Source organism: Dermacentor silvarum, chromosome 8, assembly GCF_013339745.2.
Source record: "Dermacentor silvarum isolate Dsil-2018 chromosome 8, BIME_Dsil_1.4, whole genome shotgun sequence".
Lineage (NCBI taxonomy): Eukaryota > Metazoa > Arthropoda > Arachnida > Ixodida > Ixodidae > Dermacentor > Dermacentor silvarum.
The window spans coordinates 68,540,752-68,612,262 of NC_051161.1; the positions used below are offsets into that span (position 1 = coordinate 68,540,752).

General features: G+C 46.6%; 2 protein-coding genes across 3 annotated transcripts; one reads left to right on the plus strand and one right to left on the minus strand.

Annotated features, from left to right (window-relative positions):
* Positions 1–4,693: 4,693 nt before the first annotated feature.
* On the plus strand, positions 4,694–46,078 carry LOC119461383 (acetyl-CoA acetyltransferase A, mitochondrial-like). 2 transcript variants are annotated; one of them, XM_037722678.2, is made up of 14 exons: positions 4,694–4,847; positions 11,942–11,998; positions 12,755–12,872; positions 19,772–19,867; positions 25,152–25,252; positions 26,802–26,894; positions 27,672–27,722; positions 27,926–28,027; positions 30,971–31,118; positions 32,198–32,311; positions 35,105–35,169; positions 35,755–35,912; positions 38,031–38,147; positions 45,749–46,078. In XM_037722678.2, the coding sequence occupies exons 1-14, from the start codon at positions 4,812–4,814 to the stop codon at positions 46,023–46,025; spliced, it is 1,533 nt and encodes a 510-aa protein (XP_037578606.1). In that variant the 5' UTR covers positions 4,694–4,811; the 3' UTR covers positions 46,026–46,078. The 2 variants fall into 2 exon arrangements, with proteins under 2 accessions (XP_037578606.1, XP_037578608.1); XM_037722680.2 differs by lacking the exon at positions 4,694–4,847 and adding an exon at positions 9,621–9,835.
* Positions 46,079–53,951: 7,873 nt separating this feature from the next.
* Positions 53,952–69,664, minus strand: LOC119461385 (chitotriosidase-1). Its single transcript, XM_037722681.2, has 6 exons — positions 69,183–69,664; positions 67,037–67,289; positions 62,857–63,212; positions 59,874–60,191; positions 59,284–59,459; positions 53,952–54,610 (listed from the first exon to the last, which is right to left on the minus strand). Exons 1-6 carry the CDS (start codon positions 69,654–69,656, stop codon positions 54,103–54,105), a joined length of 2,085 nt encoding a protein of 694 aa, XP_037578609.2. The 5' UTR covers positions 69,657–69,664; the 3' UTR covers positions 53,952–54,102.
* Between the last annotated feature and the right edge of the window lie 1,847 nt (positions 69,665–71,511).

The following is a 71,511-nucleotide window of genomic DNA, read 5'->3' on the forward strand; positions in this document are numbered from 1 at the left end:
CACCAGTGTGGTATGTACACAACTCCGCAGCATGGGGACGATTATCAAGACGGAGGATCTTGATTCGCGCGCTTTTGCTCAACCATGCAGCCAATCAGCGTACAATACGTCCCCAGGAGGGGCCATTGTGTGTGCGCAGAGCGCTTACGCCAGCAGTAGTATAGCTATACAATGCTGTCCTGGATCTGGCAGAGTCTATTGAGCGGAGCCGGATGGTTTCGTCACGTTCCGCTCGTTTTTTGCAGCCTAACGCAATGCACATCTCTGGAGGCCTTCTAACCCTCCACGTGCGAGCCGCGCATGTGCCGTCGATACAAGGACAGCACGGCGGCGGCGGCGGCGCAATGTTACTGGAAAGGCGGTGTCCCGAACGGGCCTCGTGTGTCCGTGTAATTGCTATCGCAATAAAATCTGCTCCGTACAGTCGGCAGGTTTTACGTTTCGGTGTTGTGCATGCCGATCAAAACAATGTCTTCGTTCCAATGTACGCATTTGGAACATACCGGGGGTTTCAGTGAACACTTTCAAAAAGTCTTAAAAATTACCTGGGACAGATAGCACAATTCTAGTCTTTGAGCTGGTCTACTCGAAGAGGTGGACATTACTTACACGATAAACTGAAATGCATAATCAACTAATTAGCAAAAATGCGCTGATTATGTTTTTGAACTAACTACTATATGGTGCATATTGCAATTTACAAATTGTAGCGGGTGAAACTTTCGGTAAAAATGCATGATCGTTCCACCTACTTTCTTAACAAAACGTCGTTTTATGCGTTGAAACACAAAAGTAACTGGACCGCCAATGCATTTATTCGCAAAGTTCGGGAATTAATATCTCGGAACTGGTGTCATACTGATAAATTGTCGCAAGTGGATCCGGCTTGCGAACTACACGGCTATAGAATTCATAAATTGCAATTTGTGCCATAAGGTAATCAGTTGAAAACTTAAATAGTGCATCCTTGTTAATTAGTCGATTATGCATTTCAATTTATCGTGCAAGTAGTACCCGCCTCTTCGAGTAGACCAGCTCAAAGCCTATAGAATTGTACTATCTGTCACAGGCAACTTGTAAGAATTTTTGAAAGTGCTCGCTGAAATACCCGGTATAATCAGTGCTTTCTGCACGTAATAAACTGTAATGCTGAAAAGTTGGGAATATAACGTAGAAGTTTGGGAAGAAGCTAAGGACCACGCAACAATGAATAACAGAAAAGTGAATGGCGCGACGTGGAATAAACGGGTGCAGCCGATATTGTATGGCTGGGATTTAGTGGAAGTGGAGATGGTGTATAAGTCGTAATGCGCAGAGCTCATAACATGCGAACTGTTTAAGTAGTTAAGATAGTGGTTGCCAAGGGAGTGGAAACGCAGTCGAGCGCTGTCAGAAGATAAGATGGTGTGGTGAGATTAGGATACGAGTCACGGCTTCATGCCAGCAAATAAGGAAAGGCTAACACAATAGCATATGAAATGGATCATTACGAAATAAGCCACCCGTCGAGCAATTAAGGCTTTTTGTCGAGCGCTACACCAATGGCTGCCGTTACACTATATCGACAGCTGGTCAGATGGATTAATGAATGCTCGAAGCGCATACGCACATTTTCCACGTTTAAACCAACGCAAGCTGTGCTGGCTATAGGAAGCCTACATGCAACGCTGCATGTAGGCTCCCTAGTGCTGGCTGCTCTCTCGAAAGTCATTTCATTGTTTTACTTTTCTATAACCTGTCTGACTTCAGTTTATTTGACATTTTTACACACACACACACACACACACACACACACACACACACACACACACACACACACATATATATATATATATATATATATATATATATATATATATATATATATATATATATATATAAAGTCAGCTTTGCGATGTTTGCCTTCCCTCCTTCGTATGTTTGCTGGAAAGCGCCTGCACAATCGCTCGGGGTGAGGGCACTGTGTACAGAGGCACATTTCCATCCACTCTCGTTTCTCTCTATGCAAATTTGCAAAAACACGCAAGAGTGGCCGTCGAGTGCCTATTGTTGCGCACGAGGCACTTCCACGCGTTTGGCGGCCAAGCGCACGCGCAGTACAGCCTTTCCTCGTGCCTATCCTGATTTTAGCTTTGGTCGCCGTAAGGTCGTAAATCTTGAGGTCCTCACGGCCCAACAAGCACCGACCGCGCAGTGAAGAGGAAAAAAAAAGACAGCTGACACGGGCAGAGCGGAAACTAAAGAGGTTCGGGAAAGCCACGGGCGCACATAGAGAGGCCTTGGACAAAGAAATGCGACAGCTCTACGTGTGATGCAAATCTCATAAAACATGTGCTGTTATCTATACTAAACTAGGGTTCTTCGAATAGTGAGATTTCCGAATCAAATCGAATACGAGTGTTCTAGAAAGACAACCTCCGGATATCTAATCGAATATTTTCTCAATGCTGAGAACAAGGTGAAGTACGAAGTTTGCGCGGAATTCCTTTGGTGAGAAAGCAAAAGAGGATTTTATGCACTCTTGGACAGATTTGTCTAATGCAGGTCCCAACGGGACCTCCGTCAAATTGAGTAGCTTGCAAATGAAAAATAACTGCCTTCGCAGTTGGCTGGGGCATCATGACGTACGATAGCAGTAATCAAACAAGGGAACATATCACATCACCATGCAGATGCGTGCACATGCAGTAGTGGGTTCGTTGTAGGAGAGAACTGTGATAAAACAGTAGCCGCACATTGTTTTAAAGGGATTCAAACATGGTGATACTAATCAAATAACAAATCAATACAACTATAATTCAAATCAAATCTTTTATTTCCATCTGCTTGTCACGGAGGAGCCACATATAGGATGCCCAAAAGCGAGCCATTCTTATTGAATGACTGGAAATTATGAAGCAGAAGTTATTTGCCCCTTGCGTTCGCTGAGAAACTGGTGCCTCCGCTTAGTAACCGCCGTTGTTTTGCAGTAGAATGATTCGAAAGAGCCCTCAATTCCATCGTTTTCTCTCCCTCAAGACTCCCTCTGAGGGTTCTCGTATCCCTCATCTTCGAAAGAAACAAATATTTGACAATTTCGAATAGTGAATTCTCGAATCAGTTATGAATCGAACAGAAGAGGCAATTCGATTCGTATTCCAAATTTCGAATATTCGCACACGCACCTTACATTATGATAGCGCTGTCTGTTTATGGGGACATAATATAGTTTGCGTGCTTTCTGAATAAAGATCTCAGTCTGATATTTAAAAATGGAACAAAGTGCGTGACAAGACGGGACACAAACTAAAAATGGGAGCAGACGAGCGCAGACTGTCCCCATTCGTATACCGGTGTGACACGGTGCACTTTCGACCGCAATCGAGCCATTACGCTCTCTTACGCAGCTTGTGCGAATGTTCGAGCGAATCGCGATCGAGAAATTTCACCACGATCTGGCTCGATCGCGACCGAAAGTGCACTGTGTGACACCCGTATTACCTTGATGCCCCGCCTTGTGACACAGTTAATTCCAAAGATTTAATTAGCTGACTCGGCCACCTGTGCCTGCCGCAGGATCACATCCTCTGAATGGGTGTCTTCTGCAGTCGTTTCGTCCACGACTGACGAAGCTGTCACAAAAAGATATTAGATGCGACAAACTTCAGTCACACAGCGCCAACAGTGGGTGGTGACGGTGAAAACTTCAATAAATATTTGGATCCTTATGTTTACATACAAATATTGGGCCGGCTCTTGGTCGCGTGAAGTGGCCGGCAGTTGGTGGCGCTCAGCGACTTCCAAAGCCCAGCCCACCAGCTGTTTCTGGACAGCTGGGTCGTAGCTAGACACCGCGACCTCCCATCGCTCTAGGCCGGTGAGTAGCCATTCAGAAGGTGGCTGGAGCTCAGAGCATATATAAAGGATATGTATAAGCGGTGTATAAGCGCCCAACAGTGGGCGCTTATGGTAAATATGTATGCGAACGATGCCATGGATACCTGTCACTGTGTACGGCGTGCGGTCGTCGCTGGCTCAATTATGCAATGAATGTTTTTAAAAGGAAATAGGCCATGTAGGATGTACAGATGAAATACTAATTACGGTTATACAGCGTTGCGTCTTGAATGATATTGATATAACAGAAATAACACTTTGGTATTGTTTGCTTTGAAAAATAAATAAATAAATAAATAAATAATAATATATATATATATATATATATATATATATATATATATATATACGCGCGCGCACGCACACATTTGCATTGCAATATATTCGAAACTACAGCAGTAATTCCTTCCAAATACACTAATTTATGAATTTCGTGTTCGGGGGATACGCTCCGGGCTACATTTAAATGCTACAAAAAGTTAACATGTATAATTTGTCTCTCGTGCACGTATCTTAAGCACGAATGTATACATTAACCAATTGTGCAACGCGTTATTTATTTATTTATTTATTTTTTTTAAACCTAGCAGTCACTTTATATAAAACGTCTTTCGCGAGATCCACATTCCGTTGGTACAGTTGATCTTTTAAAAAATGTTCACGGGCATATTTTTTTAGCGGCTTTTTCAAACAGTTTGAAAACTAGCTCCTCATAAACTGCGTAGCCTACACAGCGTAGAGTTGATGACACGTTTTACACCGTGGCTTTACACATCTTTATATAATTATGTTGGCTATTAGCGCCACCACATGCACCTGCAATATTTAGCGTGCTAGGCCTAGGGGAAAAGGAGCACCATCGGCCTATCGTCTGACAGTGGCGAGTTCTTGTACATAATTGTGGCGTGATTTCTTTGTATTGTTTTGAATGCATTATGGCTCTGTTCGTGACGGGGAGGTGTAGCAGAAAGGTGAGGAATTTTCTCTTGTCTCTTGTGGTTTGCCTGCGTTGCTCAAACGGTATCTATGCTTTTCTTTTTCTCGCACTTGCTCATCTCGGTCCATCGATGTCGGCATACGTTATGCTTCTCCGCTGCTGCCGTACTTAACATTTCGCCGTCATTATCGGCGTATGCTTGGGATCATTTGTCAACGACAAATCGTGAATCAGCATATGCATAACGTTGCACCACATCGTATGCGACAAACATCGTCGGAGCGGCGGCTGGCGTGGCGCTGCCGGTGGCATGTGCTTCGTCGGGAGCTCTGGGAGCACACGAGGAAACCGGTTTACGTCGGCGGTTGGGGTTTTTGTATACCTTCCTCTCGCCTATGTGCCAGACAAACAAACATAAAAGAAATGCACAGTTTAGCTCTTCCTCGTTCCTTGGCGTTTTTTGCTCTCTACGCTCCTTCCTGAGCGACATCACTTGAACGGACGTCTCATCCCACAGCGCGTCGAAGAGAAAACGTTGCCGTTTCTTCAAGGTATGTCGGTACCGTACTGTCGAGGTAGAGCTAAAAAAAAAAGTTTCGTTGTGCGATTTCAGTGTCAAGTTCATCGGCGGTCGCGTCGTGCCAGGAGCGGGGGTCACTGACATAATCAGGATGACCTACTCCACGTTTCTCCTTGCGGAATATTCATGAATTTGCGACTGTATATTGGGGCAATTCCGGGGTATTCCTGGTTCAGCCATTCTTTCTGAGGCAGTTTATCCCTGTTTATATAAACTGCTATCCCATAATAGACTTCAACTTATTCCTAACTGACAATAACACACACTTGTGCTTTTACGGGTCATTTTTATGGATGGCTCAGATACAGGTTAGGTGACATGAAGGTTGTACTGTGCTAAATTTATTTTTAGGTAAAAATAATAAAAAGCTCTTTCATATCCCACTTTAGCGTGCAAGGAGCTGTGATTTGGAAATGGTAAATTTTTCTGATATAATATATGTGCTACAAGAACATTGCGTTAGAACATTGCATTCAGTGCCAAATGTTTTCTCTACTTCCAAAACCTTGGGAAAAACGGGTGTAAAGCATTTAAAAAGATTGATTTGTGTTCTTTAGTTCAAGCAAAGTACAGCTTATGTGATCGCTACAATGGCACTAGTAATAAAAATAAAATGGAGGTGTACCACATTACTAAGTGCACACTCTGTGTTAGCTTGGTTACATGCTAATGTAAGATTGAAAGCAAAAAGCAACTGTGCTCACAGTTCAAATAATGGAAGTAAAGGTATTTGCCGTACCATACATACATCAGGTTGGTGACATGAATGTGACCAGCCACACCAGGAAAAGAAAGCTTTTCTTGGTAGGTGTTAGAGAGGCCGTGAAACAGTTTGCCGACTGATCATAGAATGACATCACCTCGCGAATCTCCTGCCGCAATCATTTCTCGAATCTTTCAAGCACAGGTGAAGTTCAACATGGTTATCGGATCGATCAGTGGTTTTCTCTCTCCATTCATTTCCGCTAGCGCGCTGGAAACTACACAGGGAAGACGGCAAGAGGGCGCAAGGGCACAATGCCCCGCTGCGCTGTGCTTTACTAAAAAAAATTACACTATTTAAAATTCGAAGACAGTAAAAAAATACTATTCACGGTGGCTTGAAAAAAAAGAAGTTGGTCTAAAAGAAAAAAGAAGGCTTGATGTCCATCGCAGACTACCTTTTAGTGCAGCAACGCTACGCGTTGAGACTAAGTTTAACTTCTAGCAGTGACCGCACCGTATTCATCTTGCCCTCCCTTCCATCTTCGGGGGCACCCACGTTGTCTGGCACCGACAGCTCGCGAACGTCTATTTTTCGAGCGTGTCGCGCTCACCAGCGTGCTGGTCGTGCAGCACTTGAAACTTCACACCTCTCTCTCTCTCGCTCTCATGGTCACATATTATCGTCTAAGCTATCTGTACGCAGGGAACATGGAACGAGAAGCGAATAAAGAAGAGCAGCTGTTGTTAACGTTAAAAAAAGAAAGAAAAATTACTACTTAATTAAAGCCCGATGTTTATATATGAGGCATTAATACGCTTGATGTTTGCTCAGAAGACTCTCGCTCATTTCTTTAGAGGTATCGTTGATTTCGCGGTCTCTCAAACGATATAGTCACATTTACAAAGATAAAAATATCACAGCATATCCACGGGGTGAATGATGATGAGTGGGCGAAGCTCCGGAGGGAATCATCGGATCTCCCGCTTAAGGGGACGCTAGCACAAACGCGTTAGAGACGTGCAGTACTCTCTAGTAAGGGGGAGCGGCCACAGCGTCTTACGTAGCCATTTACACATGCCGGAACGTGCACCGCGTTTGCCGACGCCATCGCATGACTGCTGAGAGAGTATACCCCCCGTATTCATAAACGCTCCTCGACTTGAACTTGACTTGCCACCGCCTTGGGCAGCGCGTTCGAAACGCGTTGAAGGTAAGGTGGAGAGGCCACAGCGTCTTACACCAGCTTCTTACACGGGCCGTAACGCGCTAGCACAAACGTGTTAGAAACGCGCTAGAAACGCGGCCTTTCGTTAATGTTGGGTATTTATTGCCATCGTGGTGCTTGTGTCTATGTGTGCTTCGTGGCGTAGTGGGCTAACGCCGCGCGCTCGGAAGCGAGGGGTCCCTGGTTCGAAATTTCGGAATTTTTTTTCTCATTTTTCTCAGACTGGTTACACACTACTACTACGACGAGGGACGAACGGGTGCCGCCTTAAGGAGCTTCGCCCCTAAAACTGCAAATTTAGTTGTTCTTGAGTGCCTAGACATGAGGTTGTCCAGTGAATCTGGGCTAACGGGCAGATTGTTCTCTCGGAGCAAGGCTATATAGGTGCCAGGGCTTGTCTTGAAGTAACTCAAACCAAGCAGAAGCTTTCGTGCAAGTCTGTATAAAAATCCACGTCCTAAAATCTGGTTCACTGAACTTCGCAGACATTGCAGTTGAAATCCTTCACATTGTGGGCTTTGCAGAACGGATTTGTCATATTCGGTGTCCCTCTGCTTCCGCTTGTCAACTAATTCAGCCTCGCTTGACGATAGGCTAGCCTCCTGGTTATTTCAGATGGTAAATTGACCACCCTGGAAAGGCGTTGGTCCCAGGTTTGATTCCTGCATCAGGACAGATGTTTGCTCAACTGTGGAGCTTTCTTTCGGAGAAATCTGTACGGGTTTCCTTTGTACTTTCATGCTGTAGTCGGGTGTATGACAATTTTTACCTTTTGTCAATGTTTCTTCTTCAAGGGGAAAATTGTTGTCCACCTGACACCAGCATGAGCCTACAAAAGAAATCTATTGGTTTTTTACAAAGAAAACTTTGTAGGAAGAATTAATCCTGGCCAGCAAAACTTTGAAACACCCACGTGCTACCTTTGTAGTTTGATAATTTTTTTTTTTCATAGAATGTCCTTCACTTTGCAGGTTACCACAAAATTGATTGCCATATTCAAAGTGATTTAATTGTGTTAAAAGCGCTTTGTGGGGGGGCATTGTTTGCTGTCGCTGAAACATTGATGAAGTGCAAGTCCTAAGGGAAGCATTGCCCAACAAGGAAATGAATGTGACAGTGATAATGATGGTGACATTAAACGAAATGACAAAGCACTAAGGTATTCATAGTCAATCCCCCACTATGGATATGTGCCACAGGTACTCAGGATAACAAAAGCAGCAGCAGCAATAATAGTTGAGTGAAAGACTGGATAAGAAATGGGGAGAACCAAAGGCTGGTAGGCCTCAAAAGCGAATCGTTCACATGCCTGGCATGCAAAGGCTTTGAGACAGCCTTAAATTGTATTTATGGATAGGGACTGGTAATATTGTGAGAGTTATTTTGTACTAGTGACTTAGCCGGTGGGTCTAGCATAAGAATTTTGCCAGCACTTGCCCCACAGTTAGGATGGCAAAGGTTTTTATAAATTGGGTACAGAAGAAAAAAATAAATGGAGAAGTTGCCTAATTAACAATAACTTTAATGGTGTTAAGATAATGTACTACTTTTGCATCTTCTGCTACTCAAATAATTAATCCAGCTAGGAAAGTTCTAGATGGTCACGCAAGTTAGACTTGCTTATCTTGCTTATATAGGTGGCAGAAGCCTCTGCACATTAATGCCCATCGTTGACAAGCTCGTTGGTAGAGCAATACGGCATTGTGTCAAATGAGCAAGGATAGAAGGAACCGAAGAGCTCAATTTTTTGTTAGTAACATTCGTACAAAATGACAGTGAAGCCGTGGAATGCGTAGGGAAAGTTAATGGTTATGTTTAATTGAAATGTAGCAATGATAAGGTGAACAGTCATTTACATTATTTCTACATTTCAATTAAACAATTGACTGCCATTATGCTTTATTAATTCATTTCAAATATAGAAATGGCTTTATTGTAATTTACTTATTTCTAAATTTGAATTAAACATAACAAATAACTTTCACTATGCTTTCCCTGGCGTCATTGTCTCATTTCGTACGATTGTATCGAATATATGATTATTTCAGCGTGCCATTGTTTCATTTATAAACATCGCATGACCATTAGCGTTTTTTTCTCTCTCTCTCTCTCTCATTATTTTCTTTATGCTCCCGCTCTATTCAAGCGAACGAGCCGCGTACTCGTACGGCGCGTACGGCCGTTTTTAGCGGTGTCAAGATCGCTGTCTGGCAACGGTAAGCGGCGAGCGCGAATCCAAAGCCGCGAAAGAAGGCAGAGCAGAAGCCGTCTAAAGACCGTTTGCTCTCTGCGCGGGCTTGCGCCACATTGCAAGAGATAGCACTGTGGGGAGTGGACGTCGCGCGGCGATTTCTTTTTAGCTTTGTATTCCCAACGTGATGAATTGTAGGGAAATGCAGCTTGATATGTCGCTGGCGGAGGGAGGAGCAGGCCGTCGTTGTGCCTGCTTCCGATACGTGGCGTCGCCATTACCAAAAATTCTTGCTGAAGGTTCACTAGGGGCCCCACGTGGTAAGTTGGCCTGCACTTTGCCTAGGACTCTTGCCCCATCATTGTCGGTTTTGTAATGACGCAGCTTGTTCCGTGATCGTGACGCTTAATATGTTGGTACTTTGTCTCAACGTGTCCACGTAAGCCGGCGGTAAGGGGCTAAAGGCTGCAATTTTAGGGTATTTTTTTTTCCCCATTGTGTTGCCACGTGGTAGCATTTCGCGCCGCTCCTTTCTCGTTTATTGGCTGTGCCCTCGATTAGATCGATCCCTCCTTCATGCACTGTGCTCCGCCGACAAGTGCCAATGCTTTTTAAAATATTTTGCCATGCTTGATGCGATATTCAGACTTCTAGGGTTGCCGAGTGTTTTATTCTAGCCTCGTGTGATGGGCGTGCACGAAGTCGTTGCGGTCATTCGGTCGCCTCTTTGCCGTTGTTTCGGGCTTAAAAAATCCCGCATTGTTCAATGTCGCCTGAGCCAGGGCGTTGATTTCATGACACTAAGCCTTATGTGGTTCAGTGTCGGTTAAGCCTTGGCCATATTAAGGTGGTTCGGTTGTCCAAAGGGCCAGTGATTGCTACAAACGCTGGGCCCTACCAAAGCCGAACGACATGATTCAGTCTGCAGATCGTCTTGCACAATAATAGCGTGGTGGTGCAAGACATAAGTGCACTAGAATCGTCTTTGAAAAGGGCATGGAGTGCCATGTGACGGGTGCATTTTCTCGGGCAGTAATACAGATCCTCATTTAAGCAGTGCCGTGACTGGACCACATGGCAGCCTTATGCATAGTTGTGTTCTGCAGTTGACTTCTGGCTTGTTGGTTGTGACATGCCTGTGTGTTTGATAGGATATGAAGAGGGAAGGTTAACCTGGCAGCATGTTTAGTTTTAAACGAATGATGAATGACTCTTCTTTGCAGCAAAACGCTGCAAGTAGCTTTTCATAATTGACTAAGCCCAGATGGGTATCTGTCTAGTACAGCCGGATTAGATGGCAGCATTGTGTGTGCCTGCACTGTCGTAAAATCTGCCTTGTTCTCCTAACAGCTGCTTCTGGTCAGTGACAAGTAAAGAATGCAGCATGTACCACTTTCACAAGAGGATGCTGTGCCTCCTTTTTGGTCTGCTGCTGTACTTGAATATTGTTTCTTTATGAATTGCATGGACACAAGGAAGTAGCGCCCTAATGATGCAGCAATGAACATGCTACTAACATACACCATGCACGCACATAATCAGTAGATGTGAAGATGATAGCTAATGGAACTTAAATCCTAGATGCCCTAAAGAAGTGATAAGTCATCCGGACCTCCTGTACATTCATTATGGCAACTCTGCAATGCGAGAGCAGATGAGTCAGCCTCAGCAGTCTGCTGAGGCTGACCCGCCAACTAAAGCCTGGCTGCCCATCAACAGGTCCTTGTGTTGCTTGCACCCAGGTCTTAGTCAGGGGGAGGGACTCCTCGCCTGGTGATCAGCAATGCATGGGCACGCATACATAACGTACAGGGTCGTCCACTCTTAGTACGAACACTGCACAGCATGGCCGCGCTCTGCGGTGCGCCAGCGCACACGGCGCGGCCCCGCATCGAAGCTAAGCGGCGCAGGTGCATAGGGAATTGAAGGCAGGGCTTCGTGTCGTCTGCTAAAGCGACACAAAGCCCCACCTGCAAGCCCTTGTGCACCTGCGCCGCTTAGCTTTGATGCGGCCGTGTGCGCTGGCGCTCCGCGAAGTGCGGCCTGCGCTGCGCTGTGTTCGTACTAAGAGTGGACGACCCTGTACATACCTACCGATAAGCCCCTTCAAGCATCGGGAGACTAGCACTGCTTGCACTTCTAACGAGGAAAGAGCAACAAACCTCACTAACAACTTCCAAGATAAGGGTTTAGGAAGGTTCCTGCTTGAATAAGAAGGAAGTAATGGGCAGATCAGATATGGCTCGTTTGCTGGCACAAGTATACATGTCCACTTTCAAGATTTGTCTCTGACTTTACTGGAGGTGGGAATGTCTTAAAACATCCAAAGGTACTCATTGTGCTTATGATCATGTCTCTGAGATGACTTCTGAGAACATGCACAGCACACATTTCGTGAGTCTTTATGCTGTTTTTGTCTTTTTCAGCTTCCTACTGTTCTGTTACATAGGATGTACAGCAACGGCACTACACATACATTAAATGTAAGTATTCGAGTCCTTCTTGGAGGGCTAACAGGCATAGGTGACGTCACGCTGGTATCAGTGGACCTAAGGAAGCTTGATTGTGGTTGACAATGCAAGGATATTACTCTTGCTGCATTTATTTACTTGAAAGAAAAATTTGCTTGATGGCAATCCTGAACAGCCTCGGCTTTGGTCACACTTGGCGTGCTGCGAGGGCTTAAGATTGAATATTACTTTGCACCACAATTTTAGGATTACAAGCTAGCTGTAGTGCACAGTTGTATAAAAGTGCTTTTCAAACTCCTCTAGCATTTAAATAAACAAAGTTGCAGTCAAATGAGAACCAAGCTCTGCTAAATTATGTCGCAATATGAGGTTGCTTGTTTGGTTACTGGCTATGGTGTTGGGCTGCTGAGTACGAGGTCGCGGGATGGAACTCTGGCCACGGCGGCCACATTTCGATGGGGGCGAAATGCGAAAGCACCCGTGTACTTAGATTTAGGTGCACGTTAAAGAACTCCAGGTGGTCCAAATTTCCGGAGTCCCCCACTACGGCGTCTCGTAATCAGATAATGGTTTTGGCACGTAAAACCCCATAATTTAATTGTTTTTTTTTTTTGTACTACATACTTGCATAAAGTAAGAACTGATGTTAGCCTCTTTCATCGATAGGTCTGCATGCACATTCACTTCACATCCAATGAAGTATTTTAGGCAGTTTTTTAAGTATGCCCTGCATACATGGCTGAAGAAAGTGTGTTCTTTTTATTGCAGGAAGTGGTTATAGCCTCCTTTGCTAGGACGCCAATTGGTTCATTTCGAAGTTCTTTGGCTTCTGTTGCGGCGACAAGACTTGGTTCTGTAGCGATTAAAGGGGCAATCGAGAGAGCAGGTGAGAGATGCACATCCTTTGTTGAACTCTATTGATGCCAAGTGTCTAGACAGTTAAATGGAGAAGCACTGATCTAATGGCCCACCAGGGTTTGTTGGTGCCAAAAGCTTTCATCTGCTGTTTTACGAGACCAGCTGCTGCCCAAACACAAGCACTGCTTGCCTGACTGAGCACTCTGCATTCACCATTCACACAGAAATGATCCAAATGGGATGGGCAGTGGTCGGAATGCTGTACCAATCTATGCTGACTGGAATTAGCTGCTCCATACTGCACCAAGGATTTTATTTTTCTTTTTCCCCTAATTGTGCCATAGCAGTTTCAGCATTGCAGAAGTTAAGAAGCTACCATGTAATACAAAGCGTGATGCCGCTGCATTCATTGGCCGCATTTGTTCATGGCATTACAGCTAGTGATATGGTCATTATGACACCCGACAGAATTCAAATCTATTTTTATGTCCCAACCATAAAGCTGCAATGGGTTAGGTGGCCATGCTGGCTCTGCGACTGTCGGATCAATACAGTAGTTTACTCATAACGGGCTAGTGTGTCATGCTCTATAGTAAGCAATCTCCACTACTTATTTCGGTTGCTGCCTACTTTTCGTGTCACCATATGAGTTTGTTTTCAAAAGAATTTGAGGCCGTAGAGTTAAGCCTTGGGCTTTACAAACGTGCACATGTTGATTGGGTGCCAGAGTGTGGTAAACAGATTGAATGTGCATGGAGTGAGCAGCCTTGCCTTACGCCTTGTTTTGAGAGTGCACATCAGTTATGGGATAAAGAACATTACATGCTTGCACCACTGATTATGATTCATGGAACAAAATCGAATTGTCCGAAATATTGAGTTTTCAAAAAAAAAATAATTTCAGGTGCATTAGAAAGTTATTCACCATAATAAAAAAAAAAAGAAACACCCAGGTCCCTCATACTGTGAGAATAGACTTGGTAAAGCAGCAGAGACTCTAAACCGAAAGACGGGTAGCGCTGCTGCCTTGGGAGTTTCCGCACCAGCTCTCCGTGGTGTCATGGTTGTTGATTGTGGCTGCTTGGGCCTAGTTAACTGTTCCTTCGTAAAGTTTGGTTACAATGTATTCTAGAACAGTTGAAGACTGAACTTGACAAACTTCAAGAACTGGGACAGCGCTGCTGCTTCCCTCTGCGTTGTAGCCGCAGCGTGCAAGGTCAACACGTCACTAGAAAGTAGAGGAAGCATAATCGGCGACCTTGCCATTTGAGAGAGGGTGAAATTTCCGCCGCATTTTTTTTTTTTTTTTTTCTTGTTTAGTTCGCGCGAGACATTGAGGGGTCTCTCCTAAGCTTTTACTCTATGGCAGTGCCGGAGCAATGCCGGTCGGAGGCGCCGCCACTTGATTTGGTTCGAATTAACGAGATTCGACTGTAAATTGATGCAAACGTTCTAGCCGCATTCCTCGACTGTCGCATATGCGTGGCGGCTCGGTGCTCATGTTTTGTATATGTGCGGGCGTTGAAAATTGTTGCTTTGGTTATAGTGCGGATATTCGCGACTCCGGCGACTTACGTTATAAGCGGTCTACACTGTATGTTTAGGTGAAATTGTATAGGGCTAGGCGAAATCGCCTGTTCACAGAAAACTATCCACATCTGCATTGGCTCAGTTGTCATCTTCTTTTACAGCTGGCTGCATTGCCGCTGATCATTTCATCGTAGAATTTAGCTTCTCTTCGGTCGTCGTAATGCGGAGGCCACATTTATGGGGGTATAAGTCATTGCTTAAGGAGTATGAGTCATTCATTGTCTTATGTAATGGACAGATCTAGTTCCAAAGAAGCAATTTAATTTCGAAGAATCGCAAATGGCAATGGCGGGCGAATGCTGCTAACCACACCGCCGAGCAAACTCGAGACATTGAAAGCATGCGACAACGACATACTGTGAGCATACATACCGTCAGTGATATCGTTTTCTCCATTGCAGCCAAACGTGTGCAATTTCAATTGAGAAATACTTTACTGAACCCTCGGGATTAACCCAGGGATATACACCGGGGCCGCATGTTTCAGCTTTGCTGGTTAACCATCTTCATGGACTGGAAGGGCTGACAAATTTTTCTTCAGTTTTCTGAGCTTCAGAAGAGTAAATTCAGGAAAGCTGGCGCTTTAAAACTACCAGCAAATTACGTGCATCATGTATCCTACCACATTGTAAACGTGCAAGAATGCTGGTTCGAGGCTACGGTGTAATCAAAATGGCGGCAGTGGTTTCTTCTGTTGATGCCATTTCGCACCTGCAGTCACAACAAAAAAAAGTCTGGCTAATGCTTTCAACATCCAAGATTTCAGACATACATTCTCCCTGTGGGGAACATGGCAGTGCCAGAAAGATGTCAGCGCTATCAAGCATGTATGAAGAAATTCGTTCTTGACTGTCACTGTGTGACACATAGTGGAAGTTTAATAACTGGTGAGGTTAGCCTAGAAAGTAGCTTTGCATGCTGCTCCAAGCATAGTAGATGATGTAATGTGACAGAAAGGGAGAAAAAAAAAACACTCGGCAGTACACCAGTCCACAAATCTAAGAATGTAGGGAACACTGAGCAACATAAAGTAACAGCGGCGGTGCCGTTAAAATCTTGTTCATTGTTGTCCCCCCCTTAATGGTGGAAGTGCGCATATTGTAAGATAATATTGAAAAAAGATCTACACATACTGATAGTGTTTTAAAGGGACAATAAAGAGAATTTGAGCTTTGTTAGTAAATTACATTTATTCAATACCACAAAAAAAAATTGGCTGTGGTTTAGCTCTGGTTAAACCTAGTAGTAGCGATAGCTACAGACCCCCAGCTGCGCTTAGGCTTCGCTTGTAGCACTACATGTTATTAAACTTAGTGGTTTCCTACTAGACTGAGAAAGGAGAGACGTTGTGGTCAACTAACGGCAGGAGTGGTGGCCGCGCAGCGACTGCGACGAGCCGAGTTGCTGGAGAATTGAGGCCCGTGGTGTGACGTCACACAGAGGGCGCGGCGGGCGCCCAACGGCGGTAGTGGTGGCCGCGACGAGCCGAGTTGCTGGAGAATCGAGGGCCGTGGTGTGACGTCAAAGTGTGGCGACGGCGAAGAGGCGAAAGCCTGGCGTAATGTAGCTGTTGCTACAAAACACATACAAAAAAAATAGCCGTTTTTATACTGAGGAGGCTTTATGAGCCATAACACTAGCAAAACAAGACTTGTGGAAATGCTGTTTTAAACGTTTTGGCCCCAAATTATTGAGGTGTTAATTATGGCGTCATCTGCCTGGGTTTAACTTTTTATATATAAAAATGGACTGCATGGTATTCTAAAAGGTCCAAAGGCTTAATGACATTTCGAGTACATCTACAGGAGGTACAATGGCCAATACAAAAACAAAGTATTGGTGTGCCAGATGATTCCGTGGAAAGAAAAAATTGAGCTTTCATTTATGTTCCTTACTCTGATAAACTTATTGTGAAATTATGGAATATAGTTGTTAAAGAACACTCTATCAGTCTAAACTTATTTTCTCTTTAGTGCGTCTTTATTTGCAGGTGCATTTTCCAAGCAAAAAGCGTAATGTCATTTTTTTCACTACTGTATTACATGTATATGAGAAGTGTAGAAGTGTGCGCTACTTGCCACCATTGCAATATTGTTCTTGACAAGCACAAGGCTTCATGCTCAATATTTAAACAGTGGCCGCATGCTGAGTGGAATGCAAAGTACCCGCACATTGAGATTTTAGTGCACAATAGAGAGCACCAGTGTCGCAAGATCAGTTGTAAGCATTCTGCTGTAGCATTCCTCATAGCTCAGTTTTAGGTTAATACATTATGACCATCCTGAAAACAGTTCGGTTGCCAGAAGTGATGCATACTTGGGAGGCTGTGAGCACAATGCGGTGTGCTATGCCTTTGCTAGATAGTATCTGATCTGGCATACCCGTTCGTGTATATCTGGTCATCTTTGTTTAAACACATAAAGCCAAGACAAGCTTTTTGAAAATATTAGCGACATGCAAATTCATCATGAGAAATGCATTTGTGCCCTATGTCTGTTTTTAGCTTTCTAGAGTCGACAAGTTATTTAGATAAAATTTGAATTTTAACACTGCACAGCAGGCTGTAAACAATCTGCAGTCAACATTCATATTGAGTATTTTACTACAGTATAGCCTGAGCTAGCGTAGTTCTAGTCCACCGCAGGGTAGTGACCTCTCCCAGCGATCTCCAATTACCCATGTTAATTCTAGAGTATTTGGCTGTGTTCAAAAGCCCCAAACGGCAGCTGGCTTGGTACGCTTGTTTTAATTGAAATAGGTAATTTTGTGCCTCGCCCGAGTTCACACATTTTTTACAAGGAAAATTTAAAATTAACCAGTAAATCTTTCTTGTACAACCAGTAACTAAGAAATATAGTGTGGGTGTCTGAATGCCTATTATGGTCAGAACATAATAAGCCTTCAGTTGAAAGGGCCGGGCGCCCTCATGTTTTTTTTTTTTTTTTTTACAGTGCAATTTAAAGCATATACCTGTCCTAGTATTCACATGTCCTGTATCGGAATCCTTTTCACAGTGCATATATGGATGCTCTTGAACTTATACAATGTGTCGCTGGAAGGTTTGTCCTGCGGAAATACAACTGGTGTTTCAGCGTTACGAAAATGAAGGAAGATCTGTTAATTTCTCTCGAGCAATGATGTGATGTTAGAATCTGTGCCTTAAGCTTTTGCATTCAATATGTGTACCACAATAAATCTGGAGTTTCATCACGCAAGGATAATGCGTGTAATGTTAAGCCATTGACGACTGAAATAATTTGTCAGTAGAATTTGTGTACTGCAAGTATGTTGACTTGTTTTAGGAACAGTTGCCCACCGCAGTAATGCCTTAGTTGCGCTGCTGGACTCTGAATGAATAATGAAGAGACCATAGGCAGCAGTATGTTCAATTGATATTATCACATATACTATAGTCTTCAGTGCAGTACCTCTCCCGGTTAGAATTTGTTGCTGTTGAGGTAATGCTCATCCTCCCACCTGAGACCCTATCTGTCAATAAGCCAGGGCAAAAGTGAGCACCAGCACTCTGAATAAAGGAAGTGTGCATTGGTACGTTGAAGCGAGTAGAAAGCTTGAAACGTATGGGCGTGATCTCTTGAAAAGTTGTTGGTAGTACTATATAGCACATAGAGCTAACAGGCTTTAAGGTTGAGGAGAGCACAGGGAAAATAAATGTGGTTTTGAAACGAAAATGCTAGACGAAATGGAACTTCCTGTGGGTTGGGAGTTGAACCCACACAAAACACTACAGGTATAGTAAAACCTAGTTAATGAGAACTGCTTTTGGCACCTAAACCCCAAAAAGAAAACCTCGTTAATTCGGATTTCGTGGAACAGAAAAAATGTCCAATTGTTGAATTATCGAGAGCATCAAGAAAACAAGACAAATGCTTACGTCAACACGATTGTAGTTACTGAATCTGCAAACCCCGTTTCTATTTTGCTCAAAGGCAGTGCGGAAGCTGCAGTTTTCATCTCGTGACTGATGAGCACTTGCAGCGGCAAAGGCTTTGACTCCTTCACCAACTGATCATCCGTCCATTGCGATGTAGCGGGTGCTCTTAATTCTTGACAGCTATTCCCCGAGTCGGAACGAAACTAGAATTCAACTGCGGACGTCATCGACCTGATTATCAATGGCGACTGCTCAGTTAGAAACCATGTGTCGACCGCGAAGAATGGTGTGGCTACCATTCACATATGATTACTGCTCGTGACTATGGCAATGTGGAATTTGTCGGTCTCTTTTGGTTGGACACTAGCGCCGTTTCGGCTCTTTTGTGTTGCACATTTGCAGCACTTTGCGCTTGCCAAGCTCCGAGAGATGTTCGAATTCACCGATGTGTGGCTAAATACGTCCGAATTAACGAAAGTTTAGTTGCATTGAAAAATGCATACGTCTTCTGGGACCAGAGGACGAGGTTCCTGTTTTCTGAATTAATGAAGTTTTACTGTACCATGTTTTTGACAAGTTACTTGCTCCTAAGTTCTCTTGCTGCATGGCGTCTGCGGTTAAAAGCATATCACTGTCATGGCCGTGAGTACTGGTGGCTAACACACGTAGGTCTATTTTAGTATGCATGCTCAAATAATCTAGAAAGTTAATGGGGAGGATTTCCGCCATGGCAGCTCAAGTTTAGCATCGCACAGTTAATGCGGAAGAGGCAAATTCAGCTCCCACTTGCGGCTAGTCTTCTCATCCACTACTATTTCCCTTCTTATTGTGCTATATTTCAGTTAAAAATTAATTTACCTTGTGCTTTCTCTGGCTTTGCGTGTTTACTTCATGTTGTTGTTAAAAAATATATCTAGCACCTTGGTTCCCCTTATTCTTGCTCGTTCGTTCTAGCCTCAACATTTACAACCTGGCCGCCATGGGGTAGCATTCGATGGCTTATTGGCCAGTTGCCTGCTCCCAGGTTAACATACATGGTGAGGGTCCGGTCGCAGTCTTTGACTTAAGGATCCTTGTCTGTATATTATTGTTAACTCATTCACATCTGCTGTTCTATATTTGCTTTGCCTTGTCCATGAATAGCACTGGCTAATACTTCCAGGGCTAGATTTAGTACACAAATGCATGTGTGCCACAGGCACAGGCTGTGGCAGCTCAATGGTAGGGCACCACACACATATGGAAAATGTGTGTTTGGATCCCACTGGCAGAGTTTCATCTTCCTTATTTTCCTTTTTTTTTTTGTTATTAGGTGTTTATACATTTCAATTAAGAATCAGTTAATTTCCCCTCTGCTTTCCTGGCTTCATGTAGTATACCTTAATGACTCTTTTGCTAATGGGTGCCCTTTTCTTTTTCTTATTTTTGCTTACTTGCCACAGGAATCAAGAGTGAAGATGTTCAGGAAGTCTTCATGGGCAATGTGGTGTCTGCCGGGGCCGGACAGGCACCAGCGAGGCAAGCGGCTTTGGGAGCAGGCAAGTATTCTTTAACTTATATTCATGATGATGGTGGCAATATCTGGTCAACAGACATCAGTGATAGTACCTGGTTTTGTGATATCAAATCAAATCAGGTTTATTTTTCCATAAAGAAATGGAGGGAGGCCTGATCAAAAAGTGAAAACCAGTTCACTTGACAAAGGCTCAGGCCCCCTTTTACAGCAGTCATGACCAGAAGAATTAAGATATTCAGCTGTGAATTGAGAGAAAGCTTAACATCAGCTCTCCCTGTTTCCAAGCATGAAGTTGCTGGTTTGAGGTATGCACAAATATTTTGTTCAGGCGCACATTATTACTTTGGCCCATGCAGTCAAAATTGACTTGGAGCCTGGCACTGAGCTACCATGGTGGCTCAGTGGCTATGGCGTGCTGCCGAGCGTGAGGTTGTGGGTTTGACTCCCGGCTTCTCCAGCCGCATTCCAACAGGTGAAATGCATTACAAAAAAAAAAAAAGCAAAACAAAGTGCCATGCCAGAGCCCCTTCCGCTACTGTTCCTCACATAGTCCATTGTGCAGCTTAGAATGTTACAAAAGCAGTGCAGCTTTGTTTATTTTTTTTCCAGTGATTCAGTTCAGTAAGGATGCATTACAGCTGGGAGCATGTAAAACAGTAGAACTATTGCTTTATTAAAGAAATGTGTTAGGGATGGGACAAGTGTACAGTGAATTGATTTGACCCCTGTCCAGGGTGTTGAGTACCTCAGGCTTAGCCTTTTTCTAGCCTGGTGGTTATTAATCCCTGGTAGAAAAATTTGGGTTCGGTTTCCACAGGAACAGTAAGGCTGCCATCTGCTGTGTCCTACTAAGACCGAACTACATGCTGTACTTGGCTGAAGCACCATCGTACTGATGAGATTACATAAAAGGCACCGCTGACCTTGTTTCGTAGTATTTCGGACACACTACAGTGGAACCTCTATGATACGATTCTGCGTAATGTTTTTCGGGACGATACGCTGACCTCGGTCATCATGTTTTATCTTCGCTTCCTGAAAGGAGGTGTACCTCAGTGTCTGAACCATCATGTCGGGAAAAGACGAAGCAATGCCTCATTTTCTGTTGGAGGTGTTGAAAGGAGGTGTACCTCAGTGTCTGAACCATCATGTCGGGAAAAGACGAAGCAATGCCTCATTTTCTGGAAGATGGGCCAGTGATAACTGCGTAGTCTCCAACAGATGCTATTTTGAAAACGCCAGTTTACCACTCAGTGGATGTGCTCCAGATGTAGAAAAAGAAGAAATCACCGGGCACGTGACATGGGTATTGATGGCGTCTGCGCATGCCTAGTTAAATTTTTATGTGTAAATATAGACTACATTCTGTTCTAAAAGCTCCAGAGACTGAAATTTGTAGGTTTCAGGAACATTTACTTAACAGCAACAGCCCAAATAAAAGATGTGACATCGCATTTGCAAACCAGTGTCGAGATTTTAAGGTGTAGTTCAAAAAACGAAACTGTCCTTCATTTTCTGTTGTACAGTAGAACCTCGTTCATACGGATCGATCCCGTTTCATACGATTTCCTGGTGGCAACGTTCGCGATTGAGAGAAAAATGACGCTATACATAAAAATATACACAATACGTTTTCTGGCTTGCAAACAAGAAAAGGTGCAAGGTGCACACGACTGAGGGTGGTAGCTGCCCGGCACAGCAGCTTTCCAACAGTACTCTCTCGCGTCACGTGGAACTGGCGTGCACTCATTCTTTCTCTTCAGATACCGGTGAATCTCCTTGAAGGTCGTTGCATTCACAGCTACTGCCACCAACCCTATTGCTATAAGCGTCTTCACATATGTTTCACAGCACATAGTGCCACTGGAAGTGTGTACTGCACGCTTTCAATAGGACACCACAAATGCATGCGCCACAGTTTTGTGCTGCAGGCAGTGTGAATGAGCGTCATGTTTTGCCGCGTTGCCCACAAGCTCGACTTCATGCCCGTTTCCTTTTGCCGCTTTAAAACATGCAGTAGGAACATGTCAGTGTCTTGCCTGCCGTGGTGGCTTAGTGGCTATGGGGTTACACTTCTAGCTAAGCATGAGGTCGAAATGCAAGAGCGCGTGCGTTAACGTGTATTGAGTGCCCGTTGTGTTTAAGAACCCCAGGAGGACCAAATGAATCTGGAGTCCCCCACCAAGGTGTGCCTCAATGAAATTGTGGTTTTGGCACATGAGACTCCATAACTTACTGAATTTATATTAAGCCAGTCTCGGGTCCCTGAGCCCCACTAGCTCGACGTGTCTCGTGCCGAAACGATTCTCGCTGAAATGCCCTACCCGAAAAAGTTGGTGACTCGGGCTGAATTCAAGGAGCGCAAACATTAAGCTTGCGGAAGCTGCCAGAAAGACAATGAATGTCTCAGGCCGTTCAGGCACCACCAGCTGGGCGTGTGTTCTGTGTTAGCGCAAATTCGCATTATGTTGCTGTCAACAACAGTTGAGTCTGCCAAATGTTTTAGTGACTTCGGGTTGTTCATATGAACAAGGTTCTAGTGTAGTCAGCCTCTTTAAAAAAAAAAACAATGGTATAGTAGGGTTTTGAGACAATACTTATCGGTCTAAGCTGATTTATTATTTTTCTGTAATGTTTTAAACAACCCTGGGTGGTTAAAAAAATCAACTGGTTCTCTACTGCAATGTTCCGCATAGCCTGCTCTGTAGCTTGAGACGTTAGGCCTTACAATTTCTTAGAAAGGTATGTGGAGCTGATGTCTTAAAATTAAGCTTGCGGAAGCTGCCAGAAAGACAATGAATGTCTCAGGCCGTTCAGGCACCACCAGCTGGGCATGTGTTCTGTGTTAGCGCAAATTCGCATTACAGTAAAACCTCGATAATTCGAAGGTCGCCGGACCGCGAAAATTCTTCGAATTAAGCGGATTTTCGAATTAACCGAAATGAATAATAAAACAAAGAAAACAAGCCAGAACTTGCCGCAAAAAGAAATCACCTTTATTTTCCATGTCCGAGAAAAATTACTCAAAATAATCACCGATGCGGGATTACTTGGCGCGCTGGTTCGCCGCCCCTAGTGCCATGCTCTCCAGCTGGCTCAAAAAACGTAGCATACAAATATCACCCGCACTGCACTCAACAAAGTTGCGCACAATGTTCACGGAATCGATAACTGCCGCGAAAGCGGGCGTGGTGGTGCTTGACTCCAAAAATTTGAACTTGCTGGATATTCCGGACTTCAAAAATGCACCATCAGGGTTCCCATTGAGTTCATGCATTTTCGCACCTAATTTTTCGGACGAATTGAGACCCCAAAGTTCGATTTTGCGGACTAAATCGCTCTTTCCGAGCCGCGCTACCCAATCTTGGAGGCCGCCATGTTGGATTTTGCACTGGCTTAAATTCCAGTGGCTCGCTGTATAGCCTCCAAGATTGGAACGCGCGCTAATCCTCCAGTCTCGGAAGCCATGCCATCGTTGTAACCATTTATTGTGGGATTTTTTTTTTATTGCGACAGCAATTATATGGACATTTCAAGCGGATTTTCGCCGTCGGCGCCGCCGCCCTGAGGATCCATACAAAGTCCAAGGGCGATAAAATCATCGCCGCGCGCCCACCGTATGTGCGAGTGACATCGCGCGGGGACGCGCGCTTTCATGGAGAGCGAACGCACGGCGGAGCGTAACGCGACTTCCTCCCTCGTGCGAAAGGCCGTGGGGGTATGGGAGGTAGGGAGGGGGGGGGGGGCGACTTTTACTCTTCTAACAACTGCGTACTTAGCGCCGGAGGCCCGGAGCGGTTTCTCGCGCGCAGCGTATCTTGAAAGCGATCTCCAGACGGCTCTGACCTTTCGTATGGGCTGTGCTCTCGGCGCTCAGTTTACGTTGCAGCGATAGACCGCACGAACCTTCGCTCGCTGTGGGCTGCGGCGGCCGCGCTCGCTCGTGCGCGCTGACACCACGCGTGTTAATTCAGCGAGTTTTCTTTTTCTCTCTCTCAAGTTTCGGTTGCTATTTTGAACGTGGCGTGTACACCGAGCAGGTGTACACGCCACGTTACCTCCTGCACCTTCGCGAGAGCTAAGCGGTGCGAAGCTCGTTCCTTGGATCTCAATGGCGAACTCCGTTGGCGGAGATCGCCAACGCGGTGGCGTTCGTGTCGACTGTACACGGAGACGACGTCATTGCTGCGCAAATCGAAGCAAGTCGATCCTCTCCAAGCGTAGTATGAGGCAGGTCATTATTAAAGATTTTTTTTAAGCCGCACTAATGACTTTCTTTTTCGGCCGAACGAGTTTTCCGGACTATTTTTCAGTCCCCACGAGCTCGGAAAATCGGTTGGCGACTGTACGGAGCGCCCTAACCTAACCGCCGCACGTTGCTACTAGCCGGAAACATCGAATTATCCGAATAGAGCCGCGCGGGCCATTCAAATTATCCGGTAGAATTTGCATTGAGAATGACGGGACCGTTCAAATTCTTCGAATTAACCGAAATTTCGAATTAACCGAGTTCGAATTATCGAGGTTTTACTGTTGCTGTCAACAACAGTTGAGTCTGCCAAATGTTTTAGTGACTTCGGGTTGTTCATATGAACAAGGTTCTAGTGTAGTCAGCCTCTTTTAAAAAAAAACAATGGTATAGTAGGGTTTTGAGACAATACTTATCTGTCTAAGCTGATTTATTATTTTTCTGTAATGTTTTAAACAACCCTGGGTGGTTAAAAAAATCAACTGGTTCTCTACTGCAATGTTCCGCATAGCCTGCTCTGTAGCTTGAGACGTTAGGCCTTACAATTTCTTAGAAAGGCATGTGGAGCTGATGTCTTAAAAATGGAAAAATCTTACTTCACACTACCTGTGGGCCTCTGGCTGAACTATGCTGTAGCTCCTTCCTAGCAGAGGATCACCTTTGAGATCACTGGTGCTATTGCGTTGGAGACCCTTTGTGTAGTCTGCAATTTGAATTGTAGAATTGTGCTGTTCTTCAGTCTTGTTTTTTCTCGGCAACGAATTATTTGCATACACATTTGCATTCCACCCCCATCGGAATAATGTGACAGTTCGTTGGCAATTGAACCCACTTCTTTGTACTCAGCAGAATATAGTTATGGCCACTGTGGTAGTAGAAAATAAAGCAGCTAAAGCATTATTGCCTTGTGGGCTCATTATTTCCATCCTATGACCACGTGGGTGGCTGTCTGCATGCTTGAGTTGGTGCAGCAATTGTGATTGGGTTTTGCTTCTGTAACCAAAGCTATGGAGATGTTGTTTTGTAGTCATTGTGTGCTCAATTATGCTCATTGCAGGTCTCTCGCAGTCTACGCCATGCACCACAGTTAACAAAGTCTGTGCGTCTGGTATGAAGGCAATAATGCTGGCAGCCCAAAGCCTAATGTGTGGATCTCAGGTAATGTTCTTGCACGTCTGATCAGCCTGCACACTTCAGTGGCACTGCAATCTTGTTTGCCCTGTAATACAGCAGTTTTGTTCCACACTTCAATTTAACAAAGTTGGTGCTTGTTGCATGCATTAACTTGTAGCTTTCGTGGCCAAGAAAAGGAAACCTTCACCCAACACATCCTTTGACGTGCAGAGGTGAGCAAGTCACCTGACTCACAGCCAAGAAAAGCCAGAAAAATTTGTTTACAGTTGACGACCAACTTTTGCAGCTGCTTGATTATTTGAACATCCCTGTGGCACCACCACAGGGATGTTCAAATGGGGGTGAAGAACTTGTGGGGGAAGAAATTCTTTTACTCCTCCATCATTGAACCAATATGTAATGGCGACCATAGTTTCGAATGGCATCTCGCCCAATTTCCTGGGTGGTATATGTGCCCATAGTGTCTTTAAAAAAAATGGTGGCTGTGTAACGAATTGGGGCCAATCAGGCTGTCCCCGTACTCTTGCTTTCGTTGGGGAGTTGGTTTTTCAGCTTTCTGAAAGCATCGTGGCCACTAAAAACTTGGTACCAAACCATAACTTTCATTGCCGACAACCAGCAAAGCAGTGTTGGTCAGTCCTAAGCATTGGGCCTAATGGCTTAGAAATGAATTTTTGCCATATTGAGTTTTCAATCATTTCCTACTTTGACAACAGGGGCGCACGGTCTTCGCTAAATAATTTGACCCTCAAAGGGTTAAAAAGGAACTACTTGGTCAAAATTAATACGGAGGCCTCCACTAATGAATACCTCATAACCCACTGTGTAGTTTTGGGGAGTTGCATGCAACAATTGATTTTTTTGTTTATTTAAGCGTAACGCAGTTCAAAGTACAGCTTCCTTGTACTTAAAAGCTTGAATACACATGTTTCATTGTAGTGCCATTGTGTCTTGCAGGCAATAAAATTGGGTGAATAATAGCAGTAGTAGTAAAATGTTTATTTGGAAGAAGGTGCATCAGTTTTGATGTAAGGACTGTTCCCTTTCTTATTGTGCTATCCTATACAACAGTGAATAACTTGGCTGGGTTCGCACACCATCGTGGGGAGTGGATGGGATTTTGTTGAATCTGTTTAGAATTTGATATTTTAGCAGAGGCTCACAAGTCTAATGTATATAAATTCTGTACCATAAAACCAGTTTTAGAGTTTGGGAAACCTACTTTTATTTTGGAGGTGGGTCAGTTCAGTTGTAATGCGTCTTGAGTAGGATGCTTGTGCACATGATTCAGTGGCGCACCAGCTTAGATTGTCAGGGTAGTCACTTGATTGCCTTCAGTTAGGCCTGATCTGATGATTTGACGCCAGGGTGTTGAGTACACCAGGCTTGCTTTCACCTTGCCTGGTGGTAATAAATCGCTGGCAGAGAAACAGGAGTTCGGTGATCCACAGGACCAGCAACGTCTTTTGCTGCGTCCTACTAAAACCGAACGACATGCGCTGCTTGTCTTCGACATTGCAGTAGTGGGCAAGTTCCCCTTCTGTTGTTCACCGTCTGTGTCTTGCTTTTTCAGGAGATCATGGTTGCTGGTGGCATGGAGAGCATGTCCAACGTTCCTTACTACATGGCCAGAGGGGAAACGCCATACGGAGGGGTTCACTTGCAGGTGAGTGGTCGTAGTTGCGGTTATTGATAACTGTATTACCCATTAACTCTTTCCCTACCATGGGGAAAATAGGTGTTTTTTGTAGGTTACACCAGATTTTTTTTCTGAAGGAACTACTACACTCAATATATGTAATACATAACCAAAAACCAAAATGAATACACTTCACATATAAAAGTTTATTATGTAACTCATAATAAAAAAGATGCCTTGCCAAAATCAAGGTTATGGGATAAAATTGATCCAAGTTTGTGAAAACGCGCTTCCATCTACTAAGAAAAGTGTAGCGAAAATTATGAAATGTACGAAATGGGTTTCATTAAAAAGATGTGCAGTAGAACCTCGTTAACTTGGATTTCATGGGACCCCCCCATAAAATGTCCGAATTAACCGAATGTCGAATTATCAAGGGTATCACGAAAACAATGAACAAGTGCTTACTACGTCAACACACTTTTATTTACCAAATGAATCGGCAAATCCTGTTTCTATTTTGCACAAAAGCTGCAATTCTCGTCATCTCGTGACTGATTAGCAATCGCAGCTGCGAAGGCCTTGCGCCTTCATCTGAGACATCCCAATTATTTTTTAGCCAGTGTTGCCAGGTCGCCACTCATCCCGATGTAGACGGTGCTCTTCATCCTCGACCACTGTGCACCGAGTAAAAAAGAAACTACTGTTTGCCACAACCTCGGCTTATCCATTAGTTCATGTGATCCACTATTCATATACCCTCAACTAGGGATAACATGTCTCACGATTTCATTTTGATTTCAGGATGGCATAGTGTTTGATGGCCTGACAGATGCGTATGACAAGATTCACATGGTGCGTAGTAATTTTCTTGGTCCTCGAAGCTGTTAAAAGCTTGCATTTGATATACAAATAAGGCTGGTGTGATGTATAAATTGGGCAGTGATTTCTATGAGCAGTTGCCTTTGCTAGATAGTATCTGACTGTGCTGATTTGCTATTTCCATCTGGGATCCTCTCTTGACTTGTGGTACAAGTAGAAAGTTCTTGCTTTTTCAGGGAGCTTGTGCTGAACAAACAGCAAAAAAGTACGAGGTGTCACGGCAAGATCAGGACAACTTTGCCATTGACAGCTACAAGAGGAGTGCAGCAGCTGCAAAGGTAATATGTGGTATACTTTCAGACCATAGTAAGAACTGTTAATGTGATTTGTATTCAGCAGGGAATTTGAAGCCAGGATGTTGAGTACACTAGGCTATTTTTACCTAGCCTGGTGGTAATAGATCTCTGGCAGAGAAACAGATGTTCGGTGATCCACAGGACCAGTGACATCATTCTCTGCGTCCTACTAAAACCGAACGACATGAGCTTGTCACATTTCAATGTTGCTGTTATTAGTCACTTGGTATGATGTGCGCTTGAAAGTGATTAGTCGCCAACTGATATTTTGGACAAGGTCACAAGAAGTCCGAAAAGGCAAATAATGATAACATCGTTTTTGTTGTTTTTGAAATGGCACTGTGTGAGAAAATAAGTTTTATAGACTTGCAGTATCTACAGTCACTGTCTGATTACAAAAAAATCCTGATAATTCAAAATCTCGTCATTTGAATTGACTGGGCTTGAACTGCTCTGTTGGATACAGTTCAGACTTTTTTTCTTTCAGTCACATGCGCGTTGGAATATTTTTTTTTTTTTTTTTTCGTGCAGGAATTGGGTGTGCGTTAGACTTTGGTAAATATGGTATGAGGACGCCTAAAATCAAACACCTTATAGTGCACTGTTCTATAATTGTGACTCCACCTGTACATCTGTGGGGATTCGACCATCAAAACGTGTTGAAAGAACAGGTTTTAGTGGCACTTGAGCAACAACTTCAGGTTTGGGATCGATTTCTAGTTGTTAGAGGTGGGACAAAAATTTAAAAAAAAATTGTAAATAAAAATGAGTAGAAATTGATGGTTCCACCTATTGTTGATGATAGTCAGGTATCGTTAATTCAAACACGCTTAATTCAAACTGACGCTGTGGTCCCGTCAAAGTTATGTGTATTCGAATGGGTGAAAACGCCCAGTAATTCGAACGCGAAATCATTTGCGACGGTTAATTTGAAAGCATTTGCGACTGCGCACCAACAGTGCTCTCAGCAGCGCGCCAAGTCACGTGGCGGGCGCCTCCGACTGGCATTGCTCCGACACCGCCATAGAGCAAAAGCTTAAGTGAGACCCCTGAACGCCGCGCGGAAAAAAAGGAAAGAGTGAAAGAAATGAAGAAAAAAACACGGCGGAAATTTCACTCTCAAATGGCAAGGTCGTCGTTACTGCATTGCGCCGGAACACACGTGTACATGTTGACGTCTCGGCCAGGCTGGTGCTGGATGCGCTCGGAGACGGTCGAAGGTGAGGGGGCTACAAGGAATTAAAGAGGGAGCTCCGCGAGGGGAGCCACCGAAGCGACGGTGATGCCAAGTCCAAATCCGCCTCCCTGCTACCCTCTTTCTCATCTCAACGGTCTCTGTGCGCGCCTGTCGCTGTGGGGTCGCCACCCACTCCCTGAATTTTCATTTTCTATCGTTATCGGGAAGCGAGCGTTGGCCGACGTGAGCAGTTTCGTGGCTCTCGCTCACCATGTGCTTGCGTGCTGCGATATTTCACGACTCGCACCGTTCATACGTCGTGCTATGGTGCACGAATACTTCAAAAATAAGTCCGTTTTAATTAGAACAAGTTTTCAGGCCCCTTTGAGTTCGAATTATCGAGATTCGACTGTAGTTATGGCATCGAAGCACGGGTTTAGTAAAAGCTAATTAAGTGTCAGAAATAATTAGAAACGATAAAGGAAAGTCCAAAGCACACGATCGTGCACTCTAGATACCTGCCGCATCAGTGCAGGTCAGAGTGTACAAACTCCCACGACCAGAAGCGACATCACACTTAGACCAGGGGTACCTGCTCATTACTGATTAAAATAAAACAAGCTAATTAGAGCTACACACCACCAGACACAAAGTGAACGCCTGCCTGACACAGCTGAGGGATGACAGCTGTGCACCGGCGCTCGTTGGGTGCCCTCACATCAGCGGCGTAGGGGCGCGTAAGGTGTGCATTCCACTTGGGGACTGCGCGTCGCTCGCTCGCACACTCCTTTGTGCGTGGCGATTTCCCACCAGTTCCGTTCACTCGCACCTCTGAGTTTGATTTCCTGCCTTACACCAGGGTACACCAACGCTGAGGTGCGAGGGCCACTGACACCCAAGTCGAGGATTAGTGTCATTTCTCTTCTTTTTTAATTGATACGCTAGCAGCTCCTTCTCTAAACTGAAAGTAGCAAATTGTAAAAAAGGTTGCACTTTTTGACCACTTGTCTTTGATAATAGTGTCGGCGTATACCAGCATTGGTAGCCGTGCAACTGCGCTCTACTGCATTGCAGGCTCATTGCCTGGGCGCAGCTGCTGTTGCTTTCTTTGAATTGTGGTGAATGAAACCATAGCATTCTACAAGCATTGCAGGCAACTGTGGTGCTGCATTCATTCAGCTATATGACAACGATGGTTAGTACACAGATTTGTCTGATCTCGTGCTTGTGGCTTCAAACATTTTTGTGACATTATAGAGCTTTATTTTTCTAAATTTCCAAGTAATATTTTTTTAAATGCATCAAGACAATTAGCCTTTGGACACATGCATAGTGCTTTGAGATTTGTTGCATTTGTAATGCTATGTTGTTAAAGATGATTGAGTCGCAAAGTTAAAACGCTGTTTGAAGCCAGCAGGACGAAGTTTAGAAAAATGATTCTTCCACACTGGCTGAAGCAAGTCAAAAGTGTTGTGAACTTGGAGGAACACGTGCAGGTTGTAAAATATCTAGTAACTTTAGACTCGGTCAGTTACCTCTCTGTTCTGGGTTCTATTTTCTTTTCTTCCCGTCTTCCATTCCTATGTTTATCTGCTTTGCTTTCTATTTCTTCCAGTTATGTTTTTTAACCAAATAATGTTGCTTGACCTGTTCAGCACCTTCATTAAATATCCATTCAGTGTTACTCTTCGCTGGAGCAGTCATCACAAGCAAAAGCTGTTTAACATTGTGTTATTTATGGTTTACAGGAAGGCATCCTAGCCAAGGAAATAGTGCCAGTGACAATCCAGGGCAAGCGTGGCAAGCCAGATGTGGTCGTAGCTGAAGATGAGGAGTACACGCGGGCCAACTTTGAAAAATTTGGCAGTGTGCCAACTGTCTTCCTCAAGGATGGTGGTGTGTAACTGTTGCCCGTTTTATTCCAAGCATATTTATATATGTCATCGTTCCTAGTGACCATGTGTTGCTGCAGTGTTATATGTGATAAGTGCAAGACGCATCAACGTCTACGAGCAACTGCATTCTTGGCACAGTACCAAGCATGCTGTCTTATCACTGTGGCAGGAATGCTGTTGCTTGTTGATTCGGCCTGTGCTAATCACGCAGAATATCACTTGCTACTTGGTTGGGCACTCCGTGGCCTCGATTTTGCGGCGATGCCTTCTCTTTTGCTATTCCTTTTCACGTTTCATTAGTCAAGACAACGCTCTGCCTGCATTATTAGTGTGGTTGCCTTGCCGTGAACAGTGGATGATCAGAGTAACAAAGAATCAAGCGGAAGGCATCGCTCCAAAATTGCGGCCCATATCTCGACCATTGTCATGCTGTCTAAACGGAAACTAAAGTACAGCCAATGCATCCGCCAAATCTTCATCCCCTGGCAACATAACAAAAGTCTACTGCAGTGTGATAGCCAAATGATCGCGTTTTTCTTCGCAACAGTCACTGTCCAGCATGGCATCTCGTACTCCCAGAAGTGCACTCTGCCTGTGTCTTTTGGATTCAAGACGATGCTACACTAAACATGGCACATCATTTGGCACAGTTGAGTAGTTGCAAACAAGTTCTACTTAGCTGACATGATAGTGCAACATGCTTGCTGCTTGTTTGCGTGAGCACATCATAAGTAAATATGGAGCAATTTTCTTATTACTGCCCCTATTTGTTTATTAAGCGAGATGCAAATGGCGCTCGGCAAATACTTTTCTCTAGAGCACGGAAATGTGCTGCAGTAAGCAGTGGTAGGTGTGCCAATAAGCTGTCGCTTGAGACGGCTTGCTTCCTTGGGTTTTAAAAATATTGGCGTGGAGTTAGGTGGCTGCAGGTATAATGGCTGTCTTGTTCAATGCCATAATCGTGTTTTTTCTCCACAATTGTGTTTCTTCACCTGAAGTAAACAATTAGGCCTAGAAAGCTTTAGCGAGTTGTGTTCAGAGCTTAAACTTACACTGACGATTAGTGCCGTCTCTTTCTAGGCACCATCACTGCCGCAAATGCGAGCACACTGAATGACGGGGCTGCAGCTTGTGTCTTGATGACCCGTCAGGCTGCTGACCGGCTTGGAGTGAAGCCCATTGCACGCATTGTTGGTAAGTCGCTTGTTACGACACATTGAGGCAGTACAGTACGTTCACTGCATTGTTTCTCCGGCTAGTTGCCGTAGATGCTCGGGAGCACTGTATATAAGTGTGACCTCTTTAGTACTTATACCTGCTGCAATGGCTACGGGGTTGTGCTGCCGAGTTCGAGGTGACAGGTTCTATTCTCGTGGCATTTTGATGAAGGTGAAATGCAAAAATATAGAGCTCATGTGCTTAGCTTTAAGTGACAATAAAGAGCCCCAGATGGTGAAAATTAATCCAGAGCCCTCCATTATGGTGCCCCTCATAACCCACCATTAAAAACAAAGAACCAAATGGGGCGTCGTAGCTTTTTCAAAATCGGCACCCAGGCCAGTTTGGATCTGCCATTTGATACTGAGCGCGGCTGGTGCCTCTCTCCCTCCTCTTTTTTTTTTTCAGGAACTTCTTATGTGCTTTAGAATCAGCTGGACACGAGGGGATTTCGTATACGATGGCGAAACAGTCTAGTTGGCTAGAAGTGGGAACTACCGTGGCATGCTGGCAGCTGCAGCATCAGCCGCTCCCACGCCGAGAGCACTGAAGTTACGTTTTCTAAGTTGCTTCGGTTGAAAAAGTACAAACTTCGAAAGGTAGAATGCCATCACGAGTGTGTCGGCAACGACGCAAACAGAGCATCAATGAACCGCGTTTTCCCAGTTGTGGCGTAGTAACCGCCGACTCACTGCAGCTTAGCGTAACCACGGCGTGTCGTACCGCGTTCACACCGCCTTAAGCAGTTGTTATTCCAAATTGGTTGAAATCATCCAAATAGGTGTAAGTATATGAGCTACAATGCGGAGAACTGAGCATTAACGAGAGTGCCGTTGTCGTGGCCTTCAATGTTGCACTGTCACGTGTGCCAGTGCTATCTTGGACGCCATGGCCATTGTACTGCCTTGCCCTGAAGTATACTGGAGACATGCCTTGAAAGCACGGTTTTAAAAGGGAGGGAATTTTCTCATGGGATTCTAAAACCCACTTGTGGCGCTCATCTCAGCAGTTGTATTTTTGTTGCTGTTGGAATAGTGCGGCACACCCAGTTCAGTTGCACTTTTTGTGCTTTGGAACTTTATGTGCGCCTTCTTACTGCAACCAGTTTTAAAGCGTTCGTTGTAACAGTATAACTCTGTTGAAAATGTGTTTTATATCTGGGCGCATCTTCAATAGGCAGGGTCAGTTAATGATAATAAAGCAAAAGAATCCAAAGTGGGATGACTCCAATGGGGCAGCAAAAGGTATCTTGTGGATTTTTCATGGCCCGTCGGCAATATGCTTTGTCAATATAAAGCGTTGAAGCAACAATAAACATAAGCAAAAAATACTGAACTAATACATAAAAATGCAATAATAATTGTTCGGGTTTTATGTCCCAAAGCCACGATGTGACTATGAGGGAAGTCTCAAAAAGTTTCGAAGCAAGGGCACAACAGAAACTTGGTATTTATTTTTCCTCAACTTTGAATCCCGAATTTTCGTCAAGGGGGGGGCACACGATTTCAAAAGCAGCAGGTCATCAAGTGTACTCGCCGATAAGCGAGACCGCTGCTCTGACAAAATGAACTTGAGTGCCGAAAATGCCCTCTCAATGCGTGGCAAATGTGTGGCTGGCACACCAAGGGCCACTTGTGCTAACATGTACAGCTCCGTACAAACTCAAGCGACGGCAAAGCCCTCTCCACGAGGGCCTGTGTGATAGGCACGCGGAAGTCCACTCGAATTTAATACAAACAGCTATGGTTGCCACTTTTTTTGTTTCCTGCCTTATTTCAACGCATCTTTCCTTTGAAATACCTGCCCGAGATGCGAGCTGACGTTGAACCCTGAGTTATGCATTGTTGCTCACGTTGCATGACCTCGGTTGTTCCAGATCGCGAAGTTTTCCCGTGAACTGAAAGACGATAAAAAATATGTCGTTTTTGCTCCGGAACGAAATAATAAATAACGTTCCGGTTACGTTTTCGTTCTGGTCAAAAATATCGTTTTTTTTTTTTTTTTTTCGTTCCGTTTCGACACTCTGGTATTGTGTAACCTGCATCCTCGTACACAACTCGCACCCCCAATTACAACATCCCAGAAAGAAGAGAACAAAAATCCTTGCGTATAACTTGCAGAAATAACTGCACACAACACTCAAAATCTTTGTAAAAACAGTGCCACGAATGCACAACCCTTTCACATCGTATCTTCAGCACCACTGATAATCTGAACCTGCTACACTTTAAAGGACTGCTGTCAAGGTGCAGCTCTCGTGATTCGAGGTTTTGTTTGCCAGCGCAGTAGGAGGTAAAAAAAGTTGGAAATGGTTAAGAATTCGCCTTGAGGTGTATCTAATTTGCCCAGACTTCAAAATTTTTGCCGTGGGTTATACATGTGAATGTGCAGTACATAAGGCTGCTCTGCATCGCTAAGAGTAGGGAGCAAAATGCTCACATATTGAGATTCCCGTTGTCCAAAGCACATTCCTTTACACCATCTCTGTCTAGCTGTCTCTAACAAAAAAAAAGGCCAATCTGTTTTTCACTTCCTTGTACACTTGCAACATGGTCACCTACTTTGCCACAGTCAAATTGTGCCTGTGGTTTGTTGTGGCTGTTGCTACAGAAGCCATATGCCAGAAAGAAACACCTTTCCAGACTGTCTTCTCTGGGAGGGTTCTAAGGCGCTGGCACAGTACTTGACATGCTTTGACCGCATTTTGTGGTGTCTGTACTCTCCTTGTGAAAATCTTTGCATTTTTTTTCTCCCTCTCTTTTCTCATAGCCTTTGGTGATGCAGCTGTGGAGCCAGTGCACTTTTCTATTGCACCTGCATATGCAATGCCAAAGGTACGAAATGTTATGTACTGATAGATCCTAGCCTTTGAGTGCCACACGATTCTAGTTAGGCATTTCACCTGTCACGTGTATTGCAATTTTCTTGTGCACTTGAAATTAGCATGGTTTTAGAGAAAAAAATTATATAAGCCTCCTGTCTGGCCAAGTTGTATGTGAATTTTTGTTTTGTGTGCTATGCCGATGTTTTGCATGAAACTGCTATTAAAGTGCAAAATAGCAGGAAAATTGGCTGCTGCGGATTCCCAGCATTGCACAAATACAAGACACAGAAAAAGTGCACCTGTGTTTCAGTGATGCACAGGTGTGTAGAAGATACTGAAGTCGATAGCAATTCATACTTTTGCTGCCTTCACTAACATTAGTGAGTGTTATGGCCAACAATTATTTTATGTAGATGAATATTTATGCTTGAAATAGCTTTCAATTCCTAAGGTTGAATTTCTTTGAAGCAGTGATGAAGTGTATCTACCCATTGCTCTTCACGTGTGCTTCGAGTTCTGACATAAGGTCTGGTGGGAATGTCACTTGCAATGCTGCAGTCCTGAGCTGTATGATTCTATTTCACCATCATTCTAGGTTTTGAAGGCAGCTGGCTTGAAGGCTGAAGATGTCTCCATGTTCGAAATCAACGAAGCCTTCAGTTCTGTCGTGTTGTGCAACATAAAGCACCTCAAGCTGGACCAATCCAAGGTGAACATTCACGGTGGAGCAGTGAGCCTAGGACACCCTATTGGGTGAGTGTGCTTCCTACATTTTTGCCTTCTGCAGCTGTCTCTTGCTGTACTTTGAGCATGTGTTGCTATATTATTGAACACACCTGCACTCAGTGTATTGGGATGTGAACTAGACACGTGATGGTTTTTGTAGCTGCTGTAGTCTCTTTAGCTCATGGCTGTGTGGGCTGTTAGCCAACTGCAGCCTAGTTGTTTTCATTTTCGAATGGAGCAAATATTGTATTTGCTCCATTCCAATGCACCACCAATTTTCATATAGCACAGCATGCAAGGCTGTTGGTTTCAGGGGGTGGGACAATCAAAGTGCCGGCAGTGGTGGCTTCGATTAGTGCCATTTCGAACCTGCAATCATGGAAAAAAGTTCAAAAATGGAACGGGAAAGGGTTTCAGCGTCTGAAATTTGACATGTTTCTTGCGCAGTGCTTTCCTAGAAAAGATGTGCTGTATGACTGAAGCATGTGTTGGCCGTGCTGCAAAGGTGTCAGAATTATCAAGCATGTTTTAAAAATCTCGTCTAATTCTTACTAAAAAAATTACAGTGGAATCGATCACGGCTAACACGAATTTTTCTGAGGTCCCGGCAGAGCCCCATTACTTTGCAACGTGTTAGAGAACGGTTGTTACAAATCGATTTTCGACCCGCGTCGGTTGATACGAATAAACGTCGCCCCACCGACGGCTGCAAATAAGAACAGCGAGCAGTCGCGCACGTTTTCCCTTTCTCTTTTGGTGCGGACGCGGCGCCGGACAGCACGGAAGCCGCGACTGGGCGCAAAGAGTTGAAGCGGCGGCACTTTTGTTGCTTTTATGCTTTTCCTTTTGTCTCTTTGCTCGCTGCGGCGGCGGCCGCTCTTCCCCACGCGCGGCTGGCCGCGACGGCAAGCGAAGGCTTGTGCGGTCTATCGCTTCAACGGAAACTGAGCGGCGTAAGCACGGCGCATACAAAGGTCAGAGCCGTGTGGAGATCACTTTAAAGATATGGTGCGCGCGACAACACCGACAGCCGGCACAGGCGCAAAATAAAACGCATTTGTTGGCAGAGTAAAAGCCCCCCCCCCCACTCCCTCCCTCCCGCGCTACCTTCCCGCTTTGCTCCTTTCGCATGGGAGATTGCGTAGCCAGTTACCCTTGCGCTCGGTTGCAAGATACGTATTTGGTGACTTAGCACAGCGTCACCACGCCCCCCTCCCTCCCTTACCCCCACGGCCTCTCGCGCCACGGAAGTCTCGTTTTCTCTCCACTGTGCGTTCACTCTCCGTGAAGGCGCGCATCCCCCAGGCGCTTTTACTGGCACATACGGCACGCCGCGACAATTTTATGGCCCTTGGACTCGTGCTTCACGTCTCATGCTCCTCCTCCGCATCGCCCTCGTTGAGAAGCGTGCTCGCTACTGCCCTTGTCGGCGAGATTTTACCGCGGAAGCCGCATTATAACTGGTATTTCGTCTCACGCGGCTGCACTGTAAGCGGTATGCGTATACATGGAGTTCTATGGGAGGGTAAACGGGAGTCGGAAAAGGCCGCATTGTAGCCAGTTCTTCACTATAAACGGTTACGTTATAAGTGATCTATACTGTAAATGCTTTTTACGTGCATGTGCCTGAGTGAGTTCACCTCTGACTCTAATTTAGCTAGTTTTAATTGTGTTTCGATGATACGAATTTCGGCTAATACGAATATTTTTCGTGACCCCGTGAGATTCGTATCATCGAGGTTCCACTGTATTGCCACTGAGCCATTGTGTAGAAAGGGCATCACTTGTGCTCGTGGCACATAGTAACTTGCTGCTACAAAGTGTTTACTTCCCCAGCGTTTAGCAATCTGTCAGTCTTTGCAATCTGTCAGAAATTTGATCTCTAGTACCTACTAGCTTTGTGAAGTCCACCTACATGGCCTGCTGAATAACTCTACTTTTGGCAGCTCTTTGGTCATAGGTCACAGCTAAAATGCAAAGCTTGCAGCACATTCACAAACCCTAGCGAGCTTAAGTGGCAGCTGATAACGATGCCAGGACTGTCGAAGTGAGATGAAGATTGGAAGGGCAGTCAAACCTCGTTACAACTGAAGTTTCTTCCGACACTCATAGATCGCCTAAGTGTTCTTGTGACCTCCATTTCAGGATGTCTGGTGCTCGGATAACTGGGCGCATGGCGCTTCACCTGAAGCCGGGACAGTATGGCTTGGCTGGGATCTGCAATGGTGGTGGTGGTGCCTCTGCCATACTCATTGAGAAGTTGTAAGTCTGCCTCTGTTTGCATGGGGGCAGATGTATCCACTGTAATTGAAGGGAACCTATGTGCCATTGTAGGACCTCCTGTTGCCAGAGATCTGGACCATACCTTTTTATAATGGCAATGTTTAGTACGTGCATCATCGCAGACGTGTTCCAGATGGCTTAAAGCTTCGAAATTATAGGCACGCTAATATATTGTTTGTTTCGTAAAGATTTTATTGGAAGAAATAAATACATAGGACTTTCTTACGTAGCTGTGGTCTCCTTGTTTGACATTGTTCTTGGTGTACGCAAGAAAAATGTTTTCTGTTGGTAGTTTCAAGTCGTGTTGCAGCATGGCCCATGGAATTAGTCTGACTCTCATAACTCTTGTCAGTAGGGATTATGAGAAAATAACATGCCATGAGCATGTGGCCATTTGCTTAGACACTCATTAGCGTTGCTTTTGCTAGCATTTTGCTGTAAAATGACACTACAGACAGGGAATGCACTGCAAAACAAAAGTTCAAAATTCCATTAGTCTGCGTCAATCAGCGATGGCGACACTGCCATGGAGTGACATTCTCGGCCAATAACTTTTGTGGATACAATTATTTTTGCAAGATTTCGTGCAACTCAGCCGCAAACACGTCGGCATCTATGAGCAGCGGCATTCTGCGTGAGATTTGCTTGAAGAGGCCATATTTTAGGCTGATCGCTTTTGAATTTACGATCACTATCACAATATTTAACTCTGCACCGAACATGTCGGCATCTATGGGCGACAATGTGCACTTGAGAAACACTGTCACCTGTAGACACGTACAGCAACAGCCAGCCCTCCAGTGCACGCTGTCAGCCGTAGACGCCAACACAGAATCTGCACACAGTACCCATTGGGTGGTACCGAAACTAGTGTTCTCAATCACGGCTGAAGACGTGGCAGTCCACGCTGCTGTATCTCTGAAGCACAATAAACAAGCCTACGTCGATGCCACATGGATTTCTTTGTAGAAGGTATGCAGCTATGCCATTTGAAATGGGAAACAGGCGATCGACAAACAAGATAGTGGCCATGGTGCGTTTCCAGCGCACACAATTGCTTTTGGCGCATTGCTGTTTTTGTAAACAAGAATTTCAGCGGTGACCACGTTTTAGCAATTTAGGTGGGGAGAAAGTGTACTTGAGCACTTTGTTTACTCTGTTAGTGTTACATGGGTAGATGATATAGGATCTACTGTTCTGGCAAATTTTGTTTATTTGGGATTGCAATTTAGTGATTTCATTGTTGAGAGATACGAAATACATTGAGTCCTACAAGTGTTCAAGGATATGAAAATATTTCGTTAATGCACAGTTCCACTATTTCCTCCAAATTTCTTGTAAAGCTGTTTTTGAAGGCTTCTCAATAAAGTAATTCGGCTGCAGTGATGGTTCAATGCTTGGGTCAGATGGTGCTGTAGATTCTACAGCAGCAGCATTTTGCAAGTTTAGCTTTGGCTGTTACCCTCTCTGTCAGTGAGTGCCCCACATAGCAACACCGTAGCAGTTGGGGGAGTACCGATAAACATATATATATAGCTGTGCAACAATAGTTGCATTACTGCTTGATGCAACCAGTTCCATAGGTGCGACTGTTCACATCAGAAACCTGCTGTGGCAGACATGTCGTACGAGACCTCATAGATGCGTACACACTGACCATGCTACCGAAACTAGAGTCCATTCAGCACTTGAGATAAAAAGTGGAAGTGCTTCTTCCTGCATTACGAAGCTACGTATTTTTGGTGACACCACAACACAGAGGACTAACTGGTAGGCTCTTAAGTTATTTGTGACGCATGAATAGTCAACCATTTTATGTTCGAAGCCCCAATCTGCTTGATACATTTTGAACAGGTAGTATAAGAGGTGTTAGTGATTTTTGTTGTGCTCTCAAAGAATTGACGCTTTGCATTGTAATAATGGGGTGAACGGCTACCTAAAAAAGATCAGACAAAAGTTTCGTGCCAGTACTTAACTTTTACAAAGTAAGACAGCAGCTGATGTGACTGGAAGATCACAGCTGGCTGATCTTCGGTCATGCGGGACCCTACACAAAGAAGCAGGCCACATAGCAATTTTGGTTATATGCTGGAAGTTGTGTGCCCTCTATCTAGGTAGCGTTCTACCACAAGAATTTTTGAGTTTCAATTAATTGCCAAAATAGACATATTTCAGTACTGCAAACCCATTTTAGGAGGTGAGCGTTGCCGCCAACATACTCTCTCCACCTGACATTTCTAGCCTCTGCAAGCGAAGTTCTTTCCTTGCGTTCTCCCATACCGGAGCTGGAAGATTGTGCGACGCATACGTCGCGGGCCCCGCCGACTTTTTTTTCTCACTTTTTTGCTGTGCGGCGCATTTCCACTGACGGTCTCATGCATGAGCAGTTGCATTTGTCTTGTTCACGTAGCGCATGATTTTGTGCACGAGAACACCTGTTTAGCGGTACAAGCACGAACATTGAGGCAGACTAACGGATCACAGAGCACGATCGCATGCTGGCACATGGTAGAAAACGGAGTCGCTCTCTGCACACCCGACTGCATGACAAGGGAACAAGCAGACGAAACAAAGTACATCTGTTGCTACTGTACGAAGTAAAACAGACATGGATACGTTCGATTTGTAGGTTTTATTATTTCTCAACGTTTTAATTTGTCTATTGAAGCAACAGTTCAGACAAATAACTGCTGTTGCCGCGCGTAATTATGAGAGTTGCATGTCACTAGAAGTGACATCACAGCATGTTGATGTACGTAGTGCATTTGCGCGTTTGGCGTTGACTCTAATTGGGGGGGAGTCCATGTGATGTTGCGGGACGCCCAAACCGTCCACGCATCCAGACGGTGACAAGCTTCATCGCCCGACGTCGCATTGCTGGAATCCTCGCTGCTTTTGCGCTCAGAAGAGCCGGTGTCATGGCCGCCGTCGTAGTATGCAACTACGCCGGCAGCGCAAGCCCTCAGCAGCATGTCATGCTTATCGGAGCTTAAATGGCTGAAATCAAGCCCAGCATCGCGAGCCAGTGTGTCGTCAACAAGGTCCATTGCGACAAGCGTCGAGGATCATGTTTACAATTCAGCGCACTGCCGTCGGCTCTGTCTTAGCTCTGTTTCTGGCCGCGCGTCTGCATTTTCCGCAAAAAAGCTGTAGCGCCGTCTGTGGGCTACTCAAGCGGTAGCACAGTGTCACTATGAGACCATGACGTCGCCACTGCTCGCTTGGGAGGGGCGGGTAATTTGAATGGCGCTAGAGGTACGCAGACGCTTCAAGCGCAATTTTCTCATAAAATAAGTCTTGGCACGAAACAACCGTTTTGAGGTTTCTGTGATTGTATTTTAACATTCCATGTTGACTTAATATTTGCCTTTAGTGTCCCTTTAAGCTGCTACCCTGGAATCAATGTTCTGGATAGGTGTTGAAGACAGTCCACTATACTGGTAGAATGTTAATGTCCGTGGTTTGCGTGCTCAAATATCTAATGCATTCAGTATATGAATACTTAAAGGCCCCATTAAAAGCTGATGGCAGTATTCATTTCAGATTTGAATTAAGGCCTCATTGACATGGAGTTGCATAAAAAAGAAAGACTGGATTTTTATCCATCAAGCAATCTAAAACAGGTTTGGTGCAGCATCTCCTTGTGCCCAGGCTTGTCACACTGCAATTCGATGTGATCATCACATGTATTGCTAACTAAAGCATGGTGTCAAACCACTGCTAATGTGCAAGTTCGTTTTCACATACAATTCAGCATTACACAGAGCATGGTCCTGAATTTCACATGAAACACTGGGCTGACATACCCGATACAATTCCAGGGTGTCTAACAACCGGGAATACCTGGAATTGTCGGGGAATTTCGACGCTTGTGGAAAAGTTGGGAATTATCGGGGAATTTGTTAAAAGACGCTGGCCAGGTTGTGGAAACGCAGTAATGTGGGTTACTGTCAACAAAAACAACCCTAGATCAAAGCTGATCTAGGGTTATTGGCTTCAACCTTAGTGAACGGTAGAACAAGTGCAGAAAGAAGGCAAGGCACTACTATTGTTCCTATACAGCAAACACAACTCGCACTGATAAAGTGTTTGCACAGCCTGATTTAGCGTGAAAGTGTTGCGTTTAGACCAGATGATAAATGGGGGATCAGACTAACACCGCTATGGCACTTATGGACACAAGGGACCTCCAGGCTGCAAAAAAAAAAAGTTGCTCCTTGGCTTTGGGACTTTAATTTTGACTGCTTGCTGAAAAAGATAAATTTCGCAGAACTCGTCTTACAATTACTGTCAAACGGTAATGTATTCATCATTGAATCAATATAGCTACACAGCGTATTGCCACAGTCGAAATGAGTTATGTATGAGGCAGTGAACTGCATTTCTTTTGCGCTTCCCTACGAACATTTGCGCTGCCGCAAAGCCAGCACATGGCCTCCGAAGTGCGTGGGATTGTTGAGATACTCGTCATGCGGGTATCGGCTCCTCTTGCACTTCTTTCTGGACACTGTTGTGCCATCTAGCAGTGCTGCCTTTTCTTTGAGAAAATCTACTGAGAATCATGAGCTGTCAAAAATCCCGCAAATATGAATGGATGGCCTGAACATTAATTTGGAGTTGTTGAGGTCCCTGAAGTAGGAGCTTGCTGCATCTGACAAGAGTCAAAATATTCTGGGCGGCGCATTTGAATCGGGACCACAATGTCAAATTGTGGTGATCATTTGAAGCATATACACCCTATTCAAGAATGTTCCTGCACGTCGAGCAGATTACATAAGCCTCACTGGGAAGCACTCTTTCCACTGAAGTTCTTCGATGAGGTGGCTAGACAATACTAAGGTTCTTGCAAAGGCACTTCAAGCTCTGCCTAACTTGGTAATGTGTGTTGATTGCTTGAGAAAAAAAAATCAACATGCTGTAGTTGCAGCAATTTTAAGGAGGCTGTGGTTCACCAGGTGCTGCAAATAAGCTGACTTATATACTCTCCACTGCGAAAGAATTTGAATGTTTTCTGGCTGAATTCCACTCTTGAGAAACCAATGGTTCCTTGTGTCTGAATTGGATGGCCTATTACGCTCTCTGCTGACACACTGTCCAGATTACTCGGGATTGACCTTGACAACTGTGAGCATTATTGCTATAGCTGCCTTCGGCTTTGGTTTTGTTGCCAAAACTGAGCTTTGGAAGATCGCCAAACCTTCTAGATTGCCATGTTGAGCGTTAAGAAAGAATGCATATCATTTATCAAGGCCTGCTTACAAAAGATAAGGGAGAGGTCACCATTAAAGTTAGGGTTGACGAGAGGGGCCAGTTGCTTGGACCCAGCCATTTGTGCCTGGCTTGCCAGAAGCAGCTCACCAGCCTACAAGCAGACGAGGCAGATCAATCTTGGGTCCTATTGTGCTCAACCAGCTCTGCGCAAGCACGCATGTTAAGCCCGGCCCACATTCAGCGTTTTCACCGGCGTTTCCTGCCGTTGCGTCTCTCGGCGTCGTTGCATTAACGGCGCCGGAGAGGTCACCCAGCCACATGAGACGCACGCAAACAGCGCCAGTCCAGCATCGCACAATGTGACCAGACAGATTTAACCAGAAGCAGTGTGCAATGTCATTCAAGTGAACTATGAGTAAGGTTCCCGATTAAGGTTTTTAAGCCCTGTTTATAGTTCTGCGGCACACACACACAAAAACATTCACGGCAGCGCGCTCGAAGGTACGAGCGGCTGCTTTCTCAGACGGCGCCACCTCGCCGACGAGACACTGGCGCCACATGGTGGCACGCAAGCGAAATGGTTGCTGTGGAAGTCGCTTGCAAAAGTTGCCAGCAGCGCGGCCGCGGCCACGCGCTGATTGGTCGGCGCCACGTCGGCGTTCATCGAGCCGCTTCCGGCGGCGGCGGCGGCGCCGAGATTTCTGGTGTGCCTTGAGTACGACGTTTCGGCTTGGCGCCTCCCTCAGCGTCGACGCTGAGCGGCGCCGGGTGACGAAACGCCAGGAAACACCGAATGTGGTCGGGCCTTTAGACTGACTGAAAGGAGCAGCTCTTGAAAACACTGGCTCGAACTCTGCCCAACTGCTCATGAGAAACTACTGCTATTTGTGAAGATTTTCTTTTTCCGTGGCAATTCTTCTGGGAAATGTGGCTCTTCAGTAAATAAGGAATACTCGTGGAGAATGTGAAGGAAGAGTCTCTAGCAACACAAAGGTTAGTCTACAATGAAGTGTATGCTGCAGGTGCTGTTGCGAAAGTGTAACTGAGGCAGCAAAAAAGTAACTCCACCAATGTAAAAAGTTAGTGTTGTGCACTTGCTTCCCATAACGTACAGGAATTGTCTTTTAATAGTGGATTTATTGTAAAATAATTCCTGCAGCCAATTGGAAACCTCTAAAACAACGTGATTTGTAGAATTATGAAAGTGTGCCGTCTCCCAGCTTTTGCTACTCAAGGGCTCATTTCCAGTATGCTGAAATCTTGCTAAGCATCTGCAGATGAAGTGAGGTCAGTGGCAAGCTCTTCATGAAGGCAGGGACCTGTTTCATAAACGCAAATGGCAGGTTAGAATTTTACTGGCCTGTTTGTTGGTAGCAGGTTACGGTGGTTACTAATAGCAGGGGTTTTATTCATGTGTGCTAAAACCCATAGCTTGCATTCTTGCCCTTTTTATGTCGGGAAGCAGTGCCTGCATCGAAGTGCAGTTGAGCGGCCAGTTATAATGCCACCCACAACTTTCATCGCTAGCATGGTGGCTTCTTAAAGCTCTCCTCAGCTGTACGAGAACAGTCTGTGAATATGCTTAAAATTGTAGGGGGAAATCTGGATAAAATAATTTGGTAGACACCCTGAATTCAGTCACAGTGGCATAGAGTTGCTTAGGGAGAGAAAGCTACACATGACTTGCATCACAATGAGCCTTATTAAAAGTGCACATGCACATTTATGTGTACACAAATGTGCATCTAAACAAGGTGAATGCAACACATTCTCCCGGCATCCACCTCGCAACATTGCCTGTGTTGAAATGTCTTTGCGATTGCCAGTGTTGAAATAATGTCTGAGCATGGTGACGTATTTTGTTACCATGTTCTTTTTTCTACTTTTGGGAGGAGAAACTATTCAGTATTCATTATTTCAAAATTCAATATTTCAGTTTCAATATTATTAGAACCTATATTTTACTAGCGTTTAATTCAGTTTAAATTGCAGCATTCGTAAGCCAATAGTTGCTACAGTTAAGCATGGAATACTGAGGGACAGGATTCATAGCAGTCTTTGAAAGACATTCCAAAACCCTTAAATATTATCGAGTGCTCGGTTCCATGATTCAATAAATATCCAAAGCCGGTATTCTACTCGCAGTTTATTCAACTTTAATTATTGAGCATATGACCCCCTTAGTTGCTACAGGGTTAATAGCAGTCCTCAAAAAACATTAAAAAGGCCTTAAATCTCGTCAAGTGCTTGAAAATATATTTCCATTGGGTTTGACTGCGTAGCAAACTGGCTGTAGCTAAGTGTCACTGACATGAAGTTGAGCGTTAGAGTAGATGTGCCAACATAGTGGCTCCCCCTTTTCTGCACAGGCATCCCAGTGAAAGCGAACACAGTCTTCCTGTTCTTACGCTGTACACTAAGCACCCATGTCCCCTGTGTGATGTCGCCAAGGACCAGCTCAGGGAGCTACTGCCCAGAGTCCATCTAGTTGAAGTGGACATAGAGAAACAAGGAAATGAAGCTTGGCATCGGTGCTACCGTCACGACATCCCAGTCTTCCACCTCGATGGGCAGTTCCTCATGAAGCACAAGGCAGACCCACGTCTCTTGGAGGAGCGCCTCACTGCTTTGGCTTCAGCTAGCTAAAGCTTTGAATGATCCTTTGACCTTTGTGAATAAACATTGCCACCTTTTTCTAAGTGTAGCTCTTACTTGGCCATGATGTTCGAGCTGCTGTTCTTTTTTTTTATACCACTGGGTACCTCTTGTAGGAGTACTGACATTAAGTTTTTGACACATTAAATGGAGTCCCACTGTTATGTGTCGGAGTACGCTAAATAATTTACTCCGATGCTCATTGTATGGACCAGTTTGGGTAGCGAAGAGGTGGATGTGTCTTGCTACAATAGCTGGCTTTGTCTCTGCGACCATTGCGGATGCAATGGATGCATGCGAGCGTAGGCGGAGAGGAGAGAAACACTTTATTTAAAATCAATGATGGAGTCACTGGAGGCCCTTGGTCCAAGGCTAGAAAAAATTGCACAGCACGCTCACTTTTCACGAAATCCAAAATCAAAAAAGATGGCTGACTAATGGAGTAGCACACGAGGAATAAGGATTATAAACAGGGATAAGGGGCCTCAGAAAGGCTGGCCACGTTTCGATAGGAGGACCTATCTTCGTCAAAGGCGGCCTCGTCATCCTCGGCGGGTTAGCTTTAAAGGGTTAGTGGAGTGACGTCACGTCGATGACGTCACTCTCTGAGGCCCCTTATCCCTTTTATAATCCTTATTCCTCACTTTTCACGAGAAACATCACACCCACTGATCTGTATTATGTTTTCCGCTAAAGTAGAGATCAGTGGTCATACCCAGCCTTACTACTACACAATGTTGACAAGTTTTTTTTTTTTTTTTTTTTTCTTAATTTTGGTCCCACGATAATGTCAGTGACTCCAGATTGGGATTTTGGAGACCAACTTCAGTATCAAATTAACATGAAGGGTATTTGAATTGTGAAATTTCTGAATCAAATACAAAGTGAATGTGTATAGGCTGCCTACAATTTAGCTAGGCATTCTTATTGAATAATTGAAAATTATTGAGCAGACATCGGGCACCTTGGAATTTGCTCGGGAGCAGGTGCCTTTATGCAGCAGCTGCAGGCCTCGTGCAGTATAATCATTCAGAGTACTCCTCACTCATTGTTCTCCCTCGAAATTCCAATGCGTGTTATTCTTGGTAAAGAACAAAATATTCGACAATAATGAAGTATTCAATCCGTATTTGAATATTTGCGCAACCCTCGATCTTTTTTTTTTTTCCAACCTGCGTGTTTGCTTATTGTTTATGCACGCGAGAATATGTGCCAATGCGCATATATATTTTTGATAAGAGTACGACTCAAATGCTAATTTAAGCGCAGAAACGTAAAGCCCACGGCAGTGTTCTTGATATGCTCCAGTGTAGTTTCATGCAGTTCAGAAAAGTAATTGCAAATTAATTCATACAGTAATTACATTTTAACATTTATACTAATGGCTAGAAATAGAGAGAATTTTCAATCTTGTGGAATGGTGTTTGGGCTTTGTGGGATTTAAAGCCAACTGCAGCAAAATGTCCGTTTGGCTAAATTGGTAATAAATGGGTAGTCATAATCAGAACAGGTTTTGGCATGTGAAACCCCAGAAAGAATAAATGTGTGGTATATAACTGTCTAAGAAGGGAGACGGAGTGAGGATCAACGGCGAATATCTCTGGAACCTTCGGTTTGCAGATGAGATTGTGTTCAGCAACACTGGGGATTGATTGCAACAAATGATGGAGTACCTTAACTGAGAAAGTGTAAGATTGAATGTGCAGAAGACAAAGGTATAATCAATAGCCTGGCAAGGGAGCAAGAATTCGTGATCGCCAGTCAACCTCTAGAGTCTGTGCAAGAGTACTTTTATCAAGGTCAATTACTCACAGGGAACCCTGATCATGAGGAGGAAATTTACAGAAGAATAAAAATAAGTTGGAGTACATACAGCAGGCATTACCCAATCCTGACTGGGAACTTACCAGTGTCATTGAAAAGAAAAGTGCAATCATTTCATTTTACCGATGCTAATATATGGGGCAGAAACTTGGGAGGTTAACAAAGAAGCTCGAGAACAAATCAAAGAGCGATGGAACGAAAAACGTTAGGCGTAACATTAAAAGACAGGAAGAGAGCGGTGTGGGTCGGAGAGCAAACGGGGGCCGCGGTGGCTTAGTCAGCTAAGGCGTTGCGTTGCGCTGCTGAGCACGAGATCGCGGGATCGAATCCCGGCCGCGGCGGCCGTATTTCGATGGAGGCGAAATGCAAAAACGCCGTGCTTGCGTTGTAGGGCACGTTAAAGAACCCCAGTTGGTCAAAATTAATCCGGAGCCCTCCACTACGGCGTGCCTCATAATCAGAACTGTTTTTGGCACGTAAAACCCCAGAAAGAAGAAGAGAGCAAGCGGGGATATGCGATATTCTAGTTGACATTTAGAGCAAAAAGAAAAAAAAAAAAACGGCGCCGGGCAGGTCATTAAATACTTAGGACAGATAACCGGTAGATCGTTAGAGTTATGGAATGGATGCCAAGGGCATTGGGGAAGCGCAGTCGAGGACGGTAGAAAGTTTGGTGGTGTGATGAACTTAGGAAATTTGAAGGCGCAAGTGGAAGTAGCTAGCGCAAAACAGGGGTAATTGGTGATCGCTGGGAGGTGCTTTCGTTGTGCAGTGGACATACAAACAGGCCGCTGCTGCTGATGCTGATATACCACTGAAGCATTTATGGCGAAGCTGCAGGGCTGGATATTGTCAAATTTTCCTATTAGCAGTCTTTAAGTATATAGCACTCACGTGGACGGCGTGTGCACCTGGTGGTTAGCGGATATAGCCTCCGAGAATTTTCAGTGAGCCGTGGCACCTGAGGTCACCATACTGGGCATGTGCCCCCCCAGATCGTTGCGAAGTGTATTTGCCGACTAGTTCTCTTGCAGAATGCTTCAATTTGTCTCATACCGGTGTCACCCGGCTACTTTTGATCGCGATCGAGCTCAATCTGGATCGGAATGTTCGACCACAATTGGCTCCCTTCCGCAGATTGAGCAAAGAAGCCAATTGCGCCCGAGAAATTCGATCCAGATCGGGCTCGATCACGATCAAAAGTGCGCCGTGTGACCCCCGTATTAGTCACTGGAATGAAGTCGTGTTTGAAAGAATAACAAATGTAGCCTCTGCCACTACATACGAGAAAATATTGCATTGAAGAGCTGACAATTCTCGCAACCTATTGGGAAATATGCCGAAAAGGGTTTACCACAATGCATTATTTGCTGATGTGTGCATTGGTTCACATTAGACTGAAATGCTAAGTCCTCAGGTGATGCAGGAAACCGGTGAAACGTGAGCATGCAGTGGTCTCGCGAAGTGTTGTTTTGTGGACACACTTAGTCCCCAAAATCGTTATTTTCCGCTGGTTGTTTGTGCACCCAAAACTGCACAGTGCTGGCCTGTAGCCTTTTGATGAGTATATACGACATTATTTACGAGCGTAAGTCATTCGTGACAAAAAATGTCGCAGTTTCGCCCGAAAGGCGAAGCATCGATTGCGATAGCAAATTAGTAGAGCGCTATTCGGAGTAGGGATAGTAGTTTTATCGGCTGCATAAACTTGGACACATTGGCTTACTAACTGAATTAACAATCGTGGTGTAAGCGCGCACAAGCAAACATGAATAGATCACACTGAATGACCGCAGTCAACGACTGTCAAAACGCTGGCAGCAAGCGCGAGTTCGCGCGGTCTATCGCTTCAACGGAAACTGAGCGGCAAATGCACAGCCCATACAAAGGTCAGAGCCGTGTTGAGATAAGAGACGGTGCGGGCGACCGCCGGGCAGAGAAGTTGTTGGCAGAGGAGAAGCTGCCCCCCCCCTCTTACCGTTTCTTGCTTTCGCGTAGGAGATTGAGTGGTAAGATACGCCTTTGGCGCTAGGGTGCCTCGATGCCAGCGCGGACGGCGGCGCTGGGCATCGAGGCACCCTATTTGGCGCCGGAGCACAGCGCCGCCTCGCCTCCCTCCCTCCCATACCCCAACGGCCTTTCGCGGGACGGTCGCGTTTGCTTTCCGCCGTCCGTTCGCCCTCCGTGATAGCGCGCGTCCCCCGCGCGCTTTCGCTCGCGCATACGGCGCGCGACGACGATTTTATCGCCCTTGGAATCTATTGACCCTTTTCGCGGCGCTCCCGTGGGCGCTGCCATGTTTGATCACGTGGTGACGCGTCCATTGCTTGCCTCAGCCGCCTCCGTTGCCTCCGCGTTTACAATGCAAGCGCGTGACGCCGGCGCAGCGCAGCAAACCTCCGTTTCGACGCATATCGTAGACGGTGACTGTGTGCACGACACGAAGCTTTGGCCACAGCTTTAGAGGACATGTAAGTGCTTTCAGAGCTCATTACGCCTTGTCCAAACGGCGTGAGCAGCGTATACGCTACTTGTACTAAAAGCGGGGCTAGAAATGTATTCCAAGCTGTCCAAACTTTCCGCTTATAAATTAAATCGGGATCAGTGTGCTCTGCGTTCTTTATTTGGCAAACATTTTGAACCAGTGGCTTGTCATATTTCTGACTCAGTAAAGTTCCTCGGTGCGGCCACTATCTGATTGTTTATTTTCAGCATAATCACTCGCGGGTATGCTCTGCTGCGATGAATTTGTTCTTGCTGCGCACAAAGCTTGGAATTTAAATGTTCTGTACTTTGTGGTAGCCCGTAGCAAAGACGTATTATCGCTAGTCCCTCGCTTACTCTGTGGACTGTCACGAAACATTCAGCTTCCAGCATTCGTATCTTGTCGGTGTAGTCGCCGTCATTCATGCTCCGGCACATTGATTCAAATGTGCGCCTATTCACTCACACATTGGCGATAGGGTGGGCGTAAGTTTTCGTGCGAGTAAGGGTGGATGTGTGTAGATAACGTGCGAGAAACTTACAATGCCAGTAAGTGGCACCACTACATTTTGTAACGAGCGGTACTCACTCCCAAGTGCCGACGTTCCGGAATTGAAGTCCTTTCTTTGGAGGTTAGCTATACAGCGCAGGTGGATGAATTATATTTCTTTATTCTTGAGGAAAGCCGTGCATCGCGAAGGGCGCCAACACAGGCAGTCCTTATGCAGCAGCTGCAACACAGGTTGATTCCATTCAATAATATGTGAATCACTCTTTTTGCAGCGAACTACCGCACACGTCTTCCCTTTATCGTTAAACATTTTGCAGTATGAATTGGGCACAGTGCATTAGCGCACACCCAGTTGCATTTTCGGCAGCTGATCGCACAGTAGGAGGGTAGAGGCAGTAATGGTTTCGTATTCGTGCGCATCCGCTGAGGCAACGTATGGCGCGCCGCGGAAAGCGCCATCTCGTTCCTCTAAAGCAAACTGCTCCGCGAAAAGGGTCAATACGGAACCTCACGGCGACGCCGACGGCAGAAATCCGGTTGAAGTGTCCATATAATTGCTATCGCAATAAAATAAACGGAAACATCGAAGGAAAGCTACCACTCCGCAATGCAAGCGCAAGGCAAGCTCACAGTCCAGACCGAAAAGGCAACAGTGACACACTCTCCACGCCAGACCGTCGGAAGCGCCCTCGTGAAAATGTCTATAGCTAGCAGCGGAAATGTGTACCACACTCAGTTTGCCCGCTCTTTTCAAGTTCCCGGTACGTTTGGGTATATAGCACCTCGTATCTATATATACACATAGATAGATAGATAGATAGATAGATAGATAGATAGATAGATAGGCTCGAAACGCTTCAAGCAGGCAAATAATGCTAGTCGCATTAAAAAAATCCGAGGACACCTAAGCGCTTAAGAGTTGTGAATGCGACAGCATTGATGTCCAATCGCAATAGGCTGCTGAGCGGTCCTTCGAGTTATGAACTCTTCGCGCGCAAGCGAGCGCGTTGAGACGCTTGGCCAAAGCCTCCTAGATAGCACAATGCTGCTGCACTTCGATCCATGGAGTCATGCTGCCTTGCCCGACTGCCATAGAAGATAATGGGAACGCTCCCGAGTAAGCCGCGGTGATTTTGACGTCACCGCTTTCGCCACGCCGGGCTTGGCAATGGAAATTTCGATCCAAGTACCATGACGTCATATAGCGTAGTGCCCAGGCCTGCTATCTTGAAGGCGCTGGTTTAGCCCAGTGGGTAAGGCACTCCGCTTCTGAGCGTGGGGTCGTAGGTTGAAAACTCGCTACCACCAACATTTTTGCTTTCTAATTTATTGTTTTTCTTCATACATTAATTTTTATAGCGATTACAGAGGCGCAGTTAGAACGCAGGCGTGAGCTTTCGTGGACAAGGAACGTGCGGATAACAAAGGCTTCCGAGGGCAAGGATGACGTGGCGTCGCGGCGATGTCCTCTCCCTCACGCAACACCTGGCGCGCTATCTCAACAGCAGGTGACCCCTTTCGCCCGTTCGTGACGTGGCGTTGCAGCCAATGGAAATTTAGGTGCCGTTTTTCGCTTGTGCAGACGACAGCTAGATGCCGGCTTTTTCGCTCAATGGGCCATTTGATGCTTTCGCATCAAAGGAATCCTGGCTACGCCATCGCCCGCAATTGCACAGAATACTGTGAATTAGTGTTCTCCACGCACGCTGCATATGATGAGTCGCAAGTGTGATTGGCAAAAAGAAAGAAAAAGATCCGTGCGCACGTGTTGACCTAGCTTATCTAAGCCACGCGTGCACAAGAGTAGTAGCGCCATTCGATTCCTCCGTGGGTTCGATCGGCGACCACGGCACTCTCATTTAGTGGCGATGGTGTGTGAAGAAGCAAGTGTGCCTGCTCTTTGGGTCGTGATAAATTTCTAGTGGTTAAATAATGCAATGTAATCTGATATGAGATTCCTTATAGGCAGTGTGGCCCTGCTGCTAGTTTAAATCCCTCTGTAATGGTACCGCCAAGGTCGATCCAAATGGTCGTGAAGCTTCGTGCGAAAAGTGGTTCAGAACGAATTGTCATCGACATCAGCAAGGGTGGTTATGGGAGCAGCGATTGAAGCGCGAATATATGTTTGGAGGGAACAAACATTGCGAAAAAAAAAGCGTTTTTTAATTAAAGCGATACACAGTCAGATTCATTCAACGAAAATAAAATTCCTAATCAATTTTATATACGCATGGTGAGAAAAGAACAACTCTATGTTACTTGATAATTATCAATAAATACCTTTTTTCAGCGCCCACCGTCAGAGGGGGCGTTGAAGCCGGTATCACTTGCAATGCAGCTGTTGAAGTGGGCAGAAAGGCGCGCTCGTAAAGTTCACCTGTTACAATACGCCCCCCTCAGACGTTACGTTGTTTTACTTGTCGACGTTTGTCTGAATTTGGTGGCGCCGATAGTTTCATCGCTTCTTAACCTTTTCAGCCAAAATTAGTGAGTTACGACCGCCAGATTGTTTACTGTAGCTGTTTTCGTGCGACTGCGCTGGCCGATGGTCTTGACGTCCGACGATCGGACCAGCACTCTACACCAAAAGATTCCATCAGCCTCGAAAGAAAGTATGTTCTGTGCAGGGGTGCGATTTTGACACCCGTACGGCTGACCTTTTGCTTCATCGCTTTCCGCGCTGAAAGCTCGAAACGCCCATCACGTCGAATGGCGGGGCATTTGAATATATCTGTAACGGCAGGACCCCGAAAACAAATTTCGCGCCTTTGAGAACAAAATGACGTCACTTCTGTTTTTAACGGATATGGCGTCACATTATTTTTCCTTCCACCGGAAGTGTTTCCTCCTCACACAGATGGCGCTAAGCCCCATGAACCGCCATGTTTTGAACGTACGGGCTTCTATGGAAACGTCGCTACCAGGTGTATTTATATCTTGGTACCGCTTTGAACGGAATGCGAATACACGCGCATGCGCAACACTATATTCATCAGATTTACATCCACATCGTTTCATTGCTGCCTCCATCATAGCCTCATGCATATGCAGCCTTGGGACGTGAAAAAATACCTGGCACTGGGTAAGTGGATTTCCCTACCTCTGGAGGCACGAGTTCATCAACGGCTACAAGTGCATGTACTGTCCAGTCCTCGAAGTTGGTGCGCAAAGGTGAACTTGCTCGCTTGTGTACGAAGGCGAGCCGAAACGTCACTTGGAAATACAATTCCCGTAGCCGTCGGTGCGACACTACGGCCGTTTCTTCCCGCCGGCCCCCTTCGGTATGATCCAGACCTTTTTCGAGCTGAGAGCCCTGTGTATGGTCCGGAGTAGGGGCGACCGCGAGTGGCCGCAGTCGCCTCGAAAGTCGTCGAAGGCCAGATCCCAGACGGCGATGCAGAGCCCCGGCGTGCCCATGTCCCGGCGCATGCGCGACAGCTTGAGCGGCAGCGACTGCATGCCCTCGTAGGCGACCCAATCTCGGAAGCGCACCGCGTAGCTGCACATTCCGTCCGGGTCGACGCTGTCGCGCAGCAGGTACTGGCACACGAGCGGGTACTCGAGCACGCCTCGAGCCTGGCTGTCCCCGGTGGCCGGACCCGCCCGGCTGGCCGCGCTGCCCGCGTGGAAGGCGCCGGACGAGCGCAGCGTCCACCGGTGGCCCATGAGCGACACGCTGAAGCACAGGCGCTGCCGGTGCTCGCGGGGCACCTCGTACTTGAGCACACGCATCACGTCGCGCATGGTAGGGCCGTTCCTGTGCGGACAGTTCGTGACTGTCTTATAGGACTTGGGATGCTATTCGAGATACAGACAAGCTTCATGTTTGTATAGACAAGAAACCTGTGACGTCGCCAGCACGCAGGTGCGTCGCCAGAATAATAATAATAATAATAATAATAATAATAATAATAATAATAATAATAATAATAATAATAATAAAGAAAAAATCATTTTTTGCGATTTCTCGTCGTGGTCACTTCAATTCGTGGTCGCCGTAATCAGCGGCTTAGCTTGTTCTTCATGTGTACAACGATATAAGGCTCAGTGCCAATCAAATGACGCGCGCCTGGCAGAACGAGCAGGGGCCGCGTATTCTGTAACGCTTCGGTTTTCGAAGGATTCGGTTTGCGTGCAGCGATTGGTCGCCGCCTGGGTGACGCCATCGCCTCAGGGCGCGAACGCATTTTTTGATGACGTCACGCACATGTCAATCACGCGGAAACCGAATTTGTCGTCTGCTACGAAGCGAAGCCGCGCGCGCTGCTTCGGTCTGATCCGAAGCGCGGTGTGCCGTGCGCAGAGCCTGTGCGTGCCGTGTGCACGGGCGAGATCGCGGCACTCGGAGCAAAATGACGGCGTGTGCGGTGCCTGTGGCGCCTGTTATCGTGCTTTTAGCGAGCCTCCGTGATAGACAGCGACAACATCGACGTCGACAAGACGCCTTTGAGATGAAAGACGAGGGATTCCGGCGACAATTCAGCTTCTCAAAAGAGGCAGCGCTCCGACTGTGCGAGGAACTTGAGTGTGTATTTTGGCCGCAACGCGAAGTTAGCGTACGACGTCCCACCTAGCGGCATAAATGGGTCAACCGAAGTAAACAAAATTCGTTAAGTCACTCACCGCCATTACAACTCGCACACGTTTCATGATGAAAAACGTAAACCTCATCAATACCATGAACAAATTATTTTTATTTACCAAGAAGCGCTCGTAAATTGCCATATTTTTACTCGGTTTGTGACGTTCACTGCCACAAAACGAAACCTTCGCGCCGATTGGTCTCTGTCCTTTCACTTGTTTTCATTACGTCAACGGACCGCCCCAATGTGACGCCACCGCCAAACCGAATCCTTCGAAAACCGAAGCGTTACAGAATACGGCCCACGGTTCGCGGTCTGTATGACGTCATGGCCTCGAGCTGGTCCTGTCGAATTCAGCCGTATTGTCAAATTCGCAATCTGGTCACTTCCGATTGGCCCGCAGTGCTGCTATAGTATCTAATTGGCTAAAAGCGGCAACATGGCTGAATTTCACAGTGGCTGCGGTAGAGCACCCGGTCTCGGACTTCAGTGGCCGAGATGGAATATACATTTTTTTTTTTAGCTACACCAAATGTTTAAAAATAGAAAAATGTAAATCTTGGTCACGTTATGTTTACCATTCGAGTGTATGGATTGGCGGCCTCTAATTAGAGAGCAATTTCGGCACTTACGTGCGTAATTAGCGAAGTTACGCTAATTAACTTTCTAATTATCAACAATCGGGGGCTACAGAAAATGAGTACATTGGGGCCCGTCCTCGACACTACCTAGCCCAACGATCAAATTTTGAATAGCGGAGTTCACGTGGGAGCTACGCGAACAATTAGTTCCTTTGGCAGGCTGCTTGAAAGTGAAAGTGGCCGCAAAAAGAGCGTCTGTGTCGTCGACGTCGCCGCTCCCCTGCCTTTCGTCACGTCTCCGACGTCACCGCCGGTCCGGCCCAACGAGCAACTTGCGTTATCTCCTTGCTGTCTGCGGCGTTGGCCTAACGCTTCAATGCCGGCGGGCCGCCAAATTCGTCATTCCGTCGCGCGCCACGTTGCGCTGTAGCGCATACCCCGCTCCTTGGGCTATTAGATACTACAGACGCGGTCGTACAAGACCTGTACAATTGACAGGCAGTTTTCTCGGTCTGTTTTTGGGATGCCCTTAATTTCCACATTGTTTTGCCGCGAGTACTGCTCTAGGTAACCAACTCTTCGCGTAAGGTTCTTGTTACTATCTACGAGGGACTTGTTCTCATCCCTCAGGGAATCCTACAGACTGATATGACGCGGCGTCATATCAGTCTGTAGCGTTGACTGCGGACGCCGCAGATAGCAAGGAGATTACGCAAGCTGCTCGCGGGCCGGACCGGCGCTTACCTCGGAGACGTGACGAAAAGCAGGAGGGTGGCGACATCGACGACACAGACGCTCTTTTTTGCGGGAAATTTCGATTTCAAGGAGCCTACCAAGGGGAACTAATTGGTCGCGTAGCTCCCACATGAACAGCGCTATTCAAAATTTGATCGTTGGGATAGGTAGTGTCGAGGACGGGCCCCAAAGTACTCATTTGCTGTAGCCACCTATTGTTGATAATTAGAAAGTTAATTAGCGTAACTTCGCTAATTACGCACGTAAGTGCGGAAATTGATCTGTTTCTAGAGGCCGCCAATCGGTGCACTCGAATGGTAAACATAACGTGACCAAGATATGTATTTTTCTAATTTTAAAAATTTGGTGCAGCTAAGAAAAAAACACCCTGTATTAGGAGGAACTGCGTCAATAAATTTCCCCCCTCATAGTCAATAAAGTTTAGCATAGTGCCACCATGCACCGTTACCTCCCTGAGTGCCTCTCTGGCAGCCTCTCTGCTGAAAACGCCAACATGGCGTAATTTAGCAGTGAAGGGTAGCATTCATGGAGGAAGGAAAGAGTATTAGGGAAGAAGCTTGGACGAGTTGGTCGTGGTTCATAACGGCGGTATTGCGCAGGTCGCAGTTAATCCGAAAAATAATAGAAGCGGAGAATATTTACAAGTTAGGTGACTGCTGCGTAAGCACCCTATCTATTGCTCTCTCACGGCTTGAGCGTGATTACTTGGCAGGGCGTAGGGCAATCGTGGACACGTGGTAAAAAAAAGAAAAAAAAAAGAGTGATCTTACTCATCAACGATGCACTGGCCCTGGGTTTCGCCTTTTTTTCTTAGTTTTTTCCTTTTTTTTTCTGTTCGCTGGGCATATAATAAATCCTGCTCATCTGCAAATAAAGATCAGTTGGAAGTTAGTGCTCTTTACTCTTCTCTGTCCTTTTTTTCTCCCTACGTTTCGCGCGCTACGCAATACCGCTGTTATCAGTAGCGCACCCAGGATTTCTGCCAGGGGGGGGGGGGGGGGGGTGGCAGTTTTCCAATACCATCTAAACAGCACTAATTTCGATTTCTTCACGGGAAATTGTCAAAAAATGCGCTTTTTGCGAGTGTGCAGACGATTGCGCGTCTTACATCTATAGTTGCAGTACTCAAATGCGTAAGGAAAGAAAAGGGGTTAAACAAAAGGGGGGGGTTAAGTCGGCCTCAGGGGGGGGTTACAACCCCCGAATCCCCCCCCGTCGGTGCGCCACTGGCTGTTATGAAGGAAAGAGACTTCGAGAAGCGTCACGTGACAATTTTGAAGCCTAGACAAAACATATAATTAAAACGCTCGTGGGGGAAAAAGTCCCTCTCTAAGCCATACAGGCGGGGGCCGATCGCGACGAGGGCGTCACTATAAGATACCACGAACCAAACAATGACGAGAGTTTCGTCAATTACGGAGGGCCTATTTTTCAAGAGCCAACGATAGGCCCCGAAGGGAGGCATCGAGGGGGGTTGTCAGAGGAAAGTGCCTTGCCGAGGCTAGCTGCCTGACTTCATGCTCCCCTCCTGTATAGTCTTTTTTTTTTTCCCTTTCCTCCGTGATATAGCATCCCTGGACTCGAACTCATGTGACCGCAGTGGTACACATTACGGAGGAACATCGTCAACGGGCTCCCCAATTCACCCTTCTCATTGTCAATAAGAGTTTAGCATGGTGCCGCCATCCGCCGTTACCGCTGTACTGTCTCGGCCACCTGCCAGGCGCGGATTAGCTAGCACGCGTCCGGAAGCTGGAATGTTGCCGGGATGATAGCGGGCAAAGTACTTGGTAGCGGTATGATAAAGATCTCTATTTACGGAAGTGGGAAATTCCACCAAAGGCACTGAAATGGCATTAATGCCAAACGTGAGCCTCTCGCCGCCGCACCTGAATCGATTGTGAGACTGTGAGAGAAGTTTTCAAAGGCGTGAACAGGCTATGTAGGGTGTGCAGATGAAAAACTTATTTTTTTTATCACTTCAGCTGTCGTATTCCACTATTTTGCGCTCCGATTTGTCTGGAACTAGGCCAATCTTAGTGGCAGTCGCATCACAAGCTATGTTCAGTATATCTATAGCTTGCACTGTCCACGCCAGTCCTACTGCGTCATTGCACAGAATGGTGCCATAGCAAGGAAAAGCAGTCAGGAATCTTTTAACGCTATCGCGTTCCACTCTTAAAGGCGAAGCTTAAGCGTCCTCCATTTTTTTTTTCGAATTACAATCTGACGCTAGTTACGTCTGTAGGTTGTGGTTAAGTCGTACTTTGAGATTTTTATGGCGGGTTTTACTTCGAGAAATTCAATTTTGTTCACTAACGCCTTGCGCCACGCGGAGGGCCTGCGCGGTCGGGGTGGTCCGGGATGATTTTCTCCGTGTCGGTGTCGGCGTCGACGGCGTCCAATAACGCTATCGTGTTACACTCTTAAAGGCGAAGCTTAAGCGTACTCCAAGTTATTGAAATGAAGAAGCGCATTATGCACGAGAGCAAGCGACGTTTATACGCTACCCGGGCGCTTTGTTCTTGGAGTGGCGGGCCGTGGAGTTTGCAGAGGGCGCGGTGTACGGGCTGGGGCACTGCGCGTATTTCTCGCTGGCGTCGTGGAATCCGTGGGTGGTGGCCAGCAGGAAGTCAGCCTGGTCCGCTATTCCTGGCAGGTGATATCCGCGGTGGCGATAGTCCTCCTGCCGAAGAACGCTCACAATTAGGGTCAGGTGGATGAACGCGCAAAAGATGATCAACCAGCAGCACAATCCAAGCAACCCTGTCACTACGCCAACCACGGAGGAAGGATGGCGCCAAGTGAACTGTTCTTTCAGTTAAACTTCAACAGAGCTCCATCGCTGTCATACTCTGCAGTGTCAGATATTTCGGTGCGCATCGAGTGGTCAGAATTAATGCACAGTTTCCAACTATACGGCTTCTCTCATCAGAGGCGTAGTTTGAGCTCTATGTCGGCGTAGAATGATTTTTTTTTTCAGCAATAAGGGTAAGGATCTTAGCCGTTGGACACACCAAAACCCTTAAGGGTGTAACAATTTGTACTGTGAGGGCTTTCTTATTTTTAATTTTTTCGCAAAGAGAAGAGGCACCCGTGCCTGGTAAGGCACGCCGACGGTGATGATGTAGCGCAGCCCGAAGCGCTCGCGTAGTGTCTCGACCAGCACGAGAAAGTTCTGCTTGTCGGCACGAGAGCCGCAGTGACCGCCGGGCTGGCGCCAGTCCAGGTGCAGGCCGTCGAAGCCCCGGTTGACGAGCCACCAGAACGCCTTGTCAGCAAACGCGCGCGTCCGGTTCAGGTGGCCGGCCATGCTGGAAAACTGGAAGGTGTCCCGCTCGTCCGGCCCGCCGCCCAATGACAGCAGCACCTTCAGGTGCGGGTAGACGCCCTTCAGCTCGGAGGCCTGCCGGAAGCCCTGCGCCAAGAGAGCGGAACTGCTGTCGGTAAAAGCCAAAGTTTGCGGTACTATATAGTTTGATATTCGAAACCCGTATTTTTTTCGGTATTTCTTTTCGAATTGATTCAGTGATCGTTCATTTTTTATATTCTCAGTGAACGTTAGAAAAAAGTGCGCACATTTGTTGGACCAATACTCAAAAGTTATTTAATGGTCCGACCAGTAGATGACACAGGAAACCTCTGTAGCTGCGTAAAATGTTATAACAAAGCTATAAAAAATTACGTGAATAACTTAAATTGCGTGGATGAAATGTCACCCCTATTTCATCCACCAATTTCCGACACCCACATTCACGTGAAAGCGGTTCGAAAAGTATGGTAACAATACCATTCAGAGACAGAATTGATGTGCCGATAACACTGATAAACTATGCCATGGTGAGACGTTGGTAAACATTCCATTTTCACGTAGTCACCGTGAGTGTTCAGACATTTATTCAGTCTGTGAACGAAAGCAACTATGCCGGAAAAGAGTAAATAGCAAGTTTCTGAAGTCGCATCAGGACTGCCCTTGCTAAACGTCCGTACCAACCGAACGCCGACCATCCAGTTGATTTTTCAAAGTTCCATTGGTTCCATCTGCACAATTCAAAGAGCCGACGATGAATTTTTCCTGGTGGTCCCCACTTCATGTGCTTTTCTCTCATCACGTGCGCCCTAAGTGCAGCCGTCTTAAAACTGATATCTCGTCGCGATGACGCAAAATTGTTCATGTATCGGTGGTATTGGCACACTGTGGTCTTTTTGCTGTCCTTTGCCTAAGCCTCGGAAACGTGATTAACAGGGGAACTATTGCCACCATGAGGAATTTTGTTAACTTACGTTAGCAACTCCCGTATACCTCCCGAGTCGACCGAGCAGAAGAAGCCTTCGCAGATGTACGCGGACCCGAGCAACTCGCACATCAAAGAGAGTTCTCACACCTTTCGGAAGATCCTATATATAGAGGTCTGGTATGGTGGTGGTGGTGAAAAACATTTATTGAACTAGTTCCAGAGAGGTGATCGGGTTAGGGCCCTATTGGCCTCCTCCCCTCACAGTACTAGGTGGAGCCCCTATTCCGGGGCCCCATTGGCAAGCAACGCCGCCCGCGTCCGTTGAACCAAGGCCTTTTGGGTCTTGAGGTCTTGACAGCCGAGCAGGGCCGCCTCCCTCTGGTGGGATTGGGGTTGGGGGGGATGGATGGGTTTGAATGGCACGCCCATACTATGTGGAAGGTGTCAGCCACCTCCCCACAGAACTGGCACGCACCGTCAAAGGATGGGTTGAAATGCTTCAGCACCGCCGGGCACAGTACAGTGTTGGTAAAAATTTTGATGAGGAGGCGCTCGTCAGCGCGATCCAGTCCCTTACAAGGGGCCGGGTAACGCCGGTGCTCCTCCTTATAGTAATCGGTGATTTCTTTGAATGAAAGGGCCAGATTGTCTGACTGGGAGTAGGCTTCCAAGGACAGGGAGACAGCCCGGGGAGAGAGTGCGCGGGCGGCCTGATCGGCCTGTTCGTTTCCCTGGAGTCCCTGGTGACTGGGGGCCCAAATCAGGTTACGCGGAGTTGGATCAAAGTATAGACAGCTAGATTGGAGTATGCGCTGGGCAAGCGGGGGGGCCCACCCCAGCTCATAGTTCCGACAAGCCCCTCGCGAATCGGTGATGATGTGTGTCGACGTGGGATTAGTGAGGGCCAGAGCGATGTCAATCTCCTCCGCGTGTGTTGCGCTGTAGGCTTTGAAAGTGAGCCCGTTAACTGTGTTAGTGTTGTGTACGACTGCAGCCGTGTACCACCCCCCGTGGTGTGGGCCGGCAACGTCCACGTAATACACGTGTTGTTGGTGGTATGCCACTGCCTGAAATCTGCTCAATTCTTAGCAACTGCTTCGCTCTATCCGGTTAATTTCCTTCGTTATACCCGAGTCCTTTCACATGCTTCGAATATGAACATGCTTATTATATCGGCACTAGCCGCTATATAGGATGTATGTTCCTTTATGTTGCACCAGCTCAACCGACGCTTAAGTGCGTCCGGCTGCGCGTTCCGACGGCCTTGTCATAAGACCGACTCGTGGCTGCGTTGCGCCAGCCTGTTCTCTGGTTGACATTTCGTATCGGGCACGCGGCTGCACCAAAACCGCGATGGAACTCCCCTTCGCTGTAACAAAACTTTCCAGCGAGGGCAATGCTTCACGAGTCACGGGTTACAGCATATGTGTGAAGGTATATAACCGCAGGGGGAGGTAAAATTAACGCATCAGCGTGTCTCTCGTCTCGTCGTATGATGAGGTTGAATACCGCCTGCCGAGTGCACACCGACATAGACATAAATGATACTGTAAGGTGCACGGGCGCTGTGATATACGTCACAGCCCCAGTGTACCTTATAGTAGCATTTAACCATTAGAGCTAGACAATAAGTGCCCCCCCCCCCCCAGCAGCATATCTCAGCAGATCCACGGGGAAGTAATAAAATGAATAATTTTAAGGTAATAAAATGAATGAATGAAACTGACTGACAATCATCCACCGATAGTTTCTGCTAAACTATCATTTTTTAACCACCCTGGGTATGCCTTTTGCGCCGACCGACCCTCTTAGCAGCAAGACTATAGCCTATATAACGCCTCCTGCCTGGTAGGTCTCGTCGAACGTGGGGTCCTTGCTGTAGATGGAGCCGTCGGCCGTGACCCCGGCCGCGTGGTAGATGAGGTGGGTGCAGAAGGCACCCGGCACGTCCACGACGCGGTAGTGCAGCTTGGGAAAGCGCAGGAACACGTCGTGCTGGTACACGCAGAAGATGGGGTTCGTGCTCACGACCTTCGTGCGGTACGGCACGAAGTCCTCCGTCTCGGCGACGTGCGGCACTGCGTGTGCGGGGCTGCTGTCCGCCAGCGGGTGGAAGTCCTTGCAGGTGGACGCGTCGAAGCCCCGCTGGACAGCGATGCCGTGGCCGTCGTCCCGGAAGAATATTCCCTTCCGATGCACGCCTGTCATAAAAAGGGGCACATCCGCGAATGGGCGACCGCGTGGCCTTTCTAGCGGAATCCGCCTTCATTTCCTGTTTTGAGAAAGCACTCGGAAATCGCTTTTAGATGCGAAGCAGCTTATGGTCGGGGCTATGTCACTCACTCCCTGCCTCCGCCGTGCGGCGTCCACACCCGCACTGCGCATGCGCATGCTCCTCCCCCTCCTCTCCTTGTCTCATCTCCTCTCTTCTCGGCATTCCTCCTCTCCTCTCCGACGCTCCTCTCCTCTCCGGATTGCGCAACGAATGGCAACACCTGCGGCTCCACGCGCGATAATGCGACGCAGCTTAGGCTAGAGGCGCGACGGTAGGCGCTGCATACTCCGCTGGGGGGCGCCACAACGCGCAGAACTGTTGTCGACGCCGTCGGCGTTTATCCGCGTTCGCACCGAACGCGCGTGGCGGCGTTGGTTACTGTTGCCGGTGCCTCTGGGGGCGGCTCGGAGGTTTTCGACGAGATCAGCCATTACTCGTCGAGCAGCGTCGGAAATCTTACCTACGCAACGCCGTGATGAGTGCCACGGACAGCGCCAGCGTCAACGCCAGTGTCAGCGCCGTGGGCGACCAATGGCTGCTTCGCATACTACTCCGGGTTCCCCTACGGGGAGATGGTATAATTTTTGTGTTATTGCGATAGCAATTATATGGACACGCCGTGATGTTCCGTGTGAAGTCCATGGGCGATAACATCGCCACCGTGCGCTGTATGCTGTATGTACGAGTGAAAACGCATGCTAGGGTGAGCCGACGATGGCGGCTCAATCTCGGGCGCGCAAGGGAGGAAAGCGGGGAGGAAGCGCCCCGTCTTCCGTCGCCCGCAAGGCACCGGGGGGTAGGGGGGCGTTCTATACCGGCGGCTGCTGCGTATGGTGCGGCCGCGCGCGGTCGAACGGGCCCTATCTTGAAAGCAATCTGCGATGGGGACAGAGTGCGAGGGCGGATAGCTTCATGTGCGCTGTGTTTTCGCCGCTTTGTTCGCGTTGAAGCGAGAGGCAGCGCGAAGGTCAGTTCACTCGATGCTGATGCCGTGCTTCCTCATTCCAGCATTTTGACAGCCACTTTCCGCGATCATCGAGTAAGATGTGTTCGTGTTTGCTTGTGCGCGCGTGAGACCATGCTTGTTAATTGAAATAGTAAACGAATTTTTACAAGTTTGTACGGCCGATAAAACTGCTATCCTTACTTCGTGTAGCTGTCTACTAATTTGCTATCGCAATCGATGCTTCGCCTTTCGGGCGAAACTGCGACTTTTTTTCATCGCTTAGGCTATGTATTACATATTTGTTGTTGCTGTTGCTCGTGATAAAAGCTCGCATTAGGGTTTTGCTTGTAGGAAGAAATTTATTTCACTATCCCTACAATGCTTGTATGTATTTACTGATGTATTTCGTGTGGTAATTTATCATTAACGGTAAATTCTTTTGTTACACTTTGAATTAGCCTACTTTTTGTAGTCTCTTTATGAGCTTATTATTGAACACGCATTTATAGGGTATGGTCAATATATCGTGTAGAAATTATCTCGTTTTTGTGCTGAAACCTCCTGTAAAATGCTGTCCTCTTGTCAATATCCTGCGAGTTCTACTCTGCTTGTATTCAAGCGACACATGGTGCTATAGAGGCCTAGTCAGGTGACTTGTGTCGTCCCCTTTAGCCTCACCACCTTGAAAATCATGTATTGTCAAACAAACGGAAATAAACAAAAAAATACATAAAAAGATAAACGGCCGGCAGTGAACTTGCAAAAGAAAGTAACTCCGCGCCATTACTATTAGTAACCTCACTAGGAAAACCATACATCTTGTAACGTGCGGAGTGAAACAAAAAACCACAAAAGTACACATAACACAAAGCACAAACTACAAACTCGGGTTTGTGTACGCCACACACGCACACACGCACGCGCCAAGCTTGACAGCGCTAAATCAAAATACCTTTTCTCTAGCCTAAAGGGACACTAAAGAACAACACTAGTCTGTTCAGACTGATAAAGTACTGTTTGAAAGCATTACTTTCATGGCTGTTGCTCGAGGTTAACGGTTCTTAATTTGCTTGCCAAATTCAGTACGGGTGACTGTTTTGCTAGTGCAAAAGCGTAATTCATTGGTGTATCCTACTTTGACATTCGCGTTTAGCTTCCCTCTAATTTTTTGATTGCTGATATCAATGCCTAAGTTTTGTTAAGGTCTGTGAGTACGATTCTGCAGGATCCTAGCTGTGATAAGGAAGCAGGCGGCATTGATTTAATGGTGAATCTGTGCGTGTTGGAGATAATTAACAATACTGTTGCAAGAGATAGTAGTACTAATAAAAGTTTGCCAATTTAGTCACCTTTCTAAAACACATGTTGACGCGACGACACTTGTATGCGAGCACGCGGAGGGCTAATGCTTACAAAACAGTCGCAGTTTCGCCCGAAAGGCGAAGCATCAATTGCGATAGCAAATTTACTAGTAGAGAGCTATATGGAGTTAGAATACTAGTTTTATCGGCTGCATAAACTTGGACACATTCGCTTACTAACTGAGTTAACAAGCATGGTGTCAGCACGCACAAGCAAACATGAATAGATCACACTCGATGACCGCAGACAATCACTGTCAAAACGCTGGCGTGAGCAAGCGCGCTGCAGCAGCGACCGAAGTTTCGTGCGGTCTATCAGTTCAACGGAAACCGAGAGGCGAAAGCACAGTGCATACAAAGGTAAGAGCCGTGTGGAGATCGCTTTCAAGATACGGTGCGCGCGACAGCGCTCAGCCGCGCAAAGTACAAGTACGCAGTTGCTGGTAGAGTAGAAGCCGCGCCCCCTCCGTCCCGCGCTGCATGCCTTCCCGCTTTCCTACTTTCGCGTAGGAGACTGAGTCGCCAGTTCCGGCCCCTTGCGCCCGGTCGCAAGATACGCATTTGGTGCCGCAGCTAAACGTCGCCTCCCCTCCCTCCCTCCCATCCCCCCACGGCCTTTCGTACGACGGAACACGTCGCGTTTGCTCTCCGTCGTGCGTTCGCTCTCCGTGAAAGCGCGCGTACCTCGTGTGCTTTCACTCGCACATAAAGCATACGGCGCGCGGCGACGATTTTATCGCCATTATACTGTATACGGAACCTCACGGCGACAACGACAGCGGCGGTGACGACTACGGCAGAAATGCACTTGGAGTGTCCATATAATGGCTATCGCAATAAAATTACTAGAGAGAACTCTTGCTATCATTCATCTATCATGGGAATGATGGTCAGTACATGGGTCTGTCCGATATTTGCGCTTGGGGCTTCAGATGTTTTTTAGACGTTATTCATTACATTTTATGAACTCCTATTTTGTAAGAGCATGAAGGCAACATAAGGCTCTGCGCGCATGCGTAATCAATCCGAATTGGTGAATTCACAGCACCATCCTTTGTTGAAAATGATAAGTTTGGAAGGACCCAAGTCTGCGAAGGTCCAAGTTTGGGAAAAAAACGAAATCAAATCAATTCACACCTTTATTTTATCTCCACGAAAGGAAGGGGGAGTTGGGAAAACCTGCTTAGGAACCGCTTTACGAAGTCCCCCCAGTCCATTAGTACAGTTCCAGGGCATTTCATAAAGACGTGGACATGAATGGCTAGTCCTACATAAAGTGTTCGCGAGAAACATGTCAATGGCAGAAAGAAATCCATGTATTACACATCATTGGCATGCTGGATGAACTGCCACACTTGCAGTTCCCGTAGACACTATAGCTTCAGGGTTCCCTTTAACATTCGTACGAAACTCTGTATGGGACTCTGTACTGCACTTAATTACCTGCGGCCATGGTTCCCGCCTTGTAGTAGAGCACGCACAGGGGTAACAGCAGGAATACCGTCGACACGGCCACGAACGTCGTGAACAGGTTGGCGTTGTTGCGGCGCGCGAACGACAGCAGCTGGTTTCCCCGGGCCCGAATAGCCGGGACGACATCGTGGATTCGCGGCCGGAACTGCAGCGGTTTCCGCAGCGCGGCAGCCAGGCTAGCTAGGCCCGCCGAGTAGCGGCCGTCATGCGCCGCACTCGGCTGCTGCAACGGGTAGTCAGACGTGGCAGATCAGGGGAGATATTCTGTAAGAGTCCACCTAGTGGGACGTGTCCATTTCGTCTGCTGCTGAAGTGCTGATTGGCTGTGGCTCCTGGATGCCGCGGACGCGCAGCCCAGCGCAGCCAATCAGAACTTCAACAGCAGACGAAATGGGCATGCCCCACTAGGTGGACTCTTACAGACTACCTCCCCAGATCTGAGGAAACCCGCCAAGTTGGAAGAAGATTCAAGCAAGGAAAAAATGTCACAGTTTCTCCCTAAGGGCAAAGCAATGAATGCGATAGCAACACAGCAATGTCATACGAAGTAAGGTGAGCGGCTTTGGTAGCAATATGAATTGTAGTAAACATGAGCTGATTAAGTAAGCAGGTGTGCTGCGGCGTAAGTAGACCGACACGAAGAGAGACTCGATGACCACGAGAAGGCGCGTGTGAAACGGTGGTGTTGATGAGAAGCGCTTCCCGTGGGCAGCGCGTGCGAAGGGACACACCTGTAGCGCTGCACTGCCGATCCGGGCAGCATTGCATGTGTAGCGTGCGTTGGAAAATGTGGACCGACTATTACTAACTGAATGAACAAGCGTGGTGTGAGCGCGCACAAACAAACATGAATACATCACACTGAATGACTGCAGACAACGACTGTCAAAACGCTGGCAGCAAGCGCATATGCCGCAGCGGGCGAAGGTACGTGCGGTCTATCGCTTCAACGGAAACTGAGCGGCGAATGCACAGCGCATACAAAGGTCAGAACCATGTGGAGATAAGAGACGGTGTGGGCGAGCGACGAGCGCGGTTGTTGGCAAAGTAGGAGTGCGCCCCCCCCCCCCCCCCCCCGCTCCCTCCGGCGCTTCCTTGCTTGCGCGTGGGAGATTGAGTGCGTTCGCTCTTCGTGATAGCGCGCGTCCCCGCACGCTTCCGCTCGGGCATACGGCGCGCGGCGAAGATTTTATCTATACGGAACCTCACGGCGACGACGACGGCGACGCCGACGGCAGAAATCCGGTTGAAGTGTCCATATAATTGCTATCGCAATAAAACTTGTCAGTGATAGGGGAAATTTGTGCGGGTATATGGGAGGGTGTATGAAGGCATCGCTGCAGTATACACTGCGCTGAGTGCCTGATATTTTTATGTCAACAACGCTATATTTCACGCTGATCGAAGCGCGCATGCCGTTTGTGACCTGAAAGTACAGGAAGTGCAGCGTTAGAAAAACGAGAGGCGAGGCACCCATGATGTATGACGAATCATGTTTGGCAACAAGATAAGCCCCGAAGGGTGTAAATTCTTCTAATAGTGTATGCATATAGAGGAATCCTTCTAGGGCTATTTCTTGTTCACATTTGCGTCCCTTCTACTAGTTATCTTCTAGGTGTGCTAGAGAAACCTGTAACGCGTGATATGCGACCAGATTTTTGATAAGCAACCAGTGTGCCGCTCTTTTATGAACCACTTTCACACCAGCTTGTGTCACTGGGTATCTGCCGCTTTTCTGAATAATCATCATATAAAACATATAATCACCAATTGCATACCCATGATAAGAAGACTGCTAATCGCATTAAGGTCGCCAATCATCTGCAAAGGATGGATGCACCGACAATCTTAAAAAAAAATGTTTTTCTGCAGCACTGCAATCAAGGCTATAGCTACACAAAGCCAGTTCAATGGACGCGCTCGCCTGCGAGTGTGGTCTATAGAGATTAATTGTCAATAAACATTTCCCTCTGACGACCTGCGAATGCAACCAATGGTGAACTGCGCTCGCTCGAAGTTACACTAAATTTGCCCGTCTGACAGGAGTATTAACTAATCGCTGAATAATAGCCAACAAGTGATAATCCCGTTCCTGGAACCGCGTTTCGAGCCTTACATCGGTGGCGTCCTCCAGCTGGCTTTCCAGCTCCATGACGCGCCGTCGCGGCGGATCGTGGGTGCCCAGCGTGGCCACCGTGGTGAACTGGGTGTCGATGGTGGTGGGCTGGGAGCAGAGGGCGTCGTCGGCGTCTCCACCGCGGCTGCGGCCAGACTCCGAGCTGCTGTCGAAGTCGTAGAGGTCGGTCTCGGCCACCGTCGTCGTGTCGACGTAAGAGCTCTCCACCAGCGGCCTTCCGCGTGGGCCCGCCCTGCTTTTGTCGTGCGTCCTCGGCATTTCCGGGGGCAGCGGTCCTCGACTCTTTGCAGAAAGGCGCGTTGAACCTGGCGCTGTTTTGGCTTGGTTTGGTTTAGTTTTCCTTTTATGATGGCGCATACTGGGCAATGGCGTCCTCTTCTTCTTAGTGCTCGTGCGCTCAAGCACGCGTATCCTCGATGACGATGATGATGACCTCAACACTGTGACGCGCATACCTACTAAGGAGGATTGGCTAAGAGTCGCGTGGCGTTCGAAGGCAGAATGCATTAATTGAACAGATAGTTAAACCTCAAAAATGACATGAAGAAGAGCAGATAAACCCGCCGAGGTGGCTCAGTCAGCTAAGGCGTTGCGCTGCTGAGCACGAGATCGCGGGATCGAATCCCGGCCGCGGCGGCCGCATTTCGATGGAGGCGAAATGCAAAAACGCCCGTGTGCTTGCGTTGTAGTGCACGTTAAAGAACCCCAGGTGGTCAAAATTATTCCGGAGCCCTCCACTACGGCGTGCCTCATAATCAGAACTGGTTTTGGCACGTAAAACCCCAGAAAGAAGAAGAAGAGCAGATAAAGAGGTCAATTGAGCCTGAAGAAACGACTGAAAGAATCTGCCCGTTATAAAGAATAAAGAAAGGAGATGGAGAAATCAATGGAACGAAAAAAAAAAGAACGCCGACATCTACAGACAGACAGACAGACAGACAGACAGACAGACAGACAGACAGACAGACAGACAGACAGACAGACAGACAGACAGACAGACAGACAGACAGACAGACAGACAGACAGACAGACAGACAGACAGACAGACAGACAGACAGACAGACAGACAGACAGACAGACAGACAGACAGACAGACAGACAGACAGACAGACAGACAGACAGACAGACAGACAGACAGACAGACAGACAGACAGACAGACAGACAGACAGACAGACAGACAGACAGACAGACAGACAGACAGACAGACAGACAGACAGACAGACAGACAGACAGACAGACAGACAGACAGACAGACAGACAGACAGACAGACAGACAGACAGACAGACAGACAGACAGACAGACAGACAGACAGACAGACAGACAGACAGACAGACAGACAGACAAAGAACTTTATTAAATAGGTCCGGAGAAGCCCTGCCCTAGGGCAGAGCTGCGGGCCGCTCCCACGTGGGGACGGGTGGGCCGAGCCTAACCGCCGCATCGTGGGCTCTCTGGACAGCCCAAGTTTGTCGTGACAGTTCTGAGCTCTGGATGGCAGAGCTCCATTCTTCTTCCGTGATGCGATTGGGCCCCTGTAACGAGGGGCATCGCCAGAGCATGTGTTCTAGATTGCTAACAGCCGCACAGTCGGGGCAAGTAGAGCTAAAAGCCTCTGGAGTGATCGAATGAAAAAGGGCCAGGTTGGGATAGGACTTAGTCTGAAGCATGCGTAAAGTGGACGACAGAGGTCTAGCCGACATCTACAGGAAAAAAAAAATATCTTGAACTAGATTCTTTCGTAAGAGAAAAATTTTAGCCAATCCCGATGCCGGAGATATTGTTAGCGAAGCCGGCCAGCCAATGGCAAAAAGCACTTACGAATGGAACGCTTTGTGAATTCGGCCCCAGGTTCCGGTTTGTTTCGGACGAAGGATGGACGCGTCACGTGGAAACGCTGTTGCGTAAGTATTAGCCTGATGGGCTAAGAAATATAGCCTAAGCTGCAAGAATGTTTGCTGCGTCCCGTCCGTCCTTTTCATTACCCGTCGTCGTGTCGTCGCCTTTAGGCCACCTTTTCACCCTTCCCATATCCTCCTCGCTTCCATGGTACTCAATTAAGTACCTTGTCTTAAGTCCTTTCCAAATCACATCGGAAGCGATTACCTAAATCATTCATGCGGGACATAAAGTCGGATGCATGTGGAACTGTATGGAAACGGTCTAAGCATATTGTGGCGACCAGCTTTGTGAAAATTGACACGGATTTCATCTAGACCGTTGCATCGTCATAGACGACGAGAAACAGCCATGAAGTGCGTTTCGAATACTGCGAGTTGACATGAAAATCAAGGATGCTGCATCGATCA

Excerpts from the sequence above, each read along its gene's own strand:
- LOC119461383 (XM_037722678.2), top strand. The coding sequence starts at position 4,812 with ATGGCTCTGTTCGTGACGGGGAGGTGTAGCAGAAAG. Across the intron at positions 4,848-11,941 it reads CGGGGAGGTGTAGCAGAAAG|CTTCCTACTGTTCTGTTACA; the intron begins GTGAGGAATTTT and ends TGTCTTTTTCAG. Across the intron at positions 28,028-30,970 it reads GGAGTGCAGCAGCTGCAAAG|GAAGGCATCCTAGCCAAGGA; the intron begins GTAATATGTGGT and ends TATGGTTTACAG.
- LOC119461385 (XM_037722681.2), bottom strand. The coding sequence starts at position 69,656 with ATGCGCGTCACAGTGTTGAGGTCATCATCATCGTCATCGAGGATACGC. Across the intron at positions 67,290-69,182 it reads AGCTGGAGGACGCCACCGAT|CAGCCGAGTGCGGCGCATGA; the intron begins GTAAGGCTCGAA and ends TACCCGTTGCAG. Across the intron at positions 63,213-67,036 it reads GGCGGGAACCATGGCCGCAG|GCGTGCATCGGAAGGGAATA; the intron begins GTAATTAAGTGC and ends TTTTTATGACAG.